The sequence below is a fragment of the Schistocerca gregaria genome, chromosome 8, assembly GCF_023897955.1.
Source record: "Schistocerca gregaria isolate iqSchGreg1 chromosome 8, iqSchGreg1.2, whole genome shotgun sequence".
Lineage (NCBI taxonomy): Eukaryota > Metazoa > Arthropoda > Insecta > Orthoptera > Acrididae > Schistocerca > Schistocerca gregaria.
Genome location: NC_064927.1, coordinates 156937689 through 157009777, shown reverse-complemented (window position 1 = coordinate 157009777; position 72089 = coordinate 156937689). Strand labels below are relative to the sequence as shown.

Sequence of the window (72089 nt, the reverse complement as noted above, 5' to 3'; positions counted from 1 at the left end):
GCGTAGGGTCCTACGGTCTTGGCGTGCATCCGTGCGTCGCTGCGGTCCGGTCCCAGGTCGACGGGCACGTGCACCTTCCGCCGACCACTGGCGACAACATCGATGTACTGAGGAGACCTCACGCCCCACGTGTTGAGCAATTCGGCGGTACGTCCACCCGGCCTCCCGCATGCCCACTATACGCCCTCGCTCAAAGTCCGTCAACTGCACATACGGTTCACGTCCATGCTGTCGCAGCATGCTACCAGTGTTAAATACTGCGATGGAGCTCCGTATGCCACGGCAAACTGGCCGACACTGACGGCGGCGGTGCACAAATGCTGCGCAGCTAGCGCCATTCGACGGTCAACACCGCGGTTCCTGGTGTGTCCGCTGTGCCGTGCGTGTGATCATTGCTTGTACAGCCCTCTCGCAGTGTCCGGAGCAAGTATGGTGGGTCTGACACACCGGTGTCAATGTGTTCTTTTTCCATTTCCAGGAGTGTATGTATTGTGCATCTGAGGCATGTCATAATGGTGTGTGTTCTGTTGGAATTGATTGCTTGCAGTTGTTTCTTGTGTGTCATCCTTTGCTGTAAAGAATTGAGTTTCGGATGTAACAAATTATTATGTGATTCTAGTCTCTGATTGTTCGTTGCACATTTGTAATTTGCTTATCTTTACTATTAGAAATCTGTTGAACTGAGGCTGGTGTAGTGTCATCTAATTTACTGTCATTGTTAGTATCTAACAGGCCTATTCTTGTAGTGAGTTCGTTGATCTTTTCTGTCAATTCGTTTCATAATTCACGATTACTTTTGTTTACTTTCTCAAAATGTGCTTTCAAATTTTCTGAGTCTTGATTGATTTCTATGTGTTCTATTTTGTCAGTTAATGTCAGAATTTCTTCTGTTAATTTATTCCTAATATTCTGGATTTCAGTCTCTGTTGAAACTTTCGCCTCAATTGTATATGATTGGGTTTCTGTGAACCTGTCATGTATTTGAATATTTGTCTCCTTAACCGTTTCGATTTCTTCCGAAATCGGGTGTATGTGATTGTCCACGTAAGTTTTTCCCTGAGCGAACACTTTCTTTTTGTCGTCCTGTCGTTTTTAGTAATGTTTGTAATAGTTCTTTTCGTTCTTTATCCTGCGGTGACGTATCAAACATTTTTCTGCGTCATTTTTAAAACGTTCATCAATGTGAGTGTTTTGCTTAGAAAATTCTCTGTCATTGTTTCTCGTATTCTAACTGTGAATGCGTCTTGTTTTTCTGTTATTTCTTGAATCTTGGCGTGTAATTCTTGGTTTGATTGTTAACACTTTCCTGCGACTGCTTGAATTCCTATTTTGATTTCGTGTTTTAGATTTTGGTACATTTTGGCTAATTTCTGATCTCTCTCTCTCTCTGTGTGTGTGTGTGTGTGTGTGTGTGTGTGTGTGTGTGTTCTGCCTTGATTTCGTTTTTTTATGTCTGCTGATTCTCGTGCCCTTCTGTTAAAGTTTTGATTCATGTCTTGTCTCCTTTGTAGCAAAAATGCCATTATTGGATCCGTTTAGGATTGACTTCTGGGTGTATTTGTATTCGTTGTTAAAGGTTGTATATCTGTGTTCATTTGAACATCCTCAGATGATAGTAATCGCGTCACTTCTTCCGTTGTTTCGAAATTTTCGTCAATAAAACTGTGGTATCTGCTACGCAGATTATGTAGCTGTGTACCGTTTGAATCTGTTTCGGCACGTAATGGAGTCACCTTGTTTGACTGCATTATAGTGGTTTCGATACTGAAACTATAATGTCTGCTACGCGTAATTTGTGGCTGTGTAGTATCTGCTGTATTTAAAAACAAATTATTTTCCACTAATGTCTCATTATCAGTTGGCATTTCTGAAGTTGATTGTACGTCAAAAGATTCCATATTATTACTACTCGCGAATGTCTGTTCACCTAACGTTTCACTATCGGGTTTTTCACACTATTATTTCTGTCTATTCCCGAAAAGAATTTGTCGTCAGTATTTTCTACACTTTTATCACTTTGGGAACGAGTAATTATTCTGCGGGACATTGTCTATAATTATCACACGCAATAAAATATATCACTGTTCAAAGAGGATTCAACCTTCAACAAACACTTTCAGCGCAGAATCAATGGAGCAAACAGAATTGCCGATGGGCTGCGAATTAAAAGTATACACTATAGTATAAGAGTTGCGCCACTTAACACTAGCTTATTCATACAATTGTCAGAGTCAGTATATTCATTTTCACAGTAGATTCACTAAAGAGTCTTACTGATTGGATGTCGCCAAGTGAAACCTTCCCGTCTCCTATATACCTCTTTTCTGTTACGCAACAACCGTCTCCTCTATATCTCTTTTGTTACGCAACCTTCCCTTTTACAATAACCTATGAAACCTTCCCCTTAGAATTTCTACCTCTTGCTTAATAATAACAAATGAAATCTTCCCTTTGAAATTAATTCTCTTTCTCAATCTTCGCATACAAATTTAAATGCTGCTTATTAAAAGTGACTTTTTGATTATTTCGACGAAACATAGAATGTGTCGTCGTCGTGGCCCTCAGTCGTTATCTGCAATGACACAAAACTGTTCCTTACCTTTTTTACTGTTACTGGATCGCCATCTGACTGCCACATCGAACTGCGACATGAATATACTTACTTTGTTGTACTCTACTCTATTAGCTGCTGGTGGGCTGTCATAATAAGTGGCTGTATTTATTACCAAAGCTGACGTTATTTTTTAATAGCAAATCTGACGTTATTCTTTAATTAATTTGACTGAAGTTACGTAATTCATAGTTAAACTTCTTCTTGACAACAATAAAATTTTGCGAATCTTACGTTGATGGTTTTTGAGATGGATTATAATCAGTAATGCAATATTGCTAGCAAAAATTAATTATATCCTGAATGAAATGATTTTACAAACGTTCAAATGGGACTTACTTTTTAAAATAATCTTACAACTAGCAATGCGCAAACATACCTTCAGTAGTCTTGAGTTTCTAAAAAAATTAATTCAATAATATTAGTTCCTCTTATGATAATAGTTCGCTGATGTCTCTGTACATCCGTTTATAATCTCTTGTAAATCATAGCTGGTGGCTGGCAGGCACACTGCTCCTCTCAACCTCTCGTTTCAGACCTACTACCGACTCTCTTCACATCTCACTTACTACTGACTTCCTACGAATGCTAAAGTGTGGTCTCTCCTGCCAACAATGCTTTCTGGTGCAGTCTCCCCCGCCCTTTTTAAAATTATATCTATGTGCGGTCTCTCTTGCCAACAATACTTTGGTACAGACATTCCCTGTTACCACAGTTATTTCCTACATGACAAATACTAATTATTCCTACTTAATCCTAATAATAAAATATAAACATATTTCATAAATTGTGGTTTGACAATAGACAATAGAAATATACAGGTTTTAAAAAGTGAAATGTAAAATCACAGGAGCAGAGAAAACAATTATCTTTACATTTACTGCAATTTTAAACATCGGTGCAGACAGTGAACTTAGCTCATGAAATCACACAACAATGTAGACGGCATCAGTATCCACATGCCCACCATCACGTACTCTATACCAGTTCAAGCGACCTGACACAATGCCAGCTGCACCAGTATCCTGAAGTCAGCCATTCTGGTATCTATACTTAGCACAAGTGAACTACTTCTACCAGCTTGGATTTCCCACCAACAGCGCAATAGCCCATCTTGAACTTTTTGAATTTCCCACCGCTTTACAGTTACAAGGAGTGGTCCCCATCAGTGGGACAGACGTTTTGAAACTTTCTGACTGACTGCAGCCCACCCTGGTTTCCAAGTAACTGACAAAACCATTTTGGAATTTCATATGAGGCTCTATTTCTTTAAAAAGGAAATGCAACACTGACTAGTTGTGTTGTGTGGTAGTTAAAATACAGTTCTCACATGTAAAAGGCTGTGTATTCAAACTTCAGAAATTTTTTATTTTCAAGTCTTTATTCAAATGACTTTGATCATTGTTTGTGTTCAGTTAACTGGTGTAAATGTCATTTTTTTATTGCTATTCCTTTGTCAAGTCATTTTAAACACTTTATTCACTATTTCATCTGCTCTCATTTATTTTTCTATCATTCTTCCTCATGCCTTTCCGCCTTCCCCATTGTGGCCTAACCAACATCCCCAACTACTACTCGATTCCTGGCGGTCCAAGATCCACTCATTCTCCATCAATACTACCCATCAGTCCTCCATACCTGTATCCACACCCTCTTACCCTACTAAACACCCACCCTTTTCCTCTCCAATAACAGACATTTTTTCTCAGTGCAGGTCCTGCAACTTTTAGTGCCAGTCTAATGTTTCATTTTTAAAGTCAGTTTTCTACATTGTGTTTTAAATGTGTACTTACTGTTTTAGTTTTACCTTTTAATATTCCTATTTTAAAAGTAATGACAACAAAAATTAAATTTATTTTCATAAAAGCCTTCGTTAAATTCTTCTTTACAGATTTTGTAAATATTTCATCTTTAATTTTTTTTTCTCTTCATGTCTGTTACATGTCCTTGGCTGAAAAGCAAATTGATTGCACAGGTGACAGTCCACTCATGCCCCATATTGACTGATAAGCAGGAAATAAAAATAATGAAAAAAAAAGACAAGAAAAGTTCAGTTGTTTCCTCCACGCAGGCTGTGTGGAAGATTATGATGCTACATGACTATAGTTTTTACTGTGGTGCAAGTAGCAGAGGTGTTTCAACTTTTATATACATATATTTTTTTATTTTATTTCTTTAAGATGTAGTAGCTTTTGATAGTGCTTTCAACATCAGATCGCTTGAACATACGCAAAAGGGTGACATTAGCTAACAGCTAAATCATGAAATAAAGTGATTACCAATATTTCAAAATAAAATAACCTAAGCACAAAAATAATTTCCCTCAAGAAATTCACAGCAGCTGTTGACCCATACATGCAACAGACTATTGAAAACAACTTGTTAGCAGCTGCGATCTACACAGAAGAATTCCAATTGAGACAATGACACACAGTGCTGAAAATATGGGTCACGGATGGTAATGGCAGCATTGATGATGAGTAACAAAAATTATGTAAAATTCTATAAATAGGGTTTGTGACGGTCTCATATAACCAATATTTCAAAATAAAATTACCTAAGCACAAAAATAATTTCCCTCAAGAAATTCACAACAGCTGTTGACCCACACATGCAACAGAGTATTGAAAACTATATACTAAATATAATCCTGGACTTGTTTATGTGACAAGCACCATAGTCTATTTGGACTCTTATAGTAGGTCTATATAACTGGATAAAATTTATTAAAATTATTGAGGAAGAGAAAACTACGAGGGTCACTCCAAAAGAAATGCACACTATTTTTTTAAATCCATCTTTTATTCTACATGTTTGAAAGTTTTACAATGTGTAGATACATCCTTTAGGAATAATATTTTCATTTTTCCACATAATTTCCATCCCTCTCAACTGCCTTACGCCATCTTGGAACCGACAATGCCTGTATATCAGCACTGTAAAATTCTGGACCAACTTGCTGGAGCCACTGTTTGGCAGCGTGCACAACGGAGTCATCATCTTCAAACTTTGTTCCATGAAGAGTGTCTTTCAGTTTCCCAAAGAGATGACAGTCACATGGAGCCAGATCAGGACTGTAAGGCGGGTGTTTCAGTGTTGTCCATCTGAGTTTTGTGATCACTTCCATGGTTTTTTGACTGACATGTGGCCGTGCATTGTCGTGCAACAGCAAAACATCCTATTTTTGCCAATTTGGTCAAACACGACTCAGTCGAGCTTGTCTTCAGTGTTGTCACATATGCATCAGAATTTATGGTGGTTCCACTTGTCCAGATGTCTACAAGTAAGAGTCCTTCGGAATCAAAAGACATCAGAGCCATAACTTTTCTAGCAGAAGGTGTGGCTTTGAATTTTTTTTTCTTGGCTGAATTTGCATGATGCCACTCCATTGATTGCCTCTTCGTCTCTGGTGAAAAATTATAGAGCCATGTTTCCTCACCTGTCACAATTCTCCCAAGAAATTCATTTCAACCATTCTCGTACTGTTTCAAAAGTTCGCTGCATAACGTTTTTCTTGTTTCTTTGTGAGCCACTTTCAACATCCTGGGAACCCACCTGGCGCAAACCTTTTTTAATGACAACACTTTCAGTATTCTGCAAACACTTCCTTCCCCTATCCCAATGTAGCGCGACAATTCGTTCACTGTGATGCGTCTGTCAGCTGTCACCAATTCCTTAACTCTCTGCACATTGTCTGGAGTGTGTGCAGTACGAGGCCTGCCGCTGCGAGGACAATCCTCAATATTCCCGTGCCCGCTTTTATCATGTAACCTGCTGCCCAGCGAACAACTGTACTGCGATCGACAGCAGCATCTCCATACACCTTTTTCAACCTCTTGTGGATGTTTCCCAATGTCTCGTTTTCACAGCACACGAATTCTATGAGAGCACGTTGCTTCTGACGAATGTCAAGTGTAGCAGCCATCTTGAAGACGTGCTGTGACAGCACCACTCACGGGAACAGGTTGAACTAAGTTTGAAAACAGGTGGGAAGGATATATCTGCACACGGTAAAACTTTCACACATGCAAAATGAAAACTGTATTTTTCAAAAAATAGTGTGCATTTCTTTTGGAGTGACCCTCGTATTTTGATAACATATGTGACAGAGAAATAATATAAAAAATACTGTTGAGTGTTGTATAATAATCCACATAAAAAAGCATTAAACAGGAATAATGTTACACCATTTGAGCTTAAGCAAGCTGATACAAGAATGAAGCATCTACTTTGGAAGAAGCCACTCCAGCTTCTGTTAAACTAATCAGCTTCTGTTTGTATCGGATTCTCAATGAAGCATTTACCAGTAGTACATAATTTTACATAAAACACTACCAGCTATCTGCTTACTAGAAAAGTAATCACAACTTACACCTCTGTCCCACTCTTACAAAAATTATAGAAGTGTGTATTGTAGTATGCTTCTGCTCTCTCTCTCTTTTATTAACAGAGTACTTTCAGCATCCTGCCTGCTGTCTACATGCAAGCAGTTACAGGGCTGAGTAGGCCTAAGGAAACTGTTTCTACTATGTTTTGTGCTTTTGAATTACACAGTGTTTTCTAATTTCTGAATAACAACAAGTAGTGTTATGGCGTAAATGTATTGGAACGTAAGTGAAAATATTGTTATGTCAGTTATCAACTTTACATAATATGCCAACAGTGTGCATCTGTAAAATAAATACCTTCTTCAATCTCAGTACCATTGCTTTGTAATACCATGCCAATGGACAGTACATTATGCCATGGGTCAGTACTGAGTGAAAGTATACTAATGATCCATCTGCTAGTCTATACAATCAAAGGAATTTCAAACTGCCAAGAAACATTGATCTTTCTGGTTAAGGTATCCACATAGTGGTGGCACCTGAGTTTCATGTGCATCCGTAACATATGACTATAATGAGACACTAAAACTGTCCCAATTTACTTTCAGTCACACAGCAATCAAAACCATCAGCTTACACAAATAAATAGTTAAATTTTCAAAACAAAAAATAAATAAAAAAGATAGAGAGAGAAGGGAAGAAGAAGAAGAAGAAGAAGAGAGAGAGAAGAAAAAGAAGAAGAAGCAGGCCCCCATTACATTCTCAAATCTCCTGCTCCCTTGTAGGTACTTATCTTGTGGTCACTGATTTGCGTCAGGTACATGGCTTCAATCTGCTTGGTGTGATTTTAAACTTAAAAATAACTAGCAAAATCTGAGTGAATTTTGTTTATCATTGTTTGGCATAAAAATTATATCTTCCTCCACTTCCACATAGCATGCTCCGTGTTGTCATCATATGATTCAATAACATCAGAATAACTGTCCTAACTACCTCAACAGACTCCAGAACTGTCAACAACTGCCCAGGTTCAGCTGTGGCTGCTGTTTTTATTATGGTGGCTTGTGGTGTCACTCTGATGGTGTCAAACCAGCCCTGTATCATTATTAGTAAGTGCGTAATTAATCAAATGAATATTTCTACAATTTCAAATGACAGTGAAGGTCAATCATTTGGCAGATCGAAATAGTATACAGTGATCCTCAAAAGACTGCTAGTTGTATTTACTTACAAACCATGATGATGTTTTAGTTTAAATGGGTTTACATAAGGATAGAAGGACTAAATCCAGAAACATATGTGTGCTTTTAATCTTTCTACTCGTCTGTCAAACCAATTTCATATGTATATTACAAACTTGATCTGCAACGACCAAGAACTGACAATCTGTGAGGGTCACTGAACATCTGCATCTGCATCTACATGGATACTCTACAAATCACATTTAAGTGCCTAGCAGTGGGTTCAACGGACCACCTTCACAATTCTCTATTATTCCACTCTGGTATAGCGCACAGAAAGAACGAACACCTATATATTTCTGTACGAGTTCTGATTTCCCTTATTTTATCATGGTGACTGTTTCTCCCTATGTAGGTTGGTCTCAACAACATATTTTTGCATTCGGAGGAGAAAGTTGGTGATTGGAATTTTGTGAGAAGAAGAAAAACGCTTTTCTTTTAATGATATCCAGCCCAAATCCTGTATCATTTCTGTGACACTCTCCCTCATATTTCACGATAATACAAAACGTGCTGCCCTCCTTTGAACTTTTTTGATGAACTCCATCAGTCCGATCTGGTAAGGATTCCACACCATGCAGCAATATTCTAAAAGAGGACAGACAAGCGTAGTTTAGGCAGTCTCCTTAGTAGATCTGTTACATTTTCTAAGTGTCCTGCCAATACAACGCAGTCTTTGGTTAGCCTTCCCCATAACATTTTCTATGTGGTCCTTTCAGTTTACGTTGTCCGTAATTGTAATACCTAGGTATTTAATTGAATTTATGGCCTTTAAATTAAACTGATTTATCGTGTAACCTAAGTTTAACGAATTCCTTTTAGCACTCATGTGGATGACCTCACACTTCTCGTTATTTAGGGTCAACTGCCAATTTTCGCACCATTCAGATATATTTTCTAATTTTTTTTGCAATTTATTTTTACTGATGGCACAAGTGGTGCACCAGAGAAGATATGTATTGCACATAAGTTTTTGTATGTGTATGTAGAAACTATGTTCATGGAGAAGGCACGATTTGCACTGTACTGTTATTTTGTTGCTTATGAGTTTGTTTATTTATTTAAATAAAACAGAAAGAAACTTCCACATGGGAAAAATATATTAAAAACAAAGATTCCAAGACTTACCAAGCGGGAAAGCGCCGGCAGACAGGCACATGAACAAAACACACAAACACACACACAGAATTACGAGCTTTCGCAACTGGCAGTTGCTTCGTCAGGAAGGAAGGAAGGAGAGGGAAAAATGAAAGGATGTGGGTTTTAAGGGAGAGGGTAAGGAGTCATTCCAATAACGGGAGCGGAAAGACTTCCCTTAGGGGAAAAAAAGGACAGGTGTACACTCGCACACACACACACACACACATATCCATCCGCACATGTCTGTGTATGTGCGGATGGATATGTGTGTGTGTGTGTGTGCGAGTGTACACCTGTCCTTTTTTTCCCCTAAGGGAAGTCTTTCCGCTCCCGGGATTGGAATGACTCCTTACCCTCTCCCTTAAAACCCACATCCTTTCATTTTTCCCTCTCCTTCCTTCCTTCCTGACGAAGCAACTGCCAGTTGCGAAAGCTCGTAATTCTGTGTGTGTGTTTGTGTGTTTTGTTCATGTGCCTGTCTGCCGGCGCTTTCCCGCTCGGTAAGTCTTGGAATCTTTGTTTTTAATATGTTTATTTATTTATTTATATCCCATAAATCCAATACTATGAGGCACTCGCATGGATGTAGGACGTGTCAGAACTGTTACAAATAATACAAAAGGAATACATAAAAGTACCTCTTGCAAGAGGATATCTGGCATAAGACAAAAAACACATTAATAGGTATAGAAAAAATTACATTAAAAATATGGTAGATCTTAATAGCTAAATGAAAGACACAGTAATGTCAAATTAGTAAATGAAGAAATCAATTACAGTTAACTCTGCTGAAATATTCTTCAACCAAATAGGAGGAATTATCTAATAAATACTGTTTGAGCTGCTGTTTAAATTTGGGAAGCTTGTGGATAAGTGATTTCAGTGACGGTGGAGAGCATTGAACACCTTGCAGGTCATGTAATGGACTCCTTTGTGTACAATAGTAAGGTTTTTAGATTCATAATGGATGTCCATCTTCTTCCTGGTATTGTGGGTATGGTATGAATCATTGGTTTTGTACGATTGTCCATTTTGCCAATGAAATATAACAAGGAGTAGATATATTGGCATGCTGTTGTCAGTATCCCTAATTTTCTGAAAAGGGTCCTACAAGAATGTCTCGGTAGGACCCCGTTCATTATCCGAATAACTCTCTTTTGGGCAATGAATATTTTTTGGATAATGGCTGATTACCCCAGAAAACTATGCCATACAGCAATAATGCATGGAAATAACTAAAATAAGCAGTTTTTGTGGCATCTCAGACACATGCACTGGAAATAATACGAACAGTGAATGTTGCTGAGCTGAGTTTTTTTGTGGAGGTGCAAAATATGTTCAGACAGTTTTAGACTGTTGTCAATGTGTACACCCAGAAACTTGGTTGACTTAACTTGTAGTAATTCGCTACCATTACTACCATTCAATGTAATATTTAATTGATCCTCAACTTTTTTCCTTACTTGGAAATGCACAAACTGGGTCTTATTAGCATTTAGTGATAACCCATTATTGTAACTGTCAAAACGTTAGTTTACATGGCCCTTGGGACAGTTATTTTCCTACTGGTTTTTGGCATCATCTGGTATTAAAAGTGTACAAAAGATGCAGTTTCGGCAGTCTAGCCATGATGAACTTTCCTGCAATGACTTAGCAACATGTGATCATGTGGATTTTGGATCTACAATAAGAATTCACAATTTAATAATGATTAATAGTATCATAACAATGCAGGGAGAGATTTTAAATGTTGTCACTATAAGAAAAATATCCAACAAAACAAAAACTATTACATGAAACAAGTTATAACATGGAAAACCAAACTGGAGCTCACAACAACAGTTCTACCTACACATAAATTCTGACACACTGTAGGTTTGTTTAGGCTGTGAAGTGTGGAACAAGTCAATACAGAATATTGGTGTAGAAACATTAATGTTGGTGCAAACTAAGACCTTCGCACCAGTGAAAGGCATTAAATCTTCATGTAAGTTAATTTTCAAAACAGTTACAGACAACAGAAAAGATCAGAAATGAATGATTTCTGGCTTCAGGACCAATGTAAACTTTCTCTGTTATCTTATAACATTGATGGTTTTCATAAGTCATTTAGCAGTGGTACTGGATATCCAGTGGAAAAGTGAATCGTAGTATTCAACGAAACAACATTTTTAATGGGTTAGAACTAATTATAATTACTCGTTGACACACACACACACTCTCTCTCTCTCTCTCTCTCTCTCTCTCTCTCTCTCTCTCTCTCTCTCTCTCTCTCATTAGGATTTGGCCAAGACAGCTTAACAAGAAAAATTTGACATGAAGAGAGGTGCTGGAAAGATCCATGAACTGCTGTCTCAACAAAGAAAGAAATAGGAAGGATCCCTCCAGGAATATTGTCATGAGAGAGATTGCCACTGTGCTGCCAATTGCTACCCAGGATGGGCCTTCACTGTGTCTGCATCCGTAATACAGATATAAAACATCTTCCACAGAATAAAAAAATAGATTGAATGGGTAGTGTGAAGTAGTGCAGCATGGTTCGTTATCACAATGACATAGATGAATAGATGTTAGCTTTTGTGAATAATACTGAGTCAGTTGCATCCAAAGGAGGATATGTAGATGGCATTTCAGCTGATTCTGGTTACCATATGTGGAGCTCAGATGAATCAGAGGACAGCAATGAAGGTTCTAAAAAAATTTCCTGTGCACACAGCAATGGAAAAGGTAAAAAATAAAATGTTTCTGAGAACAAACATTTTTGCTTCACATTTTTCATTGCAACTGAGCCTTTGTTCTATGAAAAACCCTCATTTTACTTGTCTCTACATGTGGCCTCATCCAAAGAGCATCAATATCCTTATGGTATTAGAAAAGATAATAGAGACAGTTACATTGCAGTAGCTTGTACTAGTCCTCCTAAGGTCGGTATTTTGCAAGACAACAATGATGAACACATTACAGCCATAGGAGACTGTGATTTTCATCTGAATGACACAGAATTGAACCATGCACATGCTACAAGGCAACACAATTTGGGTAAAAGATACTTTCTAAGTAACTTGTCGGTTTAGAGGTTGAAGTACCTGAATGAGTCACGTGGAACGTAGTTCCCACTAACTCCTGGAAGGCATACACAGAAATTGTGCTTCAGGAGCATCTGCTCCTTCTCCAAAGTTAAAAGTGATGTTCCGTCGAGTGCTTGGGATTTGTTTATTGACAAACCTGTTCTCAAACATATTCAAATATGCTCTGAAACAGAGATGTGTAGAGTGCTGGAATGTGGAGAATTGCCATTAGTATTAGAAGAGCTTGATATATTTCTTGCTAACCTTTATTTTACAGTTGCACTAAATCCAAAGGAACAGAAGTAGACCGTCTTTGATCATAGAAATAGGAAATACAATTTAACAAGTCTTGTGATGTCACATACTTGCTTCAGAGAACTTATCCCAACCAGAAGAGTGGAGGCAGGGGTGAGGGGGTTGTTCAAAAGTCACTTTTTGCGTTCTTCAGTAACTCAAAAATTGTGGCTTCCAGCAAAAATACTTCTCAGCAAAAAATTAAACTAAATTACATTTTGCACAAGAAAGATCCTATTCTTTTTTCTATTGGAGTAATAGTTTCCATGTTGCAGGAAATGGAAGAAACACAGGTTTTAATACTACAAAATTAATGTCAGTTGTTAAATGAAGTGGGTTAAGAAATAAAGGTTCAGTTTGTGTATCACAGCTAAGTGCAGTAGAACCGTATAAGGGGTGAACTGAATTCTGCAGGTGTGACAGGCTGGATGGGGGTTGGAATGAAGGGTGCTGAGTTAGACGTGTCAGGGAAGGTGACTCGCGGGATTGTGGTCACGGACCTGCCTCCTTCGTACATCTGCAAACTGGATAGTGAGCAGGCAAATCTCCACTCCCTTTGCTCCTCTACTTCACAAGAAACAATCACAGAGTGGTTCACAAAGATATACTGACCATTACACAGCTGAGCACCTAAATTACTGGTGATGCAGTGCACAGAGTTGCCGAGGGGGTTTTATTTTCCACAAATTGTGTTAACAATACATGGAATACATATACAAGTTCCTAATAATACTAATTCAGTAAATGTGTATGGACAGGTTCTATGTATATCTCTGAAAACTGTTCTGCACTGCATGAGGGGAAATTGATTCCTGGTCATCCTGTAGGGCAGTTGTAGGTTGCTTCTGCGAAAGGCAATGTCTCCCACCATGAGTGCTGCTCACTTTTTCAATTTATAGACAGACTCTATCCCCCCAGAAATTCCTGTCCACTTATGTTACATGAGGACATGAAAAAGTGAGCACACATTTGTTACAGTGGAATTATTTTCAGGATATTAAGTGAGTACTTATTTTCAGTTTTTAAGTGAGCTTTAAAGTGAAATACATTACCCTATGGACAATGGCTGAGAAGTCTTTTAATCTGTAAGTGTGATGTCATCAATGATCTATGAAGTGCTGGGATTGGATTGGTAAATGTTGCACCTTGTGGTATTGCAAAAGCTGTGTAACTGTATTATAAAAATGGACTCAAACACTCTCACTTGCAAAAACCTCTTTGTCTGAAGCAAATAAAAAGGCACAAATGTCTTCCTTCAATGCTTCAAAAATATGGAGAGCTCATGGAGAGAGAGTGGGAGAGTATGGAGGATGTGAAAGAGCTTCCCAGCAAATCTTATGTGCCATAATCATATCAACCATGACAACACGTGGCATTGATCTCTTTATAAAAAGAGCAGAGAATTTAAAAGAAATACATTACAATATGACCCCTTGTCTTTCAGAATCTGTTCTCCTGGGCCTCACTGCTGTTTCTAGTGGAATACAAAATCATTTAGCCACTAGTTGGCTGGCTAAGCATTTCCATCTCATCTCAGAAAATGTCTGCACCGACTCATCACTGATTTTGTTGCAAGTTATGATAAAACATGGCTTGTTGGCCAGAAATGAAATACATAGAAATGGGAGCTCCATGTAGTACACTGTTTAGAAAAATTAGCATTTTTGGTGCAGGTCGTTTGAGACCTGAGCCATTTTATGTTTGTGGTTTCTATATAGAGCTTGTGGTTTCTATGTAGTGCTAGGACAGTGGGACAAGTACAAAACAGCAATCTGAGGATTATGGAGTCTAGTTCCTATGTGGAAACTTTTCTTTTTTCATATTTTTGATTTTTACCCTACTTACACTGCAAATAAACTGAAACACTGCCCAACATATTGCATTTATTAAATCTTTTATGAAAGGTATGAAAAGGAAAGGCGACAGAAAAAATTCAGGATTGCAAATAAATTTTTGGGCGTGTGATCGCAAAGTGTACATCAGTAACTTCAGATATACAATAAGATACTTTTATTGTTTCATAGTTGATGATTTACACATGGTGGTGTTCCCCAATGGCCTATTTTACCTACACCATAAACTTTTCTGTGCAGCTGCCATAGCAGCTCGAAGGTGAAAATGAAACAAATTGAATACCAAGTTCTGTATGCTTTGCAGCCTCTTCTTGGAAATATATCTGCAGGATCCTCATGCAATTTTGTCAAAGATATAGTTGGAGACCATGGCTGTTATATGAAATAAATTGTTGATGGTGTTTCCTTTCTTGGAAACCTATTTGCAATACCAAATTTTCCTTTCCCTATTCTTTTCACGCCTTTTCTGAAAATGTTAGTACAAAAAATACACTGAAAATTATGTTTTTTAAATGATTTCAGTTTATTTCCAGTATAACAGAAAAATTGAAAATAAAAAAGTTTCTACATAGGGGCTCAACCCTTACGTTGCCGTTCTCTGCACTCTCCACTGCACCACCTGCTGCTGTAAACCATGCTAACACAAATGGCTCATGGCTCACCAAACCAGAGCCAAAATGGCTACACTTTTCTAAACATTTGGCATCTGTATCTCTCACTTTGTCACTTTCATTTCTTCACAAACCCTGCATGTACCATAAATCTGGACAAAACTAGTTATGAACAATACATGTAGTCATACCGGGTGTCAATTAACAACATTGCATGCCACAAGGCCACCAGCAACCACCACAAAGCCTCACACCTGCCAGCATGTGCCCGCCAGTGGCGGCACCAGTCTCCCACCAAATGTGTGCCTGCCCTCAATGTAATGTCAATTACTACACTCGCAGTAATCACTGTGTTAAAGGTTATTATGTTTTGGAAAAATCACTGAATATAATGACTGTGATGGCTGTATGAAGTGTTCCACAGAGATTTCTCAATTGTGGGCATAATGCACAAGAATCATGACTAAATGGTTTACTGAGTGACTAAAATGACCACAAAATATTAATGTTGCTGTCAACACTACACAAAAATGATCACTTTTTAAATGTCAGTACTTGATTTGGCGCCTCTGAGATATTAGGTGTTACAGCTCCACGTATAAGGCACATGACCTTCTATATATGTTCATCTCAGCACCACACAAAAACCAGACTGAAAATGCTATTAAAACTGAAGAAAGCAGTTTGATAAAACTTAATATGTGTTATGATCATTATAAAGTAACAACTGAACATTCCTGGCTCACACTCTGAAATTACACTTCCTGAAAGGCTCAAGTTTCTCCACATCACATTCGTTTGCCTCCAAATTCACAAATTAGTTTGGTCCTTACTACTTCCTCCAAAAATATGGAAACCAAAGAGCCTGCAGAAGATATTTTTTTCGCAGTATCAAAGATGAAGTGTTCACAGCTCTAAAGATATGCATTTTGGAGACAGTGTCTACTGGACAATATTGGCTCACATGATCGTCCTGGAATCTTGAACATTCCTCCTGGGATAGCATGTATATGCTAATGCCAGTGTAGGAGAAGTAAGTTAACCACTGTGCAAAGTTTATAGCATTGCTCAAATTATTGGCATGTAGAAGTTATATAGTTCTCCATCACACTGTGACATGAACATATTGAAATGGATTATAAATCCATACAGGTCAAAGCTGGAAATCAAATACATGAAAAATTTATGAGGTTCAGACCTCTGGACTTAGCACAGCTGCACTGTGTGCACTGTACAGTTATGCCACACAGTGGAGTGTGCCAACACAGCAGTTGGTGCAATTTGACTAGAGTATGATTTCATCTCGAATCACACAGGTCATGTCAACTCATGATCAAGAATTTCTCTGGAAAAAAACATATATTAAAACTTCTGTATCATAAGTTTAAGAAATAAAGTGTTTTCATTTCATCTAAATTTTTGTTAATGGTATAGCCCTTTGAAAACTATACATTTTGTAAATAACTCAAAAACAGTAGAGAACAAAATATATGTATAATTAATAAACAAAAAGTACTGGAGATCTGGCAGATGTTTTTGTGTTGAAATTGAATTGACACCCGCACACTAGCAGGCTTGCTTACAAATTTAAGATGAAAATACGAAATTTGAGTTAATTTTCCCATTTAAATTTTTTTTTCTAATTTGGAAAGACACAGAATGCTATCTTTTCTGTCATATTACCAGATACTACTCATGTAATTATAAATAGTATCTTCTCTACTCCAGCTCTCTGTATTATGTGAATATTTATTACTAAAAATGTAAAAAAAATTGCATTTTCACAAGTTTTTGTGAATTATTTATTCAAAGCCCTCCATTCAAAAACTTCTGAGAATTACACAAAATATTGTTTGGTCAATATGTTAGTAGTCAGTGCAAACATAGTGGGCAATATTTTTCTATGTAAAGTGTTCAAAACATTTCAACATTCTGCACATTTCGCATCACTGAATTTCTAGTGTAAAATACGCAGGTAGGCAACTCTGTTTCCAGTACTCTTCTGTTTATAACAAATAAGTGAGAACTTGCACGCAAACCATTCTGCATCAAGTTTTGTGTTTGGTTTGCACTTTATGTTAGATATATTTCTGTGATAAAATACAGTATTGAAAGAGGGAGATGTGTTGACTGTGCAAAAAGATGCAAGAAGGTAGTGTTAAGAAAAGTGAAAAACACTTCACAGTTGTTGGAAATCTGTCAGAGGTATTGCTGAAATATCTTGATCCTAAACAACAATATTGGCATCACATCCACTGTGCAGGAATTGCTACACTCAGTACAGGAAGAAATTTCGTGACAACCTACCTGAACGCTCACCATCACTCGAATGTGAAACTGGGGGAGACAGTGCTGATGCTCATATTTCTGAGTGTGAAGTTGCTTATGTGTTGAATGTTTGCATTTCTGCTGTAGCCCCTACTATACCCCCCTTAAATGTCCAGAAAAGGTAAGAGGCACAAGTAGAAAATAGTGTGCAAAAAGAAAAGTGGAAGAAATTAAAATAACTTTTACACAAGCAACATTTTCAAAACTTTGTGAAGTGTGTAATGTGGATCAACTTGGTACAGGACCTGAAGATAGTGATATGTGCACAAGATATGATGTGTGGTTTCAAAACCTAAATACTGCTATCTCAGTGGTCACCTATACTAAGAAGGTATAGTTACTGACACTGACACCAGGTAGCTACAACTAGCAACAGGAACAGAAATACACACCCACTTCCTTACATCATTTAATTTCAAAAGCTCATAAAATAAAGCATGAGAAAGGTATTTGGGCACACCCAGATTCTTACTGTGGACATCTGTTGCAGGATGATAACTTAAAATTGCTCTGGAATATTACCTAAGTGATAACAAAGATTGCAGCAGGCAAAGTCCTAACCAGGCTGATATCTCTGTTAGTGAAAATGACAAAAAAGTTAAAAAATGTAAAAAGGTATATGATAATATCAATAAGAAAAGCATATCTCCTACTGAAAAAGGGGAAAACCAAACTTAAAAATTGGTCTCACAAAATTCTACTCCTTATGGCCAGAACTGGTAAAATGCCAGACAGTGAAGAAAGTATTCACATGTATTTACTGCACTAATCCAAAACTTGTTTGTTTCACCATAAGCAGTATCACAGGAAAGAAGTACACAGAGAAGGACCTGATGCTTCTGTGTATATGTCAAGATTCACATAATAAACTGTTGGTTGCAGGAGTGTTCAATGTGTCCTGGTGCTCAAGTGATGACTGTTGAAACATTACACCTTAATGTGGTTCAGCTTTATGAGCTTGGTCAACAGTGTAGTACAGGAATCAAGACAAACAAACAGATATTTTCAGCCACAGGTCATGAAAAAACTGCGTGTGATGGGATAGAAGATATCCATGAACATCTTGCAACAAAATCTAATCTCGAGCATGCAGCTGTTGATGCTATAAAGAGATGCTACTGGATTTGTACACACCTTATCAACATTAGTAACAAACACGAAACTGTTTTAATTCAAAATGAAAGTACATTTAGGCAGTTCAAATTAAAAAAGAATAATGGCCTGCTATGAAGCTTGTGGAAGGGTTTCAATCAGGACACAACGGGGTTGCATGCCGGATTGGCACATACATTGCAAGAATGGTTATCCACGAAATGCAGCCTGTTACTGTGTGTGAAATGTAGAGACCACAGTATACATTAGAAGACTTTGTAGTGAGCCACTTCATTTCATGTGTGTATGACAATCAGTCTCTCATGAGCTGCAAGATATAACAATCTTCTTTATGACACCGCATGGTCCTGCTATTGCTTTCAAATGGCCATCATCAAAAGATCAGTGTGCAGTTCCCATTTGCCAAGTGCTGTTCTTGTTGGATCGTCCTTGTCTGTGTGCAAATTCAGCTCAGCTACACACGTTCAATGAGAAGCAGATGAAAAAAATTACTGAACTCTTTTCAACAGTGAAATATTGATTGTTACATTGTAGGTAATTTTAATGCAAAGAAGCACATGAAGAAGCAAAATCATATTGAAGACAGTAATAATTTGTGAATAATATAAAAATAAAAATGGGTATATATATTCTCTATCTCATTTTTGTTATAAAATGCTTCCGAACAAAATTGTGAATTGTTTTCTAACTCACTTATAATCATGTAAAGCAACTGTTTTGAGTCAGAAATACCAGTTTTGCATGAAATTTACTTAAAATCAGCAACTGATTCAAATATTTGTGTGTCCATGATTTTTTGACCTTGAGAGTAGAGCTAGGTCTACCTAAAAAATTCTCACATTTTGTACAGCCGAGTATTGCACACTGATTGTACATTCCAAAATTACAATGACCAATAACATACTATGAAATTTTTAGAACATTTAGGACGGGGTTTTGGAGAAAATTTCTAAATAACCAAAAAATTTCAGATTCTTTCATCTTTATGTACAAATATTTCGACAGTTTAAGAATTTCATCTGCCCCCATGAACCATGGACCTTGCCATTGGTGGGGAGGCTTGCGTGCCTCAGCGATACAGATGGCCGTACTGTAGGTGCAACCACAACGGAGGGGTATCTGTTGAGAGGCCAGACAAACAGGGGCAGCAGCCTTTTCAGTAGTTGCAGGGGCAACAGTCTGAATGATTGACTGACCTGGCCTTGCAACACTAACCAAAACGGCCTTGCTGTGCTGGTACTGCGAACGGCTGAAAGCAAGGGGAAACTACAGCCATAATTTTTCCCGAGGGCATGCAGCTTTACTGTATGGTTAAATGATGATGGCGTCCTCTTGGGTAAAATATTCCGGAGGTAAAATAGTCCCCCATTCAGATCTCTGGGCAGGAACTACTCAAGAGGACGTCATTATCAGGAGAAAGAAAACTGGCGTTCTACGGGTCGGAGTGTGGAATGTCAGATCCCTTAATCGGGCAGGTAGGTTAGAAAATTTAAAAAGGGAAATGGATAGGTTACAGTTAGACATAGTGGGAATTAGTGAAGTTCGGTGGCAGGAGGAACAAGACTTTTGGTCAGGTGAATACAGGGTTATAAATACAAAATCAAATAGGGGTAATGCAGGAGTAAGTTTAATAATGAATAAAAAATAGGAGTGTGGGTAAGCTACTACCAATGGCATAGTGAATGCATTATTGTGGCCAAGATAGAAACGAAGCCCATGCCTACTACAGTAGTACAAGTTTATATGCCAACTAGCTCTGCAGATGATGAAGAAATTGATGATATGTATGACGAAATAAAAGAAATTATTCAGGTAGTGAAGGGAGACGAAAATTTAATAGTCATGGGTGACTGGAATTCAAAAGTAGGAAAAGGGAGTGCAGGAAACATAGGTCAATATGTCTTGGGGGAGAGAAATGAAAGAGGAAGCCGTCTGGTAGAATTTTGCACAGAGCATAATCATAGCTAACACTTGGTTCAAGAACCATAAAAGAAGGTTCTATACATGGAAGAATCCTGGAGCCTAGAAGGTATCAGATAGATTATATAATGGTAATACAGAGATTTAGGAACCAAGTTTTAAATTGTAAGACATTTCCAGGGGCAGATGTGGACTCTGACCACAATCTATTGATTATGAACTGTAGATTAAAACTGAAGAAACTGCAAAAAGGTGGGAATTTAAGGAAATGGGACCTGGATAAACTGACTAAACCAGATTTTGAACAGAGTTTCAGGGAGAGCATAAGGCAACAATTGACAAGAATGGGGGAAAGAAATACAGTAGAAGAAGAATGGGTAGCTCCGAGGGATGAAGTAGTGAAGGCAGTAGGGGATCAAGTAGGTAAAAGACGAGGGCTTTTACAGAGCACTGAAAGTCCTGAGTTGAAATAAGGCCCCAGGAGTAAACAACATTCCATTGGAACTACTGATGGCCTTGGGAGAGCCAGTCCTGACAAAACTCTACCATCTGGTAAGCAAGACGTATGAGACAGGCAAAATACCCTCAGACTTCAAGAAGAATATAATAATTCCAATCCCAAAGAAAGCAGGTGTTGACAGATGTGGAAATTATCGAACTATCAGTTTAGTAAGTCACAGCTGCAAAATACTAATGCGAATTATTTACAGACGAATGTAAAAACTGGTAGAAGCCGAGCTTGTGGAAGATCAGTTTGAATTCCGCAGAAATATTGGAACACATAAGGCAATACTGACCCTATGACATACCTTAGAAAATAGGTTAAGGAAAGGCAAACCTACATTTCTAGCATTTGTAGACTTAGAGAAAGCTTTTGACAATGTTAACTGGAATACTCTCTATCAAATTCTAAAGGTGGCAGGGGTAAAATACAGGGAGCGAAAGGCTATTTACTATTTGTACATAAACCAGATTGCAGTTATAAGAGTTGAGGGGCATGAAAGGGAAGCAGCGGTTGGGAAGAGAGTGAGACAGGGTTGTAGCCTCTCCCAGATATTATTCAATCTGTATATCGAGCAAGCAGTAAAGGAAACAAAAGAGAAATTCGGAGTAGGTATTAAAGTCCATGGAGAAGAAATAAAAAATTTGAGGTTCGCTGATGACATTGTAATTCTGTCAGAGACAGCAAAGGACTTGGAAGAGCAGTTGAATGGAATGGACAGTGTCTTGAAAGGAGAATATAAGATGAACATCAACAAAAGCAAAACGAGGATAATGGAATGTAGTCGAATTAAATTGGGTGATGCTGGGGGAATTAGATTAGGAAATGAAACACACTTAAAGTAGTAAAGGAGTTTTACTATTTGGGGAGCAAAATAACTATGATGGTTGAAGTAGAGAGGATATAAAATGTAGACTGGCATGGCAAGGAAAGCGTTTCTGGACGTATTTGTATGGAGTGTAGCCATGCATGGAAGTGAAACGTGGATGATAAATAGTTTGGACAAGAAGAGAAAAGAAGCTTTCAAAATGTGCTGCTACAGAAGAATGCTGATGATTAGGTGGGTAGATCACATTAACTAATGAGGAGGTATTGAATAGAATTGGGGAGGAGTTTATGGCACAACTTGACAAGAAGAAGGGACTGATTGGTAGGACATGTTCTGAGGCACCAAGGGATCTCTAATTCAGCATTGGAGGGTAGTGTGGATGGTAAAAATCGTAGAGGGAGACCAAGAGATGAATACACTAAACAGATTCAGAAGGATGTAGGTTGAAGTAAGTACTGGGAGATGAAGAAGCTTGCACAGGACAGAGTAGCAAGGAGAGCTGCATCAAACCAGTCTCAGGACTGAAGATGATGAAAACAACAACAATTTCATTCATTAATATCACAGTTGACAATTAGCAGTCCTTCCATCAGTTCTCAAGACCGTTAACTTCATGCGACTATTCATATTTAAAAAAAATAATTTCATAATTTGCAATAAGTTACAAATTTTGTTATTTAAAAAAAATCTCAGAAGTGTGTATATATTAACCCTGTCTCCTAGTACTGAGAACAAAGCATTTATTGAAAATAATTCAGATTTCTATCACTTTTGGTTCCTTTATTACAAATACTCTCATTCACAGAGATCTGTAGCATTTTAACAGAGCATCATAAAATCAAAATTTTGTTATTTTTGGAGAGGTATCATGTGATTTACTGATACTACATTCACTACTGATCTGTATGATTTGAGAGGAAATTCTTGTAAGCTGCAAAACAAGTGGTGATATTCAATAGTAGAAAATGAACACATTGATGCATCTGAATGTTTTAACACAAATGAAAACTTTACACACGCGTTGAAACATGGCAAAGCAACCTACTGTAAAGCCTTACTGCGTGAACTTAAAATTACTGAAAGCAACAGGGAACTGGTAGACTGTTATTCATATTGTAGAAGTGTTTGACTTATGTTCTTAGTGTTTATCAAGTGTTAAATCATTTAATCTCAAGATGTATCAACAAAAGATTTTTGGGCAAGCTTTGTGAACAACATAAGGCATACTTTCCACTGAAAATATTGTGGCTAAAGTTTGTAATAATTTGCAGCTGAAAGTAATAAGTAAATGAAACTTTCACCAATTTATAAAACTGAGGCTTCATATAAAATTACAATGAATTAATTGTACAAATATTATCACTGATTCAGTATCTCAAGTACTTCAAAATACTACATAAGCTGCCTGGACAGAACAGCATGACACGTAAGCATGTGGTACTGATGGCACACTTTTACTTGGCCCCTTAGTGGAGGATTCTGACAGCAGAAGCTTGCAATCAGCTTGTAGCACATTGGCTGCTGAGATGAACCCCAGCCCCTTCTCCTAGAGGAGACAGCCTGCAGCTTACAAAAGAAACGAATGTTAACACATAGTAGAAATTGGCATGCAAGTTGATGGCGAGGCACTTCAAGGATCAGATCCCAGGTAAAGCCTCTTCACATGAAGTAATACTGTATTCATAACAGTTATTGTTACAGCAGACAACACTATTACATAGTTTATGTTTGCAGAGACCAAAACATTCTGGAGCTGACTTCCACTGATCAGAGGGGGGCCGAGAGGTAGCATGTGATCAGTATACATACAACCTACAACTACTTACGTGCACGGTTGATCTGACTGATACAGGGTTACAACACTCCAGTCTGATATTCAACGAACTACAAGGTAGCAGGGAAACGATGCTTTTCATGGATGGAAGCTACACAAAATTTATGCATATCATTGCAATGTGCTAAAGGCATTATATCTTCTAATGTACACAAAATTAATATCTACACAGCTGAATATGATTTGTTGCTTCTTCCTGCAATTATGTAAAGGTTTTCACAAAACTTTAGGGTGACCATTTGAGTTCAACGTGATGTGGATACCACTCACTTCAGCGTACACAGCTCAGTAAAATTTAATTCAGCAACATTCCAGTATGAGATGCAGCAATGTTTTGTACACATACCAAAATTTGAAGGCTGCAATCTGCTCTGCCAACAACAACCCACTACACAGTTCAATAGTGTCATTTTCAAGTGTATTCAAACCAGTTAAGTTATCTGTGTTGTCTGTCTTATAACTCAATTCTCCTGAAAGCACTTTATGACATTAATGGTAACCAGAAGCTGCATAAATATTCAGTCAGATTTTGAGAAGATTTTACAGCGGTACACATATTGTCCAAGTAGTACCCTAAGACTACACCGTTGGACTCTGCTAACTCATACAAATACCTGTGTTTAATACTTTGTAGGAGCATGAAACGGAATGATTAAATAGGCTCAGTTATGAGAAAAGCACACGGCAGACTTCAGTTTAATGGCAGAATACTGGGGAAACACAATCTGTATACAAACGAACTGGCTCACAAATCACTTAGTAAGAGCCCAACGTCTAGTTTTCGTTTTCTGTCTTCTATATGAAAATGGAAATTCCACGTGGCTTGGGCCTCCCCTTGGGTAGACCGTTCGCTTCATGCAAGTCTTTCGAGTTGATGCCACTTCAGCAACTTGCATGTCGATGTGGATGAAATAATGATGATGATAAGGACAACACAACATCTAGTCCCTGAGCGGAGAAAATATCTGACCCAGGCGTGAATCGAACCCAGGCCATTATGTATGACATTCCGTCGCTGACCACTCAGCTACCATGTATTGAGATATAACAGCTTCTATATGTAAATTTTAAAAGGTTTGTCACAAGGAGAAGGACCCAAGAGTCCACTAATGATATTTAACTTACTGCAACAAGTTTGATTATAAATAAAGGAAGGTACAGCCTTTACTTTTTTATGCAAGCAGTGAGAACCCTTATCAGCTTTTCACTTACAACTGTTACTTCAAAGGATATGGAAAATTTCCAATGTGGAACATGTCCACCATTGGCATAATACAAAATATTATTGTATCAATCTTTTTTCTGTGCCCCAATGAATCTCCAGTCCCAGAAATGAAGTTTGACACAGCACAGACTGACTGAGCAGTCACATCATGCATATACATTTCAAAAATTATAGCAGTTCACATCTTTAACATTGTGAATCCTACCACTATGAATCCAAGATAAACTGTAATGACCTGTATCAGCACTCTTAGTTTGTAATAACTTTCGCCTTCTCCACGACACCTAATTAATTTTTGCTTCGCTCCACAAAGAATATTACCAAAGTTACAAGAACCAGGTTTAAATTATGATTCTAGGAATATTCTACAACCCCCTACTTTTCACTCAAATTACACTAGATCGCGTGTTCAAATTGGGATTGTTAGAACAAAATTAAGATTAATTACAGCATACAAGAGGCATAAGTGGAACAGGAAGAAACAGTAATAACTGGTACAATGGGACATACCTCTCCAAAGTATTTTACAAAGGCTAGTGGAGTATACATGAAGATGTATTGCTACAGTGGGCTGTGAGTGGAGAATAGATATAACAAACTATTGGTACACAACAGCATAACTTTATTTCAAAATAATATTTGATTGTACATGTAATACATGGAACATGGTATTACAACAACAATGGAAACAAACAAATATCATGACATCTATTACATATAATTATGAAATATTTTACTGATTAAATTAAGATGTTTAATCTGCGAATCAGGCAGTTGTCATGATGTGCCACTTCACATCAAGTTTTGAAATTTATGGACTTCAGAACTCTTCATAGAATGGGTAGTGTATGGCAGCTTTGGTCCTGAAAACAAATATTGCATTTTACATGTTATTCACAACTCCAATTAACCAGTTATTAGTGACTAGGTTGTGTGAGCATTTCCCTTGAACTGTAGAGCACTATGCAGTCCTTAACATGGTTAATGACCAATTTAAAACAAAAATGTTAGTGCAAGCAGCCTTCTACAAAATGAAAGCAATTTAAATATATTAAAAACAAAGATTCCAAGACTTACCAAGCGGGAAAACGCCGGCAGACAGGCACAAGAACAAAACACACAAACACACACACAGAATTACTAGCTTTCGCAACCAATGGTTGCTTCTTCAAGAAGGAGAGGGAAAGATGAAAGGATGTGGGTTTTAAGGGAGAGGGTATAGAGTCATTCCAATCCCGGGAGCGGAAAGACTTCCATTAGGGGTGCGTGCGTGGTGTGTGTGCGCGCGAGTGTACACCTGTCCTTTTTTTCCCCCTAAGGGAAGTCTTTCCGCTCCCGGGATTGGATTGACTCCTTACCCTCTCCCTTAAAACCCACATCCTTTCGTCTTTCCCTCTCCTTCCTGAAGAAGCAACCATCGGTTGCGAAAGCTAGTAATTCTGTGTATGTGTTTGTGTGTTTTGTTTCTTGTGCCTGTCTGCCGGCGTTTTCCCGCTTGGTAAGTCTTGGAATCTTTGTTTTTTAATATATTTTTCCCATGTGGAAGTTTCTTTCTATTTTATTTACAAGCAATTTAAATATTTAGTCATAAAACTCAGTTCACAGGCCTTGTTTAGGTAGGATGGCTTGCATGCCTCAACAATACATACAACCATACCATAGACACAACAACAACAACAGAGCAATAAATGAGAAGAGGCCTGACTAACTTGTGGGTACCTGAAGAGGGACAGTAGCTTCCCAGTACAAACTGATGACATTAATGAATATGATCTTCTGTGTTGGGATTGCCAATTGCTTAAAGCAATGCAAAATTACACTTATTTCCCTAAAGCATGCAGCTCTAATGTATGGATTAATAATGATGAAATACTCCTGAAGTATAGAAGTACTCCATTCAGATTTTCGGGCAGGGACTACTAAAGGGATATTATTTCGGGGAAAGTGTGGGGGTTGAAACTAGTGCTTTACAGATCAGTGTGTGGGCTATTAAGATTCTGTACTGGATAGGCAGGTTGGAAAACCTAAAAAGAAACAGATATAGCCAGATGTAGTGGAAAAATAGTTAAGTGCAGCAGCAGGAAGAAAATGATTTATGGTCAGTTGAGTATGGAGTTCAAGTATAATATCAAATAAAGTTAATGCAAATTAAAAAATTAAGTAAGAAACCAGGAATGTAGCTAAGCTAAAATACAGTGAACACAGTACCCGCAGCCTAGACTAACACAAAGCTAACACCAATCACAAAGTTTATATGTCAACTGGATCAGAGTTGATATAGAGCTTGAGAGAATGTACAATGAAACAGAATAACAGGCTGTACACGCGGACACTCTTTCCATGTTAAGTGACAGTATATTTTCTCTCCGAACTGCAAAACTTATCAATCCTTTGAATGGTTATGGTTTTCTACACGGGCATACAGTTTCCCAGCACTCTAGAAATAGAAACTCGGGGAAAAAGGCACATTTTGCAAATATCTTTGATGTGCACCAACATGTATGCTACGTATTTTCGTATTACGAAATTATACATTGGAATTCCACCAAACACCATGTTACTTTCTGAATCATTGAAATCGAGATTGTGATGCGCTTTTGTAAACCAGTCATGGCTCGCCAGCCGATGACAGCGGATATTCAGAGCATAGGACACGTGATGTAGTCAGCCAACAGCAACATCACTGCTAAGTAGCACAAACACACAAAGAGGGAAAGTTAATAGTTTAAAGTAATATACATAGTATTGTTACAAGAAAAGCAAACCTTTCGCATATAATATTGGTGTGTAAGGTTAATAACTGCAAGAGAAGCTATGCTTTCACAATGTAATGTTGATCTTTTTGTGTGTGTTACACTTTAAGATATATCAAACAAATGTGCCAAAATGTCTTATCTTCCGGGTTCAAAATTCTTCTAAATGGCTCGTCATGAAAAGAGTCGATTATTAAATGAGAGCCAAATGTTCTGTGATTTAAGAAATTCGTGGTACATTCTCGCACATAGTTCAACTTATGTGAAAGGATATTAACTTTGAAAAGTAAGGCTTTTCAAACCACCATTCGCAATGTTTTCCCACGACCTGCTAGAAATAGGTTCATTTCAGCAGTTGCCGGAGAGCACAGATAACAGATGACAGGCGCAGCTACCATAACGTAGGAAGCCCGTATGTACGCACGCGTAAAACATTGAAAGATCACGTTATATGTGATCAGAGGATACTCAAAGAGCATCAGAATTTCATGAACCATACTAAAATGTGCACATTTAAAGTGCATATTTGAAGTGCACATTCGTATGTCCAGATTCCCAATGAAGTAGACCTCGACCTGATATTAAGCTTTTCAGAGTGGTTCACGGGATGTAAATTTTCTTGGAGCACCAATACTGTATTATATCATGTTTGGTTCTTTATTATGGCATAATGCCATACGTGCTAGAAGATGAAAACGTGCACTTGAAATGCAGCAAACAGCTGAAACTAGCCAGTACTGTGGAATTACACATTTTGTTTCAAATACATTGACTGCCTCTTCAGAAAAGGTTAGGCAATTAATGCTTGACTGTCATAAAGGAGGAAATATAATAAAATCTGAAACTAATAACATATTTTAACCTTCCGTAATTGTGTCAATGTATTTCAATTCACTTGATAGCTCCCAGCCACAGATATCCTTTTTGTTTTCATTTGACTTGAGAGTGAACAAAGGGGAAACAGCAAAATCACTAAATGTAAACACAGGTCACATGGAGACTACCCACTGTAACTCAGACTGCTCTGCGCATCAGCCCCGGATCTACAATATTTGCTAACTGAGTCAATACCAAAAAGTCTGAAAAAATAGAACGTATGTGTTTGAGGAAATGTAAGACATGTTACTTGGTCTTAAGTGTGCCAAAATGCAGTGCCACACCTCTTCATACAGCATTCATCTATCATATGTCACAGCATTTCGCTCTGTGGTATTAGAAGTGCGTGTATTTTGTAATGGATGCCATCAAACTATATTCAGGAGAGTGGAAATTGAAATGTTCTGTGGTGCCTCTCCTGCTGCCAGTCAGCCGGTATGACAGCCTGCCCCTCTTTTAAAAAAAAATTACAATTAAGAGCGAATGGGATTATTTGTAATCAGGAGAACAAGAACTCTTCAGAAGATTTGCACTCTTTATTGCCTATTAGCTAATAACTTGTTTTGTATGACATAAAATTAAATATAGCATACATAAAACTAAGAGAGACAAGAGACAAGCCAGAAAGTACACATTTCTTCAATCCTTAGCTCCTAACTTTTTTTTTCTCTCTAATCTTGCTACAGCTTCCTACATGGTGTGCTTTCCTTTCTGAGAAACAATCTATTACCTCATTAAAGTTCGTCAAACATTTTGCTACATGAAAAATAAAAATGTCTAAAAAAATCTGTTAATACAAATAATACCCAAGACTGGTGTGGTTTGTTGATCTGATTATGTCTGTTTTGTCACTGTCTGCTAGATAAAACAAAATAGGCCTTTCTTAATATTGCAGCAATTTTGCAACACACCAAATAAACAAACTGTTTTGACACAAATGGTCATTTTTACGACACAACAGAATATAATTCACGAAATGGCAATATCAAATACCTATTAGGCCTATACAAGCAGAAAGCTTTATGTTAGGAAATAGTTCCACATTTCAGTCATTCGCACCAGTTTCTGAACCATGGGATCGAGAGTAGTATTACGAAATTTTTATATAAATTTGGAATCATCTTATTATTCCATAATTTGTGTGATTTCCCCATTTCTTCTCCTTCCTCGTTCTAACAAACAATCTTATCATCACCAATTCTGTAGCTATTCCTGCCATTGTCAAAATTTGTTCACCAATTAACTTCACTAACTCTGCTGGAATCACAGGTTTAGCTATCCCACGATTATTCTCTAGTTAGGCATTGTTACATGTTCATACAACACGTTTTCCGCATTACTTCCAGAATAGAACTTAATTGACTGGTAGTTGGAAACTGTACAACGGGTTCTTACTAATGTAGCAATCTGGCCAAAAATTTTCTGTCAAAATTTCATTACACCGAGAAAACAATATGTAATCTTTCTCACCTGTTGGTCATTTATTTCCATTCTGGTAGTCTGAATCTAACGATTTTGCTAGTAATTAGAACAATGCTGATCATTCGACAACCCAATCAACCAACCACATAATCAGACAGTGATTGGCATTCATCCATTCGGCTTTACTCTGCTCAGCTCATATAGCCCAGTCCCCTTCTGTCTAGACATCACATACACTATGCATGCATTCAAAAATCAACTTATGATTCCTTCAGGTATCAACTTAAAATGTGTTCAAAAATGTTGAAAAACCAACATGGAGTTGCTTCAAAATCATATAAATAATAGATTTGTGAAACAAGATTTTTTTCCTCAAGAATATGAATTTGGCGCCTCCTTTTCCCGGTAGCATCTAGCTGCTTGCTGTGACTGCTTGCACAGCCAACAGCCACATTCCTGTAGCTACAAGCGGGAGAATCTACTACTCAAATGCAACTCAGCTACGCACGCGCATGAGCGCACTCTTAACTGCTAAAACGAATCTATTGTAAATAGTTGTGACTTCATGCTCACTGGAGACAATTTGTTGTTATGAAGCATTGCACAGACTTCCTAAAGCCTTTGACACATTTTGCTGCTGTCAGATGCTTGCATGATCGCTGTGTGTCGTTGTTGTATATGGTGCATTTCCTTTGCAATTTAAGTTATTTTCATTTCATTCTGCAGTAGTATTCTTTGTTAGGTTAATACCCTTCGTTAGAGTTTTGGTTCTTACCAGTCAAAATTACAAAAATTTAGCACAACACTAAAAACAATGAAAAATTCTCAGAATTCTAAAAAATTCCTGGGTTTTTCCTAGTTTTCTCATGGATGGAAAAATTCCTGGGTTTTTCCCATATCTCCCAGTTGTCCCAGGTCATATACACCCTGAATAAATGATTCAGGTAGTTCAGTGAGGCAAAAGTTAATTTGGGGGGGGGGGGGGGGGGGGGGGGGGACAGGAATCTGAAAGTACGAAAAAAAAGGGAAGATATATTAGAAAATGGATTGGGGGAGAGGAATGAAAATGGAGGTTACCTGGTAGATATTATTAAGAGCACAATTTAGTCATTGTTAAAGCTTTGTTTCAGAATCAAGACAAAATTGTTATGTGGAAGAAACTTGTGAGCAAAGTTAAACCGGAAGAAATAAAAATTTCTCCAGTTTGCTGACCATGCTGGAATAAATGATGTTCTGAGAAGAGATAATAAGACAAATGAAGAGTACAAGAAAAGAAAGTTCTTTGTCCACTTTTTTTTCAGAAATGAGTTGTGTATCCTATAAGATGTAGGACCTGTGTTGTTTAATATTGTTAATTGACATCGGTTTGGAAACCTGTATGTACAGCAACATGCACGCTGTATATTTTTCACATTACAATACGCTGCATATTTTCGTATAACAAAAGTATATTTGAATTCCACCAAACACCAAGTACGTTAGTTTCTGAAGCACTGAAATCAAAATTGTGATGCGCTTTTGCAAGCCTATCATAGCTCATGTCACATGAACTCGCCAGCCGATGAAGATAGCAGATATTCAGAGAACAGAATTCATGATTTAGTCAGCAATAGCAACACCACTGTTAAGTAGCGTGAACATACAAATAGCAACAAGTTAATGGTTTAAATTAATATACATAGTATAGCTATAAGAAAATCTAAGCTTTCACATGCAACATTGGTCTTATTTTGCGCGTGATCCATTTTAAGATACATCTGACAAATGTTGCCAGTAAAATGGAGATGTGAACAACTGGGCTTCTGAACTCCATATACTAACAATAGTCAATAATGTTTAAAATAAACAGACTGCCAAAAATCTGGAAATAAAATACAATCAAAAAACTGAAACTACAAACATATTTTAGTCTTCTATAATTATGCGAATGTATTTCAATTCACTTGACAGTCCCCAACCACACAAATCCGTTTTGTTTTCATTTGATGTAATAACTTTAAACGAAGGAGAAACAGCAAAATCACAACAGGTAAACACAGGTCACATGGAGACTACCCCACACGAATCTGGCAGCTTGGGTGCACTATAAATTTTTTTTTTTTCCGGTAGGATCTGGCTACTTGTTGCTACTGCTGATACGGCTAACAGCTGTACTGTAATTAGACAGGAGCAGGAGGAGAAGGTAATGCTCATACGCAACTCAACTGCTTATGTGTATCAGCCAGCCCCCTGGCAACTGCTGAAATGAACCTAAAGTAAACTGTTGTGACAGCATGCTCATCGGAAGCTTTTGTTTTTCTTATGAACTGTTGCATACTCTCCGTACTACAGCCTTTTACACATTTTGCTGTTGGCAGACACTTGGGTGCGCACTGTGTTTTGTTGTTGTAAATGGCGCATTTCCTATGCTAAGTAGGTTTTATTTTGCTTTCTTCCCTTGTTTATGTTTTATTGCTGCAGTATTATTCTGCAGTAGCGGGCTAAAGTAAAATTCTTTGTTATCAGTTCTTGGCTGTCAAATCTATAAAAATTTAACTGAAAACCAAAACAATGAAAAATTCCTGAATTCTAAAAAAATTCCCAGGGTTTTACCTTGTTCTGACTTACCTCTCTGCAATCACATCAATGATATATCGCAGCTTAATTCATGGGCAAATGCCCACAAGCCAACACTTCTTGAACCATACAATTCAATAAACGTACACACCAAGAATGAGAAAGCCAACGTTCTCTACCAGTAACATATAGAAAAGCATATAATAAGGAGTCACTCTTACTCAGAAGTACTCTAGGATGCTTCTCACACTGCTCACACGTTCAAAAAGAATTGTTTACAAAGTGTACTTAAAAATATCTTGAAAAACGAATTCACTTTAAAAGTATTCCATTAATAACTTCACTCACACAGGAGGCCACGTACACTTACCCCTACTTATACTTTACATTTTATTCCAATGAACTTAAAATCACTATCAACACTAGATCGCGTGTTAGGGAAAAGTAAGTAAACTGTATTCTTTAAAAAGTAATTACCACACTGTGAGACAGGACAGTCAGTGCCTTCATGGAAAAATGTTTTTGTTTCTCTACAAAACCATGATTGCTCCATCACACACCTCTTCGCCCAAAGCAAATCAACAGCCATCAATGTCTTTCTTAAGACACGACACCTAATTAATTTTTGCTTCGCTCCACAAAGAATATTACCAAAGTTACAAGAACCAGGTTTAAATTATGATTCTAGGAATATTCTACAACCCCCTACTTTTCACTCAAATTGGGATTGTTAGAACAAAATTAAGATTAATTACAGCATACAAGAGGCATAAGTGGAACAGGAAGAAACAGTAATAACTGGTACAATGGGACATACCTCTCCAAAGTATTTTACAAAGGCTAGTGGAGTATACATGAAGATGTATTGCTACAGTGGGCTGTGAGTGGAGAATAGATATAACAAACTATTGGTACACAACAGCATAACTTTATTTCAAAATAATATTTGATTGTACATGTAATACATGGAACATGGTATTACAACAACAATGGAAACAAACAAATATCATGACATCTATTACATATAATTATGAAATATTTTACTGATTAAATTAAGATGTTTAATCTGCGAATCAGGCAGTTGTCATGATGTGCCACTTCACATCAAGTTTTGAAATTTATGGACTTCAGAACTCTTCATAGAATGGGTAGTGTATGGCAGCTTTGGTCCTGAAAACAAATATTGCATTTTACATGTTATTCACAACTCCAATTAACCAGTTATTAGTGACTAGGTTGTGTGAGCATTTCCCTTGAACTGTAGAGCACTATGCAGTCCTTAACATGGTTAATGACCAATTTAAAACAAAAATGTTAGTGCAAGCAGCCTTCTACAAAATGAAAGCAATTTAAATATATTAAAAACAAAGATTCCAAGACTTACCAAGCGGGAAAACGCCGGCAGACAGGCACAAGAACAAAACACACAAACACACACACAGAATTACTAGCTTTCGCAACCAATGGTTGCTTCTTCAAGAAGGAGAGGGAAAGATGAAAGGATGTGGGTTTTAAGGGAGAGGGTATAGAGTCATTCCAATCCCGGGAGCGGAAAGACTTCCATTAGGGGTGCGTGCGTGTGTGTGCGCGCGAGTCGCGAACACACGCACGCACCCCTAATGGAAGTCTTTCCGCTCCCGGGATTGGATTGACTCCTATACCCTCTCCCTTAAAACCCACATCCTTTCGTCTTTCCCTCTCCTTCCTGAAGAAGCAACCATCGGTTGCGAAAGCTAGTAATTCTGTGTATGTGTTTGTGTGTTTTGTTCTTGTGCCTGTCTGCCGGCGTTTTCCCGCTTGGTAAGTCTTGGAATCTTTGTTTTTTAATATATTTTTCCCATGTGGAAGTTTCTTTCTATTTTATTTACAAGCAATTTAAATATTTAGTCATAAAACTCAGTTCACAGGCCTTGTTTAGGTAGGATGGCTTGCATGCCTCAACAATACATACAACCATACCATAGACACAACAACAACAACAGAGCAATAAATGAGAAGAGGCCTGACTAACTTGTGGGTACCTGAAGAGGGACAGTAGCTTCCCAGTACAAACTGATGACATTAATGAATATGATCTTCTGTGTTGGGATTGCCAATTGCTTAAAGCAATGCAAAATTACACTTATTTCCCTAAAGCATGCAGCTCTAATGTATGGATTAATAATGATGAAATACTCCTGAAGTATAGAAGTACTCCATTCAGATTTTCGGGCAGGGACTACTAAAGAGGATATTATTTCGGGGGAAAGTGTGGGGGTTGAAACTAGTGCTTTACAGATCAGTGTGTGGGCTATTAAGATTCTGTACTGGATAGGCAGGTTGGAAAACCTAAAAAGAAACAGATATAGCCAGATGTAGTGGAAAAATAGTTAAGTGCAGCAGCAGGAAGAAAATGATTTATGGTCAGTTGAGTATGGAGTTCAAGTATAATATCAAATAAAGTTAATGCAAATTAAAAAATTAAGTAAGAAACCAGGAATGTAGCTAAGCTAAAATACAGTGAACACAGTACCGCAGCCTAGACTAACACAAAGCTAACACCAATCACAAAGTTTATATGTCAACTGGATCAGAGTTGATATAGAGCTTGAGAGAATGTACAATGAAACAGAATAACAGGCTGTACACGCGGACACTCTTTCCATGTTAAGTGACAGTATATTTTCTCTCCGAACTGCAAAACTTATCAATCCTTTGAATGGTTATGGTTTTCTACACGGGCATACAGTTTCCCAGCACTCTAGAAATAGAAACTCGGGGAAAAAGGCACATTTTGCAAATATCTTTGATGTGCACCAACATGTATGCTACGTATTTTCGTATTACGAAATTATACATTGGAATTCCACCAAACACCATGTTACTTTCTGAATCATTGAAATCGAGATTGTGATGCACTTTTGTAAACCAGTCATGGCTCGCCAGCCGATGACAGCGGATATTCAGAGCATAGGACACGTGATGTAGTCAGCCAACAGCAACATCACTGCTAAGTAGCACAAACACACAAAGAGGGAAAGTTAATAGTTTAAAGTAATATACATAGTATTGTTACAAGAAAAGCAAAGCTTTCGCATATAATATTGGTGTGTAAGGTTAATAACTGCAAGAGAAGCTATGCTTTCACAATGTAATGTTGATCTTTTTGTGTGTGTTACACTTTAAGATATATCAAACAAATGTGCCAAAATGTCTTATCTTCCGGGTTCAAAATTCTTCTAAATGGCTCGTCATGAAAAGAGTCGATTATTAAATGAGAGCCAAATGTTCTGTGATTTAAGAAATTCGTGGTACATTCTCGCACATAGTTCAACTTATGTGAAAGGATATTAACTTTGAAAAGTAAGGCTTTTCAAACCACCATTCGCAATGTTTTCCCACGACCTGCTAGAAATAGGTTCATTTCAGCAGTTGCCGGAGAGCACAGATAACAGATGACAGGCGCAGCTACCATAACGTAGGAAGCCCGTATGTACGCACGCGTAAAACATTGAAAGATCACGTTATATGTGATCAGAGGATACTCAAAGAGCATCAGAATTTCATGAACCATACTAAAATGTGCACATTTAAAGTGCATATTTGAAGTGCACATTCGTATGTCCAGATTCCCAATGAAGTAGACCTCGACCTGATATTAAGCTTTTCAGAGTGGTTCACGGGATGTAAATTTTCTTGGAGCACCAATACTGTATTATATCATGTTTGGTTCTTTATTATGGCATAATGCCATACGTGCTAGAAGATGAAAACGTGCACTTGAAATGCAGCAAACAGCTGAAACTAGCCAGTACTGTGGAATTACACATTTTGTTTCAAATACATTGACTGCCTCTTCAGAAAAGGTTAGGCAATTAATGCTTGACTGTCATAAAGGAGGAAATATAATAAAATCTGAAACTAATAACATATTTTAACCTTCCGTAATTGTGTCAATGTATTTCAATTCACTTGATAGCTCCCAGCCACAGATATCCTTTTTGTTTTCATTTGACTTGAGAGTGAACAAAGGGGAAACAGCAAAATCACTAAATGTAAACACAGGTCACATGGAGACTACCCACTGTAACTCAGACTGCTCTGCGCATCAGCCCCGGATCTACAATATTTGCTAACTGAGTCAATACCAAAAAGTCTGAAAAAATAGAACGTATGTGTTTGAGGAAATGTAAGACATGTTACTTGGTCTTAAGTGTGCCAAAATGCAGTGCCACACCTCTTCATACAGCATTCATCTATCATATGTCACAGCATTTCGCTCTGTGGTATTAGAAGTGCGTGTATTTTGTAATGGATGCCATCAAACTATATTCAGGAGAGTGGAAATTGAAATGTTCTGTGGTGCCTCTCCTGCTGCCAGTCAGCCGGTATGACAGCCTGCCCCTCTTTTAAAAAAAAATTACAATTAAGAGCGAATGGGATTATTTGTAATCAGGAGAACAAGAACTCTTCAGAAGATTTGCACTCTTTATTGCCTATTAGCTAATAACTTGTTTTGTATGACATAAAATTAAATATAGCATACATAAAACTAAGAGAGACAAGAGACAAGCCAGAAAGTACACATTTCTTCAATCCTTAGCTCCTAACTTTTTTTTTCTCTCTAATCTTGCTACAGCTTCCTACATGGTGTGCTTTCCTTTCTGAGAAACAATCTATTACCTCATTAAAGTTCGTCAAACATTTTGCTACATGAAAAATAAAAATGTCTAAAAAAATCTGTTAATACAAATAATACCCAAGACTGGTGTGGTTTGTTGATCTGATTATGTCTGTTTTGTCACTGTCTGCTAGATAAAACAAAATAGGCCTTTCTTAATATTGCAGCAATTTTGCAACACACCAAATAAACAAACTGTTTTGACACAAATGGTCATTTTTACGACACAACAGAATATAATTCACGAAATGGCAATATCAAATACCTATTAGGCCTATACAAGCAGAAAGCTTTATGTTAGGAAATAGTTCCACATTTCAGTCATTCGCACCAGTTTCTGAACCATGGGATCGAGAGTAGTATTACGAAATTTTTATATAAATTTGGAATCATCTTATTATTCCATAATTTGTGTGATTTCCCCATTTCTTCTCCTTCCTCGTTCTAACAAACAATCTTATCATCACCAATTCTGTAGCTATTCCTGCCATTGTCAAAATTTGTTCACCAATTAACTTCACTAACTCTGCTGGAATCACAGGTTTAGCTATCCCACGATTATTCTCTAGTTAGGCATTGTTACATGTTCATACAACACGTTTTCCGCATTACTTCCAGAATAGAACTTAATTGACTGGTAGTTGGAAACTGTACAACGGGTTCTTACTAATGTAGCAATCTGGCCAAAAATTTTCTGTCAAAATTTCATTACACCGAGAAAACAATATGTAATCTTTCTCACCTGTTGGTCATTTATTTCCATTCTGGTAGTCTGAATCTAACGATTTTGCTAGTAATTAGAACAATGCTGATCATTCGACAACCCAATCAACCAACCACATAATCAGACAGTGATTGGCATTCATCCATTCGGCTTTACTCTGCTCAGCTCATATAGCCCAGTCCCCTTCTGTCTAGACATCACATACACTATGCATGCATTCAAAAATCAACTTATGATTCCTTCAGGTATCAACTTAAAATGTGTTCAAAAATGTTGAAAAACCAACATGGAGTTGCTTCAAAATCATATAAATAATAGATTTGTGAAACAAGATTTTTTTCCTCACGAATATGAATTTGGCGCCTCCTTTTCCCGGTAGCATCTAGCTGCTTGCTGTGACTGCTTGCACAGCCAACAGCCACATTCCTGTAGCTACAAGCGGGAGAATCTACTACTCAAATGCAACTCAGCTACGCACGCGCATGAGCGCACTCTTAACTGCTAAAACGAATCTATTGTAAATAGTTGTGACTTCATGCTCACTGGAGACAATTTGTTGTTATGAAGCATTGCACAGACTTCCTAAAGCCTTTGACACATTTTGCTGCTGTCAGATGCTTGCATGATCGCTGTGTGTCGTTGTTGTATATGGTGCATTTCCTTTGCAATTTAAGTTATTTTCATTTCATTCTGCAGTAGTATTCTTTGTTAGGTTAATACCCTTCGTTAGAGTTTTGGTTCTTACCAGTCAAAATTACAAAAATTTAGCACAACACTAAAAACAATGAAAAATTCTCAGAATTCTAAAAAATTCCTGGGTTTTTCCTAGTTTTCTCATGGATGGAAAAATTCCTGGGTTTTTCCCATATCTCCCAGTTGTCCCAGGTCATATACACCCTGAATAAATGATTCAGGTAGTTCAGTGAGGCAAAAGTTAATTTGGGGGGGGGGGGGGGGGGGGGGGGACAGGAATCTGAAAGTACGAAAAAAAAGGGAAGATATATTAGAAAATGGATTGGGGGAGAGGAATGAAAATGGAGGTTACCTGGTAGATATTATTAAGAGCACAATTTAGTCATTGTTAAAGCTTTGTTTCAGAATCAAGACAAAATTGTTATGTGGAAGAAACTTGTGAGCAAAGTTAAACCGGAAGAAATAAAAATTTCTCCAGTTTGCTGACCATGCTGGAATAAATGATGTTCTGAGAAGAGATAATAAGACAAATGAAGAGTACAAGAAAAGAAAGTTCTTTGTCCACTTTTTTTTCAGAAATGAGTTGTGTATCCTATAAGATGTAGGACCTGTGTTGTTTAATATTGTTAATTGACATCGGTTTGGAAACCTGTATGTACAGCAACATGCACGCTGTATATTTTTCACATTACAATACGCTGCATATTTTCGTATAACAAAAGTATATTTGAATTCCACCAAACACCAAGTACGTTAGTTTCTGAAGCACTGAAATCAAAATTGTGATGCGCTTTTGTAAGCCTATCATAGCTCATGTCACATGAACTCGCCAGCCGATGAAGATAGCAGATATTCAGAGAACAGAATTCATGATTTAGTCAGCAATAGCAACACCACTGTTAAGTAGCGTGAACATACAAATAGCAACAAGTTAATGGTTTAAATTAATATACATAGTATAGCTATAAGAAAATCTAAGCTTTCACATGCAACATTGGTCTTATTTTGCGCGTGATCCATTTTAAGATACATCTGACAAATGTTGCCAGTAAAATGGAGATGTGAACAACTGGGCTTCTGAACTCCATATACTAACAATAGTCAATAATGTTTAAAATAAACAGACTGCCAAAAATCTGGAAATAAAATACAATCAAAAAACTGAAACTACAAACATATTTTAGTCTTCTATAATTATGCGAATGTATTTCAATTCACTTGACAGTCCCCAACCACACAAATCCGTTTTGTTTTCATTTGATGTAATAACTTTAAACGAAGGAGAAACAGCAAAATCACAACAGGTAAACACAGGTCACATGGAGACTACCCCACACGAATCTGGCAGCTTGGGTGCACTATAAATTTTTTTTTTTCCGGTAGGATCTGGCTACTTGTTGCTACTGCTGATACGGCTAACAGCTGTACTGTAATTAGACAGGAGCAGGAGGAGAAGGTAATGCTCATACGCAACTCAACTGCTTATGTGTATCAGCCAGCCCCCTGGCAACTGCTGAAATGAACCTAAAGTAAACTGTTGTGACAGCATGCTCATCGGAAGCTTTTGTTTTTCTTATGAACTGTTGCATACTCTCCGTACTACAGCCTTTTACACATTTTGCTGTTGGCAGACACTTGGGTGCGCACTGTGTTTTGTTGTTGTAAATGGCGCATTTCCTATGCTAAGTAGGTTTTATTTTGCTTTCTTCCCTTGTTTATGTTTTATTGCTGCAGTATTATTCTGCAGTAGCGGGCTAAAGTAAAATTCTTTGTTATCAGTTCTTGGCTGTCAAATCTATAAAAATTTAACTGAAAACCAAAACAATGAAAAATTCCTGAATTCTAAAAAAATTCCCAGGGTTTTACCTTGTTCTGACTTACCTCTCTGCAATCACATCAATGATATATCGCAGCTTAATTCATGGGCAAATGCCCACAAGCCAACACTTCTTGAACCATACAATTCAATAAACGTACACACCAAGAATGAGAAAGCCAACGTTCTCTACCAGTAACATATAGAAAAGCATATAATAAGGAGTCACTCTTACTCAGAAGTACTCTAGGATGCTTCTCACACTGCTCACACGTTCAAAAAGAATTGTTTACAAAGTGTACTTAAAAATATCTTGAAAAACGAATTCACTTTAAAAGTATTCCATTAATAACTTCACTCACACAGGAGGCCACGTACACTTACCCCTACTTATACTTTACATTTTATTCCAATGAACTTAAAATCACTATCAAATGAAAATGGGATATAAGGGAAAAGTAAGTAAACTGTATTCTTTAAAAAGTAATTACCACACTGTGAGACAGGACAGTCAGTGCCTTCATGGAAAAATGTTTTTGTTTCTCTACAAAACCATGATTGCTCCATCACACACCTCTTCGCCCAAAGCAAATCAACAGCCATCAATGTCTTTCTTAAGACACGACACCTAATTAATTTTTGCTTCGCTCCACAAAGAATATTACCAAAGTTACAAGAACCAGGTTTAAATTATGATTCTAGGAATATTCTACAACCCCCTACTTTTCACTCAAATTGGGATTGTTAGAACAAAATTAAGATTAATTACAGCATACAAGAGGCATAAGTGGAACAGGAAGAAACAGTAATAACTGGTACAATGGGACATACCTCTCCAAAGTATTTTACAAAGGCTAGTGGAGTATACATGAAGATGTATTGCTACAGTGGGCTGTGAGTGGAGAATAGATATAACAAACTATTGGTACACAACAGCATAACTTTATTTCAAAATAATATTTGATTGTACATGTAATACATGGAACATGGTATTACAACAACAATGGAAACAAACAAATATCATGACATCTATTACATATAATTATGAAATATTTTACTGATTAAATTAAGATGTTTAATCTGCGAATCAGGCAGTTGTCATGATGTGCCACTTCACATCAAGTTTTGAAATTTATGGACTTCAGAACTCTTCATAGAATGGGTAGTGTATGGCAGCTTTGGTCCTGAAAACAAATATTGCATTTTACATGTTATTCACAACTCCAATTAACCAGTTATTAGTGACTAGGTTGTGTGAGCATTTCCCTTGAACTGTAGAGCACTATGCAGTCCTTAACATGGTTAATGACCAATTTAAAACAAAAATGTTAGTGCAAGCAGCCTTCTACAAAATGAAAGCAATTTAAATATATTAAAAACAAAGATTCCAAGACTTACCAAGCGGGAAAACGCCGGCAGACAGGCACAAGAACAAAACACACAAACACACACACAGAATTACTAGCTTTCGCAACCAATGGTTGCTTCTTCAAGAAGGAGAGGGAAAGATGAAAGGATGTGGGTTTTAAGGGAGAGGGTATAGAGTCATTCCAATCCCGGGAGCGGAAAGACTTCCATTAGGGGTGCGTGCGTGTGTGTGCGCGCGAGTGTACACCTGTCCTTTTTTTCCCCCTAAGGGAAGTCTTTCCGCTCCCGGGATTGGATTGACTCCTTACCCTCTCCCTTAAAACCCACATCCTTTCGTCTTTCCCTCTCCTTCCTGAAGAAGCAACCATCGGTTGCGAAAGCTAGTAATTCTGTGTATGTGTTTGTGTGTTTTGTTCTTGTGCCTGTCTGCCGGCGTTTTCCCGCTTGGTAAGTCTTGGAATCTTTGTTTTTTAATATATTTTTCCCATGTGGAAGTTTCTTTCTATTTTATTTACAAGCAATTTAAATATTTAGTCATAAAACTCAGTTCACAGGCCTTGTTTAGGTAGGATGGCTTGCATGCCTCAACAATACATACAACCATACCATAGACACAACAACAACAACAGAGCAATAAATGAGAAGAGGCCTGACTAACTTGTGGGTACCTGAAGAGGGACAGTAGCTTCCCAGTACAAACTGATGACATTAATGAATATGATCTTCTGTGTTGGGATTGCCAATTGCTTAAAGCAATGCAAAATTACACTTATTTCCCTAAAGCATGCAGCTCTAATGTATGGATTAATAATGATGAAATACTCCTGAAGTATAGAAGTACTCCATTCAGATTTTCGGGCAGGGACTACTAAAGAGGATATTATTTCGGGGAAAGTGTGGGGGTTGAAACTAGTGCTTTACAGATCAGTGTGTGGGCTATTAAGATTCTGTACTGGATAGGCAGGTTGGAAAACCTAAAAAGAAACAGATATAGCCAGATGTAGTGGAAAAATAGTTAAGTGCAGCAGCAGGAAGAAAATGATTTATGGTCAGTTGAGTATGGAGTTCAAGTATAATATCAAATAAAGTTAATGCAAATTAAAAAATTAAGTAAGAAACCAGGAATGTAGCTAAGCTAAAATACAGTGAACACAGTACCGCAGCCTAGACTAACACAAAGCTAACACCAATCACAAAGTTTATATGTCAACTGGATCAGAGTTGATATAGAGCTTGAGAGAATGTACAATGAAACAGAATAACAGGCTGTACACGCGGACACTCTTTCCATGTTAAGTGACAGTATATTTTCTCTCCGAACTGCAAAACTTATCAATCCTTTGAATGGTTATGGTTTTCTACACGGGCATACAGTTTCCCAGCACTCTAGAAATAGAAACTCGGGGAAAAAGGCACATTTTGCAAATATCTTTGATGTGCACCAACATGTATGCTACGTATTTTCGTATTACGAAATTATACATTGGAATTCCACCAAACACCATGTTACTTTCTGAATCATTGAAATCGAGATTGTGATGCGCTTTTGTAAACCAGTCATGGCTCGCCAGCTGATGACAGCGGATATTCAGAGCATAGGACACGTGATGTAGTCAGCCAACAGCAACATCACTGCTAAGTAGCACAAACACACAAAGAGGGAAAGTTAATAGTTTAAAGTAATATACATAGTATTGTTACAAGAAAAGCAAAGCTTTCGCATATAATATTGGTGTGTAAGGTTAATAACTGCAAGAGAAGCTATGCTTTCACAATGTAATGTTGATCTTTTTGTGTGTGTTACACTTTAAGATATATCAAACAAATGTGCCAAAATGTCTTATCTTCCGGGTTCAAAATTCTTCTAAATGGCTCGTCATGAAAAGAGTCGATTATTAAATGAGAGCCAAATGTTCTGTGATTTAAGAAATTCGTGGTACATTCTCGCACATAGTTCAACTTATGTGAAAGGATATTAACTTTGAAAAGTAAGGCTTTTCAAACCACCATTCGCAATGTTTTCCCACGACCTGCTAGAAATAGGTTCATTTCAGCAGTTGCCGGAGAGCACAGATAACAGATGACAGGCGCAGCTACCATAACGTAGGAAGCCCGTATGTACGCACGCGTAAAACATTGAAAGATCACGTTATATGTGATCAGAGGATACTCAAAGAGCATCAGAATTTCATGAACCATACTAAAATGTGCACATTTAAAGTGCATATTTGAAGTGCACATTCGTATGTCCAGATTCCCAATGAAGTAGACCTCGACCTGATATTAAGCTTTTCAGAGTGGTTCACGGGATGTAAATTTTCTTGGAGCACCAATACTGTATTATATCATGTTTGGTTCTTTATTATGGCATAATGCCATACGTGCTAGAAGATGAAAACGTACACTTGAAATGCAGCAAACAGCTGAAACTAGCCAGTACTGTGGAATTACACATTTTGTTTCAAATACATTGACTGCCTCTTCAGAAAAGGTTAGGCAATTAATGCTTGACTGTCATAAAGGAGGAAATATAATAAAATCTGAAACTAATAACATATTTTAACCTTCCGTAATTGTGTCAATGTATTTCAATTCACTTGATAGCTCCCAGCCACAGATATCCTTTTTGTTTTCATTTGACTTGAGAGTGAACAAAGGGGAAACAGCAAAATCACTAAATGTAAACACAGGTCACATGGAGACTACCCACTGTAACTCAGACTGCTCTGCGCATCAGCCCCGGATCTACAATATTTGCTAACTGAGTCAATACCAAAAAGTCTGAAAAAATAGAACGTATGTGTTTGAGGAAATGTAAGACATGTTACTTGGTCTTAAGTGTGCCAAAATGCAGTGCCACACCTCTTCATACAGCATTCATCTATCATATGTCACAGCATTTCGCTCTGTGGTATTAGAAGTGCGTGTATTTTGTAATGGATGCCATCAAACTATATTCAGGAGAGTGGAAATTGAAATGTTCTGTGGTGCCTCTCCTGCTGCCAGTCAGCCGGTATGACAGCCTGCCCCTCTTTTAAAAAAAAATTACAATTAAGAGCGAATGGGATTATTTGTAATCAGGAGAACAAGAACTCTTCAGAAGATTTGCACTCTTTATTGCCTATTAGCTAATAACTTGTTTTGTATGACATAAAATTAAATATAGCATACATAAAACTAAGAGAGACAAGAGACAAGCCAGAAAGTACACATTTCTTCAATCCTTAGCTCCTAACTTTTTTTTTCTCTCTAATCTTGCTACAGCTTCCTACATGGTGTGCTTTCCTTTCTGAGAAACAATCTATTACCTCATTAAAGTTCGTCAAACATTTTGCTACATGAAAAATAAAAATGTCTAAAAAAATCTGTTAATACAAATAATACCCAAGACTGGTGTGGTTTGTTGATCTGATTATGTCTGTTTTGTCACTGTCTGCTAGATAAAACAAAATAGGCCTTTCTTAATATTGCAGCAATTTTGCAACACACCAAATAAACAAACTGTTTTGACACAAATGGTCATTTTTACGACACAACAGAATATAATTCACGAAATGGCAATATCAAATACCTATTAGGCCTATACAAGCAGAAAGCTTTATGTTAGGAAATAGTTCCACATTTCAGTCATTCGCACCAGTTTCTGAACCATGGGATCAAGAGTAGTATTACGAAATTTTTATATAAATTTGGAATCATCTTATTATTCCATAATTTGTGTGATTTCCCCATTTCTTCTCCTTCCTCGTTCTAACAAACAATCTTATCATCACCAATTCTGTAGCTATTCCTGCCATTGTCAAAATTTGTTCACCAATTAACTTCACTAACTCTGCTGGAATCACAGGTTTAGCTATCCCACGATTATTCTCTAGTTAGGCATTGTTACATGTTCATACAACACGTTTTCCGCATTACTTCCAGAATAGAACTTAATTGACTGGTAGTTGGAAACTGTACAACGGGTTCTTACTAATGTAGCAATCTGGCCAAAAATTTTCTGTCAAAATTTCATTACACCGAGAAAACAATATGTAATCTTTCTCACCTGTTGGTCATTTATTTCCATTCTGGTAGTCTGAATCTAACGATTTTGCTAGTAATTAGAACAATGCTGATCATTCGACAACCCAATCAACCAACCACATAATCAGACAGTGATTGGCATTCATCCATTCGGCTTTACTCTGCTCAGCTCATATAGCCCAGTCCCCTTCTGTCTAGACATCACATACACTATGCATGCATTCAAAAATCAACTTATGATTCCTTCAGGTATCAACTTAAAATGTGTTCAAAAATGTTGAAAAACCAACATGGAGTTGCTTCAAAATCATATAAATAATAGATTTGTGAAACAAGATTTTTTTCCTCAAGAATATGAATTTGGCGCCTCCTTTTCCCGGTAGCATCTAGCTGCTTGCTGTGACTGCTTGCACAGCTAACAGCCACATTCCTGTAGCTACAAGCGGGAGAATCTACTACTCAAATGCAACTCAGCTACGCACGCGCATGAGCGCACTCTTAACTGCTAAAACGAATCTATTGTAAATAGTTGTGACTTCATGCTCACTGGAGACAATTTGTTGTTATGAAGCATTGCACAGACTTCCTAAAGCCTTTGACACATTTTGCTGCTGTCAGATGCTTGCATGATCGCTGTGTGTCGTTGTTGTATATGGTGCATTTCCTTTGCAATTTAAGTTATTTTCATTTCATTCTGCAGTAGTATTCTTTGTTAGGTTAATACCCTTCGTTAGAGTTTTGGTTCTTACCAGTCAAAATTACAAAAATTTAGCACAACACTAAAAACAATGAAAAATTCTCAGAATTCTAAAAAATTCCTGGGTTTTTCCTAGTTTTCTCATGGATGAAAAATTCCTGGGTTTTTCCCATATCTCCCAGTTGTCCCAGGTCATATACACCCTGAATAAATGATTCAGGTAGTTCAGTGAGGCAAAAGTTAATTTGGGGGGGGGGGGGGGGGGACAGGAATCTGAAAGTACGAAAAAAAAGGGAAGATATATTAGAAAATGGATTGGGGGAGAGGAATGAAAATGGAGGTTACCTGGTAGATATTATTAAGAGCACAATTTAGTCATTGTTAAAGCTTTGTTTCAGAATCAAGACAAAATTGTTATGTGGAAGAAACTTGTGAGCAAAGTTAAACCGGAAGAAATAAAAATTTCTCCAGTTTGCTGACCATGCTGGAATAAATGATGTTCTGAGAAGAGATAATAAGACAAATGAAGAGTACAAGAAAAGAAAGTTCTTTGTCCACTTTTTTTTCAGAAATGAGTTGTGTATCCTATAAGATGTAGGACCTGTGTTGTTTAATATTGTTAATTGACATCGGTTTGGAAACCTGTATGTACAGCAACATGCACGCTGTATATTTTTCACATTACAATACGCTGCATATTTTCGTATAACAAAAGTATATTTGAATTCCACCAAACACCAAGTACGTTAGTTTCTGAAGCACTGAAATCAAAATTGTGATGCGCTTTTGCAAGCCTATCATAGCTCATGTCACATGAACTCGCCAGCCGATGAAGATAGCAGATATTCAGAGAACAGAATTCATGATTTAGTCAGCAATAGCAACACCACTGTTAAGTAGCGTGAACATACAAATAGCAACAAGTTAATGGTTTAAATTAATATACATAGTATAGCTATAAGAAAATCTAAGCTTTCACATGCAACATTGGTCTTATTTTGCGCGTGATCCATTTTAAGATACATCTGACAAATGTTGCCAGTAAAATGGAGATGTGAACAACTGGGCTTCTGAACTCCATATACTAACAATAGTCAATAATGTTTAAAATAAACAGACTGCCAAAAATCTGGAAATAAAATACAATCAAAAAACTGAAACTACAAACATATTTTAGTCTTCTATAATTATGCGAATGTATTTCAATTCACTTGACAGTCCCCAACCACACAAATCCGTTTTGTTTTCATTTGATGTAATAACTTTAAACGAAGGAGAAACAGCAAAATCACAACAGGTAAACACAGGTCACATGGAGACTACCCCACACGAATCTGGCAGCTTGGGTGCACTATAAATTTTTTTTTTCCGGTAGGATCTGGCTACTTGTTGCTACTGCTGATACGGCTAACAGCTGTACTGTAATTAGACAGGAGCAGGAGGAGAAGGTAATGCTCATACGCAACTCAACTGCTTATGTGTATCAGCCAGCCCCCTGGCAACTGCTGAAATGAACCTAAAGTAAACTGTTGTGACAGCATGCTCATCGGAAGCTTTTGTTTTTCTTATGAACTGTTGCATACTCTCCGTACTACAGCCTTTTACACATTTTGCTGTTGGCAGACACTTGGGTGCGCACTGTGTTTTGTTGTTGTAAATGGCGCATTTCCTATGCTAAGTAGGTTTTATTTTGCTTTCTTCCCTTGTTTATGTTTTATTGCTGCAGTATTATTCTGCAGTAGCGGGCTAAAGTAAAATTCTTTGTTATCAGTTCTTGGCTGTCAAATCTATAAAAATTTAACTGAAAACCAAAACAATGAAAAATTCCTGAATTCTAAAAAAATTCCCAGGGTTTTACCTTGTTCTGACTTACCTCTCTGCAATCACATCAATGATATATCGCAGCTTAATTCATGGGCAAATGCCCACAAGCCAACACTTCTTGAACCATACAATTCAATAAACGTACACACCAAGAATGAGAAAGCCAACGTTCTCTACCAGTAACATATAGAAAAGCATATAATAAGGAGTCACTCTTACTCAGAAGTACTCTAGGATGCTTCTCACACTGCTCACACGTTCAAAAAGAATTGTTTACAAAGTGTACTTAAAAATATCTTGAAAAACGAATTCACTTTAAAAGTATTCCATTAATAACTTCACTCACACAGGAGGCCACGTACACTTACCCCTACTTATACTTTACATTTTATTCCAATGAACTTAAAATCACTATCAAATGAAAATGGGATATAAGGGAAAAGTAAGTAAACTGTATTCTTTAAAAAGTAATTACCACACTGTGAGACAGGACAGTCAGTGCCTTCATGGAAAAATGTTTTTGTTTCTCTACAAAACCATGATTGCTCCATCACACACCTCTTCGCCCAAAGCAAATCAACAGCCATCAATGTCTTTCTTAAGAATAGCGAATTGCGTGGGGAGAAATCAGGACTCTATGGAGGATGTGTAAGGGCCTTCCAGTGACATTTCTGCAGCTTACTTTAAACAACCTTGGCAGCGTGGGGAATCTAACAGGAAGTCCTGAAGTAAGACTCTCATAGTCATTTATTTGCTTCAGATGAAGCAATCATGGTTCCATAATTGTAGAAAAATATTTTCTCTCTTGTATCACAGTGGCACAAATATACTGTTATGGTGATTACTTTTGAAATAATGAACAGTTTACTTACTTTTTCCCATCTGTCTATATTTCATTTATCTGTCCCTTGGACGGAACAATGAAAAGATCAAGTTTAGGCAAAAATCTGTAACTTACTCATTAAATGCGCAAACCCTGTAGTTCTTATTGAACGTGTCAATGTAAGCTAAGTCTTCAGCATTCAGCTCAAAATCAAAAACATTGAAGTTCTCCTTAATTCTTTCCTTGTGGACAGATTTTGGTATTGGAACTGTGCCAATTTGAATCTGAAACAAAATATAAAGGTATATTACAAACAAATCTTGAAAACCATAATGTTTTATGTTTAATGATTACCAGAAAGCACCTCAGCTGTATTAACACTTTTATTTGCTTAGTTTTGTTCTTAAATCAGCATCAAGTTCCTAACATGTGTAAGTTGTCATCTTCAAGATACTAATCAAAGTAAAATATTGTGTAATAGTAGATGACGTAGCTTCCATTCCCTTTAGTGTCAGCTGTGCTGCTCAGTATGATTATTTGCTGCATCATTAATCGATTTACATATAGTAAAGTGCTTTTAACAAATTGTTTCGGATTCAAATGTTTTTTTAAAAAAATTGCTTTTCCTTAAACAGCACTTTACATCACACCAGAAGTGTGACCTACCTGTAATTTAGAACTTTTTTATTAGCTATAAGTATTCATTAATCACAAGCTATCATGTGCTGGAAATTAAAAGTGAAGCTTGGCATTAACACTTTGGCAACTAAGACCAAGGGCAACTCATGTCACAACACTGCACTAAGCAGTACACTTAAATACATCTCTACCTGCAATGTTTCACAATGCATAAGCCATCAATCACTCAACTACTCTGTTTTCACAATGAGAACAATTTATGGATGATATGGAAGTCTCCAATCACTCTAAATCTAAACCAATTTCACATGAGAACAACATATGGACATCTTGCAACCTATCTCTCGAGGTGCTACGTTCTCTACTTAATTTTTTTAGAGGTAATTGTAGACGCAGTAGAAGATGTTCCTGTGGCACATTGCTGTTGGACAACAGCTGGAAAAAATTACAAGTATGTCAATTATACCTTCTTTCAAATGCCACAAACAAGTGTATAATATATAATCTGATCAAAAGTATGACACCCCTATGTCTTGTGGAATTCACCACAACGTGTCATAAACTGCAGACCAATCACTATAAAAGGATGCGGATAGTATTGTGTTCTCAGTATATGCAGCCAATTTTCCTTTCTTTCAATCTCCTTGTCGTGAGTAATTCTATCCAGCGGTAACTGCTATATTCCAGATAATGAGATTGCCATACTCCTAAGGTAAAAATTTTTTTAGAAGGCAGTAACAGCACTCAACAACATAGATGCGTCTGTATCATACTCAAATAGACCCAACACTCTCTCTCTCTTTCTTTTTCCAATGTAGTTGCCGGTCAAGCTTAATATGGAGCTGAAGAATGGTGAAACACGAACACTCCCAGATTTGTACCAGACCTACATTTTTTCAATGTGTATTACATGTGAAGATTATTTTCACCAGGTACCAAATACGGCACATGAAGAGATCACAGGAAGTTAAATTATCAATCTTTAATCACTTCCCAATGTCATTGTGGCTTCACATAAACACAATTACTTTTGCTTAGCAAAAATTAATTATTCCAATACGTACCCATAATTTTTCTAGTTTACATTTCCCTGTGCCCTCTACAGTCACATACAAGGTCTGTTCAAAAAATTCCGGCACATTTGTAGTTTCTTGGCATTGTTGAGTTGGAGTGAAATGTAGTTTGCACCCCTGCACACACCTGTATTTAATGAGTAACTATTGGAGATTTCATTGTAGCATGTCTGTTAGTTTTGTTCAGTGCTGTGTTAACTAGAACGTGCTTCAAAGACTGAAGCTTTTCGAGATGGCAGAGTTGAATGAGCAAAGCATCTGCATTAAATTTTCCATGAAATTCAAGGAAACCTTTACACAGACAAACTGAATGATGCAGAAAGCCCACAGCATGAGTTTGTAAGTCATACTCTTCGATATGAATGGTTCACATGATTTGAAAATGGCTGGACAAAAGTTACAAGATAATCCTCATCCAGGGCATCCTCCAATGCTTGTCAGGAGCGTCAATGAAACTGTGTGTTCCAATCAAAGACTGACTGTCCGAGAGATTGCAGAACAATGTAACATTTCAGATGGACTTTTTTATTTCCAAAGTTGAAAACCCCATCGAAAGGACACAGATTCAGATCTCTAACTTCTCCCTCGGCACTGATAATATGATAAGTCCGGGATGTGTAGCCTGTCTGGTTGGCTAGTGAAATTGGAATTATGGTGAGTGGAGTTGGTTGTTTTAATGCAGCTGATAAGGTTAACTAGGATCCATGTTCTTCAGCAGGAAGGCTGGCTTGAGTCAGTATAGATGTAGATTGTCATCAGACCATGAGGTGTTCCAATGACAAAGTGGTTTTAGAGTAGGAACCTACCACAAATGATGCATCACTTATAAAATGCATACATAGGTTATGAGTCCAGGATGGATGAAGATAGACATAGCACGCTAACATTTGCTGGTTTAAGCAACACTGTGTCCTATTTCTAGTTGGAAATTGAAGCTGGAATGCGGTGTAGCATCAAGAAATAAGCTTTAAGTTTAGTAGTAATGCTCCAAGCCATTTCTGCACCAGCAGTGTTACATTCTGGATTAACATCAGCACGGAGATCCATTAAAGCTGTTAGTAAATAGTCAACAACTCAGTCACCCAAAACTCAGGCTCTTTATGTTATCTTGAAATTTTCATGCCACCATTTAACTGTGCCATTCGACACTGGGTAGTAAGCAGTGGTCTTGATGTGTACACCTAGGCCATATTTGAGGCAAGTAACAACTGATGCTCAAACTGCCGTCCTCTGTTGGTGGTAACAATTCTTCAGACTCCAGAATGAGTGATGCATGACAGTGACAGAATGCTGGCAACACTTTCTGCACAGATGCCCTTCAGTAGAGCTTCCTCGACTAATGTGAAAACCTGTCATACCAGCAGATAAATGCGTGTATGTGTGAAGTGACTGTCAATTTCACTGAAAGTTCCACAAGCACTGGTTACAAATTTTGAAATTTTTGTTTCTTGACAGTATAAATACATGCTTTATCCCACAAATTTACATCTCGTTTCAGTGAAGGCCAAATGAAGTGCCATAAAATCAAGCACACTGTCCCCTTTATACCAGGCTGAGCAAAGCCATTTAGTGCACAGAAGACTTGCAGGCAGCAGGATGGAGTATTATATGGCCTCAGTTTACCTGTAGAATTATCACAAAATAGTGTGGCATGTCAGGTAACAATATTTTTACAAGCATTAAGAAAGAGCAGACGGAATTCTTCACTTTGCCCAGTTCTGGATCACTGCTTTGTTTAATATTTTTATATGAAACGCTGGGTGCCAACATGTCTGCAACTCTGGAACACGTTATCAGCAGGAAATTCTCTCCACCAGGAAGGTATCAAATATTTGTGGTGGAATGACAGAAATTCCGTGTTATGGTCTTGTGATCTGTGACTAGTATGAACTATGCCTTCCAGAAAGTAACAGAAGTGTTTGAAAGCTGAACATGTTGCCAAACAGCTTCCAATCACAGGTACTAAAGCTACAGCATATGTCAGTGAGACACCTGAAGAAAATTCAAGTTGTTCTGGTGTTCCTTCTCGCAGCTGGTGAAGAGAAGCAACTATAGCATAGCCAAGGCATCAAACATCAAATTAAGAGTAATCTATCACGATATAAACCCGCTAGGTTGCATTAGCTAGTTCGTTTAACATCTTGAAAATCTGTCTGCTTTGTTGGTCCATGTAACAGGGCAATTATCCATCCGCTTAGTAATCTTGCAGAAGTTAAACAATGCTCATTGGATTTCTTCTGTATCTGGTGACATATATATGTGAAAATTCATCAGACCTATAAAACAAGAGTAGTTGTGCCACTGCTTTAACATGAGCAAGGTCCTCGGCGATTTTCACTTTTTCTTCTAATGTTGAAAAACATCATTATTAAAAAACATCTTATCTTTCTCCCAAAAATCCATTTCCCCACATTAATGTTAAGGTGATGTTTAACTCATCTCTTCAAGAAGCTGTTGCACATACATTATAAGAGCCTTATCTGATGCTGAAGAAATGAGAGTACATCTAAATCTGAACATATGAGAGGTAAATCATTCAAAATGTTATTAATAAATTGCAAGACTGCACCGCAACAGCTGTTTTAGGCAAAACTGCTGGTGCAAGAGGAATGTCAGGTGATAAGCTCTAATACAGTCAGTTTTCAAGAATGTCGTTCTGTCTGAGAGTTGCAAGTCGAGACCTTGTAAATGAGTTACTGGATAGCGGTCTGGCACTGTAGCAGCATTTAAAGCTCTGTAATCTCCACAGGGACACTAAGTTTCAGCTTTCTTTGGAATCAGATGGAGTGCACAAGACCAGCAGGTTTTAAAGGATGACAAACTGGAAGGTTGATCATCTACTGAAATTCATGTTTTGCTTGAGCAAATTTTTCTGACAACTTCTTGCTCGCTGTTTTTTAAGTTTGCTGGAGGACCCCACTTTTGTGCTTGTCGTGCTACACATTAACTTCAGGAAAATTTTAATTAGGTTTATTCTTCAGAATGTTAGCATATCTCTAGAGCATACAAGATATGTGCTGTGAATTAATCAAAAATAGTTAACTGTCATTACATATGTCTGCAGGGCATATACTTTTCATTGTACATTATCAGTCAAGTAATTTTGACTCGACATCAAGAAATAAATCTTTAATTGCTCAAGAAATCGGCACCAGTAATTGTCTGATGAATATCTCTAAGAAAAGTGGGCCATGGAAATCTCTGAAGACATATTTTGAAGTTCAGTAGTCATTCGCCATACATGTGTATTATGGAGCAGTTTGCAGCAGAGTTGCCATTTCTGAATATTTTTTGGATCTAATACTGTTGCTGGCAATATGGAGATGCCTGCTCCAGAACTGACCAAAGCTGATACCATGTGCTGTGACCATTTATGAATTGGCAGCAAGATGATTCGGCCTCCCCACTCATGCCACGCCAAGTGTACTAGTTTTCTATGTGAGCATCAGCACACAGTTGAAAAATAAATTAACATGGTGCACATTTCTTTACGTTCTGTTAGAATTTATCATAATAGCACATGGGTATTTACACACACACACACACACACACACACACACACACACACACACTCTCTCTCTCTCTCTCTCTCTCTCTCTCTCTCTCTCTCTCTCTCTCTGCAGTGGTTTCAATCTGCTTCTCTAGCATTTCCGAGTTCTGACTCTGAGACATTAGTTCCAAAAGCTGTCTTTCCAGATAGCAAAGTCTGTCACCTTAAGTCTTCTTAATAATAGAACCCAGTACTTTGTCCTCGATGGTGAGTGTTCATCGGAGGTGAGGGTATCATCTAGGGAAGCGTGGTAGGTCCGCTGTTTTCTATCTACAAAAATGATCTTTTGGATAGGGTGGATGGCAATGTGCGGCTGTTTGCTGATGATGCTGTGGTATACAGGAAAGTGTCGTCGCTGAGTGACTGTAGGAGGATACAAAATGACTTGGGCAGGATTTGTGATTGGTGTAAAGAATGGCAGCTAACTCTAAATATAGATAAATGTGAATTAATGCAGATGAATAGGAAAATGAATCCCGTAATGTTTGAATCTCCATTAGTAGCGTAGCGCTTGACACAGTCACGCCGATTAAATATTTGGGCATAACACTGCAGAGCGATATGAAGTGGGACAAGCATGTAATGGCAGTTGTGGGGAAGGCCGACAGTAGTCTTCGGTTCATTGGTAGAATTTTGGGAAGATGTGGTTCATCAGGTCGGATTGAGGGAGGACATAGAAGCAATTCAGAGGCAGGCTGCTAGATTTGTTTCTGGTAGGTTTGATCATCACGCGAGTGTTACGGAAATGCTTCAGGAACTCAGGTGGAATTCTCTGGAGGAAAGGAGGTGTTCTTTTCGTGAATCACTACTGAGGAAATTTAGAGAACCAGCATTTGAGGCTGACTGCAATACAATTTTACTGTTGCCAACTTATATTTCATGGAAAGACCACATGGATAAGAGATGAGAGATTAGGGCTCATACAGAGGCATATAGGCAGTCATTTTTCCCTCATTCTGTTTGGGAGTGGAACAGGGAGAGAAGATGCTAGTTGTGGTATGAAGAACCCTCCGCCACGCACCATATGGTGGATTGCAGAGTATGTAGATGTAGGTCTCGAGATGGAGATTAAACAGCCCTATCTGTGAACTGACTGGGCATTGTAATGTGTACAATTTTGTCAGCCACACAAGCCACTGCATCAAAACTCTTGACTAACCACTACTATAGAATGTGCATTGTGTGGTAGTCAATGAAGAAATACAGCTCTTAAAATCATAAGCTACTTACATCCTGGCAAAAGCACACATATCTGAGAGCAAATAGATGGCTGCTGATCTTTTAGTTCTACTTTGGTTAATAATTTTTTTAACTCTGCATAAGTGATTCATCGAATTTCATGGTAAGAAGAGTTTTAAAGCCTTTGTATTGGGAAGCTGATAATGGTTTGGACATGAAATTTGCTATGAGTTCAGCAACTGTGCTATCGACAGATTTCAAAACATAATAATACTGTCACTTAACGCCAATACTTCTGGTAATAAATTGGGACTCAACTTGTAAAAACCCATATCTTTTAATTTTTTGCCGAAAGGGTGGTATTTTCACTGCTACCTGTGAAATTTCCACACCGGTGTCATTCAATGGAGAATTTCCCATGAATAAACTTATTTTAATTGCAGCAATAAAATTGGAATCATGACTGGAGCAATTCAAAGCTGCAATGGAACTAAAAGCAAAGTATCAATTATCCCAATGTGTGTGTATAATTTTTACAGACTGCATTTCTTGTGTGTGTTATAGCCACATCAATGATGGCAATTCTTTGAGTGTATAATTGTATGGTGTGTTTCTATTTTGAGCTAATTAATGGGACAACTAAATGCTGAGTGTGCCTTGTTGCTTCAGTAAATAACATGCTTGAAGTACCGTGAGGTTAATGGTGAACAGATCTTTTCCCTGTGTGGAGACACTGGTTTTGTTCATTAAGCTCTCTAGGGGTAGGAAAAAGGGTGATGTACAATATTAAATATTGTGCATTGTGCAACAACTAGAACCTGACTGCATAACCTAAGTATTAGCTTTGAAATACTCCAATTAGACTGCCACACAATGAACTCTGGTAACAATTTAAAGATGTCAAAGAAACTTCAAGACTAAGATATGTTCTGAAAAGTAAGCAATGAGGGGATTAATATCACCCTGGTTGAACCAGTTGTACTTAACCCTTTCCTGCCAATTTTTACTTTCCCTGCTTTTGTGATCCAGAGGTTCATTCTTGAAACTACCACCCCATGTTGATTGCTGGTGACATCTAGCGTCAGTGCCAGCTACTTGTAGCAGTGAAAAAGTGATTATTGTCAGCTAAATGCATTACTTGTGTGGTGCTGCACAGAGTACACGTGCTTTCAACACAACCTTCACATAAAATTGTTTTGTGACTATATACAGCAGATAATAAGAATTTCAGGTAATGGATTAGGAGAGAAGGAGAGATTAGTGTGTAACGTCCCGTCGACAACGAGGTCATTAAAGACCGAGCGCTAGCTCGGGTGAGGGAAGGAAATCGGCCATGGCCTCTCAAAGGAACCATCCCGGATATTGCCTGAAGCGATTTAGGGAAATCACAGAAAACCTAAATCAGGATGGCCGAAGACAGGATTGAACAGTAATGGATTATTTATATTCTTCATTTTATTATATTTGGAAGATATTTTTATTGATAATTATAATGTAAAGTTTAGTTTTTTCACGAATATGTAGGTAGTTTCAGAATGAAACCACCGAGACTTAACAACCATCAAACTGTAAATTCTTTTATTCTTTACAGTGTGTCATTATGGACACCATCAAGAGTAAATCAGCAATTCAGAGCTTGTGACCTTACCACAAATATGCTAATGGACATACTTCCTGAAATTCCAAGTGACACTGAGTCGGCTGCTTCAGATACTGGAAGTGAATCAGGCAAAATTGACGAAGAACAACTTCTTTTACCCGATGAGAGCATAGTTGAATTTGAAGAGTATGTGAATGAACGTGTTTGTGCTGACAGTGACTGTTCGCATTAGTGTGTGATGACAATACAGAAATAAACGAGCATACTGAATGGGTGCAACAGATACCGTTAAATGCAACAACCGAGTTTTCACAGGTATATGGTGCAAATATCCCATGCAACAAATCAAGTCCCACTGAAATATTTGGCTGCTTACTTTGTGATGATTTATTAGACCATCTAGTGTATCAAACAAATTTATATCCAACTCAAAAGCTTGGAGGTTCCACAGTTTTCAAACCAACCGATATTGACGAAATGAAGAAATTTCTTGCCACAAATTTACTAATGGGTATAGGAATTATTGGTCCTCTGATCCAGTTCTCCGTGATTCATACATTTCAGATCTCATGTCTCAGAATATATTTTCGTGGTTGCTAGGTCATATTCATGCAAATGACAACAGCCAATAATCAAAAAAGGGAGAAAAAGGCTTCGATAAATGGTTCAAGATATGCCCACTATTGGACTATCTTAGCAAGAGGTACGCAGAAAGTTATAAGCCAACAGAACACCTTGCTGTGGACGAATCAATGATTCGTTTCGAGGGTAGATCCAGCCTCAAGCAGTATATGCCACAAAAACCCATAAAACGTGGGTACAATGTTTGGGTACTGGCAAATGAAACTGGTTACATTTCCAAATTTCAGCTTTATACTGGGGAAATAGGTCAGGAGGTAAAAAAGTGTCTAGATGCCAGAGTTGTAAAACACCCTAGTTCAGAATTAGCAGGAAAGCATCACAAGCTGTACTTTAACAATTATTTTACTTATGTACCCCTGATGCTTGAGCTGAAGAAATAAGGAATATATATGCCTGTGGGACAGTGAAGAAAGGCGGAGTTGGGTTCCCAAAAGACTTTGAAAATGAAAATAACATGTCCCGAGGAGAGTTCCAATTTCGTTGTAGTGGCCAAGGTATCTCAGCATTGGTTTGGAAAGATCGTAAACCAATACAGTTTCTTTCAAACTTCCACAACACTGAAAATGTGAACACAGCATCCCAGAAATACAAAGATTGTTCTCGCACTGAAATTTCATGCCCAGATATTGTAAAGTATTACAATACCTATATGAGGCTTGTAGATAAATCTGACATGTTGATCTATGAGATTGATAGAAAAAGCAAGAAATGGTGGCACAGAATTTTCTGGCACTTTCTTGATGTTACTGTTGTAAATGCCTGCATCATTTATGATGAACATTGTGATAATGATCAAAAAACTCTGAATCAATTCATACTGTCTGTAATTGCTGGTCTAGTTGGAGCAACTTTGTCATCAATTCCTAACTGCAAAAGATCTCACATCCAGTGGAACAAATTCCAGCAATTTGTTGCACCAGAAAAGCAATTTGACAGTGCATCCCATATGCCACAAAAAGGACCGTCTCGAAGACGTGCACACTGTAGTACTGCTAAAGAGCCACATCGAACAAGACCATTCTGCAAAACGTGTAATGTGGGTTTGTGTTTAACAAAAACAAAAAATTGTTTCACTGCATTTCATAAGAAAATGTAGCCATGAAAACTGTCATAACAGCCCAGTGGTTTCACTATGAAACCACCTAGAATATTTTATTATGGAATATAAATTTTATTGTTATTACACTATATTATTGGTTTTTGAGACAATAAAAGTAGATTTTGAAAGAAATTGTTATTATTTTCTTCTCATGTTTATTCATGGGCCTCAAAGGGTTAAAAACAATCACTTACAGCTTCTGACTAGCACTTTTTAAGCTGATGAATGGTGCACGTGCATAATCTACAGGAAAATGCAAGCCAGATATGTCCTTAGTTACATAATGAAGGTGAATTTCAGATACAAAGCATTTATTAAGAAGCATATTAAATATGAAGAGAATGTTGGCAACAACAAATCTAGACTTCATGTTATGCAGCCCTGAGGAAGGGCCACCAACGTCAATCAAATTATTACAAAACTGAACAATTAGGATCCAGTGGCTTTGGGCTGTGAAATTTACAGAATCTGTAGAACTACACTATGGTCAGGGTTCCATTAATCTGAAATCAGAACTCAACAAGTGGAAACAGCATGCATTACACCCTACAAAGAAGCTAAGGCTTTAACGAGAATGGGCGGCTGTTATGGAAAGAACAATTTTACAATTTTTCTCACTGCAGCTAGAAACACAGTTAATACGCTGCTTGCAATCCACAATATCAGGTTGTGCACACAAATCGTGCTACAACTGTAATGAACACACACTTTGGTGGGGAACATTCGTTCAATGTTAATTATTCTGTAAAAAAATAAAAACACTCACACACACACTTCCTTTAAAAGAAAGGTTTCGACTCCTAACAAATGCATTTATTTGCCTTCATCGCCTACTGCTTATCTTATTGTCTGGACCCAGATCACAACAAAATTGCTAACAAAATAAAAGATTCAGCATAATAACTTCATTAAACATGTTGAATTAGTTGTGAAATATCAACTGATTAATAAATGACAATGACAGATAACTACTGCTAGGCCAGCTCAAAATTACCAGACACTAAAATGAATGATCAAGCCACTAACACTAATACAATAGCATCATATATATCTGTACATACCAAGTATCTCAAAAGAACTTGAGCAATTGACTTTCCATATTTGTCAGCAAGCTCCTTCATCTTTGGATTCTGCATGAGTGGGACCTCACCCTCTGGCATTTTCATGGAGGGGTTTGCAAGTGGACTGTATGCTGTAATAACAATGTCCTTTTCCTTGCAAAACTGAATTAATTTCTTCTGGTTGAGGTAAGCATGACATTCAATCTGAAACAAAGCCCCTTTTTTGAAAATGCAGTGAATAAATTAAACAGAAAATTCAGTCATCCACATCAATAGTGAAATAGTAACATTCTTGGCTCACTTGATAGGAATCAACGATAATCTTAAAAAATATTTTTAACCTTGCTCCACACATTATCCCAGAATCCTTTAAAGAAACTTTTGCAACTAAGGAAACATCTGGAATCCTATATATACTCCCCTATCATCTCTTCGTTGCTAATTTATTGTTTAAAAAATAATAATCACTGAAACATCAAATAATTCCATTAATAACTGCATCAACACACATCCATAAAATACGTGCTACGCTCCACACAATGAACACATGCCTCTTATCCTGAAGAGAAACATTACATTACTGCTAAATATTTATGGAAAAATGTTAGTTTTACAAAAAGAAATTTTAGCTTCCAAAGCATTCAGTTTCCTTGAAATCTTCTGCCTGTTTTCAAGAAAATTAATGATACTGTGCATGTGCACTTTAAAAGAGCAGGTTACCCACATACCAGTGCCATTCACCACATTCCACTTGTCCCTACATGACATCTTTGATCATTAATAAAATCAGTATGGCAGGTATTTACTGTAGCACAATGTCTTACGAAACCAAGACACCAGACGTATAGTTTGTTCTACACTTGTGATAACAGTAATGGAGAAAATCATCAGCCAAAGGGACATGATTACCATCCTTCAATTGTTTCCAGTTGTTGCCAACATTAGTAAAATGGTGCAGCAGAATAACAGTAGCCATCGAACATTTTCTGTTTAGTGTGCTGCATTTTTGTGTTTGAACCTAAACTAGTTTTAAACTATTAAATTAGTGAGACGGCTGTGTCTGGTCTATCATCTTGTTTCACTTACTTCACTACTGACACCATTTTTTCTTTCCCGTGAGCACACGTATATGTAATGGGGCCAAAAGTCAGAAGGGCTAATTGATTATGCTTTCCTTCACATTGTTCTCCTCTCCACAACATTCTATGTGGGGCACTCAAGAAAAACAAACAAACAAATTGATGTTACACAAGCCTTGTTCTCATCTACTTTTCCAGTACCTCCATTATATTTCTTGACAATGGCACAGCAACTCCATCTTCTCACCAGTGATTCCTGTGGTTTCTAGCGAAAGAAGGCTCAGGTAATATCAAAAAAGATAGGTTATAATTTATTGCAACATAACAGTCAGGTTTAAACTAATTGGCATTGGATGCTTAACCCTATGCTACTGTGGACCATCTCTCAGACAACTACAATTGTTTGCCTCATGGTATTTCACACACCACTGCAAAGTGAACTGGACTCCTCTGTATACTTTCCTACTGGAAGCGAACTATATACACTTACCAGGACCCTTGCACTGTTGCTGCTCTGTTTCTTATTTAAGGGCCTTGACAGGTCTCGTGAACGTACCATATTGCTTTCATTGCTGCTTCTCCATGTGGACACAGCCGGGCCTTCTATGGAATGTATTTTACATGAAACAGATGTGGATATTGAATAACACCTCGGTCAATTCTCAGAATGACAACTCTCACAACAGCAACAGTGACCCTAATTTTAAGATAATTTGTGATCACAACGCTAATTCAGCAGAGAACAAACTGATGAAGTGATAGCTGATGACTATGGAACCACTTACTTCTTTGGCAAAAAGAGATTTTTACAGGGAGAAAACAGCAGCAGCAAGCTAACATATGAGCAAGCCACCACAACATTGTCTTGCAGCTTTCTAGACACCAACAGATACCAAAAATTCTGAGTAAACCCTGTTGTTTTTGAAGTATGGAAACCATTCTTTGCCCAAGATTTTCTAGGCAAATTCGTTCTATGGACAAATGTGAAAAATATCCAGGGTTAGAACACAAAAAATTGATGATCACTTATCTGTCTGCAGGATGCTGAGCTATCTGAACTGAAGGCACTAACTGGCCTACAGTATTTAGCCGATATGAAATCACTTTCAAATCAGGGGATGAATTGGTTTACAGCTTGTTCACAACTGATGCAATAATAAGACATGTTTTCAGATGCACTGTTAGTAAAGAACGAGTTCTGTCTTTATTATCTGCATTACAGTTTTTGATGACCCACATGACAAGAAGAATAAAAGAGGAGACAAATCAAAAAGCAATTTCACAACTCTTAAAGTTTCATTGAAGACTGTCAACTTTCCCACTCTGTAGGTGCAACAGTGTGTGTCAATTAAATGCTTGTACCTTACAGCAGCAACAGTACGTATCAGTTAAATTCTTGTACCTTACAGCAGAAGATGTCGATTTAGAATTTATATGCCAAGCAAACCAGCAAAATATGGCTTGACAATTTAGTGCCTGACCAACAACCATATAAATAACTTGCATAACACATTCATTTATTCCGCAACAAGCAGCAATGGTCACACCCTTCCAAACCATGAGAGAGGTCACAGTGTTCCCACTGAAGCTGTTCTTCAATTGGTGAAACCTATTGAAAACGTGTGGATAAATAATACAGGAGACAATTGGTACTTATCAGTAGAACTAGTCAATGAACTCTAAAAGGAACATCTCGCATGACGGTACATTGGAAGGAAAGAAAGGCTAGATTTCACAGCAATATGAATCAAAGCATGAAGGCAAACAGTTTATAATTTTTGTCAACACATTACACACCCAGAAAGTGCAAAGCTGCAATACTGGTTTCTTCTAAGCAGTATTCATTGAACAATGATCCACGCCCAGGAAAACTTGAGATCATGTTGTCCAACATGACAAAAGATGGTGTTGACTGTCTCCACCAAACATTGCAGCTTATTCATCGGGTTGCAAAGTTCATGGATGTTGCCTGTGGTGTTAATTATTGAGTGGTACATCGAGCCTATGCAAAGGCAGGAGTAATGATGAGACTGATCTTCACAAATACTCTAAAGAGACCTTGTTGAGCATCATATGAATAGTCTTTAAAAAAATATGCCTCTTACCCTCCCCATCTGAAGAGCAAAACAAGATACCTGCGACAAATGGAGTTCTACAAAGATCTGTGTGAAACACATGCCCATTGGAAGTGTCTAAAATGTGATTCAGGACATAAGAATACAAAATTATTTCGCATTTGTTTAAAATTTAAATCAACCAAGTTTCTCTCTGTATAGAATTATGGAATGCAACAGAAGCTCTATGCTGAAACAAAGAAGAGTAAAGTCAAAGCAGACTTCGCATTTAATTTCTCGTATATGAAATTTGTTTTTCCATAGGTGTTGCAAATTGGTGATATCAGCTTCCTGACAATGATTTCTAAGTTAGTGGAGAGGTAACTATCTGCTGTTACTTTAGTAACACACAAACTAAAAATATGCTGCAAATTTTATTATGTCTCAGTTGTCACTAGTGTTCCAAATACTGCACTGTTAAAAAAAAAAAAAAAAAAACCTAACTGAAACACGGGTTTTGTATACAAACAACAAAATGCAGTCTAACAGACCCTTCCATAGCAACAGCACAGCAGTTAAAAGAGTTAAGTTCCAAAGTTGCGGCACTGTAGCTCCTGAACCCACCACAAAATATACTTCTAAGGACCACATGAATTCATGCGACTGACTGCATATAATACGAGAAGTTTGCAGCCTCAGTCTGTCCCTATTTTCACCACACATCGTAAGGCACACAAAGCTGAAAGTCACCTGAACCCTCCACTACAACAGTTGGCCAGCACAATGCTTTATGCACAGTGACATTAGAACACTGTACATGCCGATAATGCCATGCTCCAATTGGCATGGCAGCAACCCATCCCACTATGTGTCATGTGAAAACTATGGGTTGATTAAAATTACTAAGGTAATTTACATCTATTACTTGCTGCTACAGTGATGCCACACTGGCTACCACTCAAAGGTGAAAAGCAAACATGGCTGACCACTACACAGGAGGTGTTACATGTAATGTGGAGCAGCATTGCAAGCAGCTGCTGTCACGTAACATAAGAACATCAGATTCTCTGTCCACAGCTGATTTGAAGTGACTAATGATAGAACTACGACAAATGACTTCGTAGACCTAAATTTACACTTTATGTCCTAGCTAACCACAACCTGAAGTACTATGTATCTGAGAAAATGGTGGTCAATAATCTGCGGCAGAACTACTGGTAATGCTCACTTAGTTCACGATAATTAAAACTAACTTTTATGGGGAAACTCAAGACAGAAAAATTTCAGTTCCAGTGCTGAAAGCTAGCTTTAATTTCTCACTTTATCTGGTTACAGGTTGAAGGATACACAGACAAATTCAGAAAGAAAAGGAAAAAATAGGAAGAGAAATATAGAAAAGGGTTTGAAGATGATGCAACAAAAAATAAAATAATTACTTTTAAGCCAGATAACAATAAAAATTATAACTCAAGATTTAAAAGAGGTATCACCTGTAGACCTTCAAATCCAGGACCTTCAGCATATTAGGACTGTACCTAAGCCACTACCCTACAGCAAAACATACTGCTACAGATTTATTTTTATTTCTCTACAGATCTAGTCATGATGCTGATTTGCTGCCTTCAGAAAATTTGGCTTCATGCAATTTCATATGAAGCTTATCAAATGTAGGCCTATTTTTGTGATGATAACTGAATGACAGCGAATTGTGTCTTACGCTAAACAATCTAGTAGTGTTCACCTAGTGCTGTGTATGAAAAGTGTGTCAGGATTTAGTATCCAAAGACTTCAAGAAAGAAAACTAAACAAGTTGTTGAGACAGTTCAGCAAAAGCAAACTGTTCACGTGTGACACTGAGTGCCATGATTGGAGGTAACCAGCTCCAAAATGTGAAGCACATACTTTTAATCAAAGTGTAGTTTAAATCGGTCTATAGGAATGGAGTAAAATAATTCAAGACTATTTACTAATGATATAGCTGCATGTTAGGTAACAGAAAGCTTATTCTGGCAAACAGATGCAGTGAATTTGGCACAATTGCGTTTGTGCATCTACCACAACCAATCTCTTAACACAATTCTGTTAGGTGTGTCTGTGGCAATGCCTTAGTGTTGCCACAGCTCTGGAGGGTACCTACAGTTTTCTCCTGCAGCTATCTGGGTTCACAGCTGAAAGCTTACAAGACTGCCAGCTGTCGGGGAACTTCTTTCACTGATGCTTCTACAGTATTATTAAGAACTAGCAGGATTAGCATAATGAGTACAAACTGGGATCACACACCACAGCAGAGCAATGCCTGCATCTAAATGCGGGGAAACTACGCTATGATCCACCCAAATTAAAATGATAAATGAGGTGTGTATGTATCACGATAAAGCATAAAAGAATGCAACAGAAGGCAGTGTACATCTACATTATACTCTTCAAGCCAATGTGAAGTGCACAGAAACAGGTAGTTTCCACTGAGTCACATATTAGGATTTCATTGTGCACCAGAGTGTAGCAAGAAAGATCGCAAGTTGTGTTTTCATCCCTACAGGGGCAACAATAGCAGTCTGTGGTTTATTCCTCGATTTCTTGTTTAATACTGGTTCTTGAAACCTTGTAGGGAAGCTTATACAACACAGTTCGTGTCTGTTGTCAAGTGTCCGGTAGTTCAAATTTTCCAGCATATTCGTAAAACTCTCCAATAGGTAAAACATGCCAGTGAGAAATCATGCTGCCCTTCTATGCTATGTTTAACATCCCATGTTCAATCCATCTGGTATGGGTTCTTGTACTTTTAACAATACTCTAAGGTGGGCCATACAGCAATTTCAATTTATAAGAATGTCATTAGAAGATTCATTGCATTGTCCTACTATCGTACATGTTTACCCTAAGACTGAACCTAGGTCATCATCCCATTTCTAAACAATGCACCTGCAAAATGTATAATACATTGCTAGCATCAGCAATACAAATTATTTGCAAAAATAGGGGACTGCTATATGCTTACAGTAAGAGTACAGACAGCAAATTATTCCATACCTATTTCAAACAGTATAAAAATACCCTGAACAAGATAATTCATGCAGTCAAGAAAGTTATCTTGAGTAATAAATCAAAACTCACGTGGAAAAAAAATGACATTTGGCAAGAAGGGCAAGACACACAAAAACACACATTTATGGACGTATCTCTGAGCCTAAACATGTATGTAAAATATTCCATAACCATTTCACAAACATTTATGATAAACTCATCAGGACCTAAGCACTCATTTAATAGCCAGATCTGGAGGTATTCCAAATATTTTTCTTGACCGAGTCACACATGTGCAAACTACAGTACTATTTGGCTGTAACCACACATTCCTTTAGGCCGATGGGCGAATATTCCTTTGGTTTTTATTACCTTCAAAAATAATTTTTCCCTCATGTGTATGACAATCAGATACAATAAACTGCTCTTTAATGTCAGGATACTTCCCCAAATTTTTAAAGCTGCGAAAGTTGTTCCTGGGTTTAAAAATTCTTACTGGGTTGATGTCAATAACAATGAACATATCTCTGATGAATAAAGTATACTGATTAAGTCACTGAAAGCAGTATGAACCATGTCATAGCTTTCTTGGAGGTACGTGCATGCTGAATCTCTACCAGTTTGATTTGAAGATAGGGAAATTGATAAATGGAGTACCATAGTTAATTTTTGAATGAAATCTATTGTGCACCAAGTGCATACTTTAACAGGCATGTTTCTTGATCTCATGAACTTCTTTGAACATGTCAAACATGCATTACTTTCAGAGAAACTACCATTTTGTGGAATGAGGAGGAAAATGCAGTGGCATCAGACCTACAGAAATTTTAATCACATCACAACTGGTATGATGTACACAGTCCAAGGCAGAAGTAGCAAGACAAAGCATTCCTCAAGGTTTCACAATTGGTCTCGTTCTCTTTCAAACATTAACCAATGATTTTCCCCTAAGCATTCAGGAAGGCCTGATTACTAGCAAAGATATGTGGCAGGGGAATAATACAGTGGTATACTGGGAAAGGAAGACTATTATAAAGGAAATGTTAAACCCAACACAAAGATTGGGGGGAGAAGAGGGAGGGGGGGGGGGACATTAACAGCTGTATGTTGGTAAAAAAGTCTGGGATTGGAATACTCTAAAGGTAATTTTTAAAAAGCATCACCAATTTAAATTATCTGGTCCTCAAATGCCAAAATGCTCAAATGTATGGAATTTAGGATCACTGTAAATTCAATAGGCTCTTCCAGTAATAGGGCATAATTGTATATCAATACATTTGATGCCCTTGTGAATCTTAAGTCATATTACCACTATGTTCACCAATTTGGTAACAGCTCTACATTTTAGAACTAACAAAAAATTAGTGAATCAAACTACCCAAATGTTACCTGATTGGTGACTGGCTTGATCTTTGCAACTTCTAGTAATCTAGCTAGTTGTTTGCTGTTGAAATTGGATACACCAATACTCTTCGTAAGACCAAGGCGAACACACTCCTCCATTTGTTTCCAGGTATCCAGATAGTCAACATCTGTTGTAATAATTGAACCGTCTTCTGCTGCGGGAAAGAAGTCATCTCCCTCCTGTAAATAGAAAGTATACCTTACACCTAAACAAAAAGAGTGAACGAGTAGCGCAGAAAATGTATCCTGCACTGATTGAAAATCAAAACACTGTGATGCCACAACACTAAATTTTATTGTAGATCTGCCAACACACTAACAAATTCTAACCTTGAAAGCGAAAGGCCAGTGCACGAGATACAGATCAAGATAATCCAGTTTAAGATCTGCAAGAGTCTTCTTACAAGCTGGCACTACCAACTCTGGCCGATGCTTTGTGTTCCACAGCTGCAACAAAGTCCCTATTAACACTGATAGCACTGTATGACAGTTTTATATAAAGCCCGACTTAGAATCATAGTACGGTACCTTGCTTGTGACAAAGAGTTCTTCACGTTTGACTGTGCCATCATCCAGCTTTGCTTTCAAGGCAGCACCAACTTCTGGTTCGTTTTGATACACTGCAGCCCCATCAATATGACGGTAACCAATTTCAATCGCGTACTTCAGCGCCTCTCCGACCTCGCCAGGCGCAGACTGCAACATGCAAGCTTATAAGCAACGCAAACAATCTTCGGAGTACACTAAACGTATATACTACAGCACACAAATAGAAGTTTGAAAGTTAGAAATTATTTAAAGAAAATGTACCTCGCAATTAACTTCAGCATTCGTGGCGCAAACCAACTAGTTCCCTCTAATTTTCAGCGTGTAACTGAAATATTTCAGAACTCTCCATGATCAAAATTCCAAATTACTTATTTTCCAAACTGGCGCGGTTCCTACACTTAACAGTCAAAACAAGTATATATCCGACTTGGTCATGCAATACCACAAGAAAGAGCTTTCTACATCTATCATAGAAACCTCTTTTTCACTCTATTACAAGAAAGCAGTTGAACAAACATTTCTTAACCGTTTCGAATCCGATTGTTGCGAGACTGCACCTACCCCAATCGCAAAACTTCGAAAATAATTTCATTGACAGGATCGAATACATTTCACCAAACGAAGTTTCAATATTACTTTCATGGATGAGCACGTTCAAGTCGTTTCCGCAACAATACGATTTAGATACGCAGCATTCATTGTTTCGAATGTCAAGTAAGTAATTAATTACGCAATCCACATAATGCTTCCACTGGTCTTACAACAACGTGACTCTCCTGTCGTATACCAGATTAACAGTACAGTGTAATTAAAAGGCATATAATCAACTTGATACTAATGACTATTAAAACAATCGACACATGTTTCCACATTTACAATCAAGAGACCTAACACCGTGCAACTATCTGTGGAACATTCCATTTCGTATTCTTAAACTGCTCGTTTCCTCTGGAACTCTTCATACGCTTCCTTAAATCATAATATTCGAAATAGCCGGTTTATAAAAAAGCGCGACAACTGTTTCACTTACTCCAACGTCATTCGCATATTGACAAAAACTCTTGCAGTAATTGTTACCTGCCAAGTGCCAATCCCGATGCCGGGCATAACTTTGCCGTTGTTTAACTTCACTCCTGGAGCCATCGCTACAGAACCTTAGTGCTTCTCACACTTCACAACGGCTGTAGGACTCAACTGGAACTGAGCCGGCCGGCGCGCAGACCTTGGATAATAATTGTCTCGGAGCGAAAGTGGCGCCGCGCCAACTCCCGCGGAGAACGTAGGAAACAAAATTGGCGGGAAGTAACTCCTATTGGTATATCGAAATTCTGTCGTCGTAACAACGTAGAACGCCAGCCACGAAAATTTTCGGTATATACAAATGATTTTATCTTTAACAGAACACTTTTGTATTGGATAACATCAAACAGTCGCGTAACAGCACAGCAGAACGAATATTCAAATGCAAAAATGGTGACAGAAATTAAAAGCGTTACTTCATTTACAGTTCCCTTGAAAACCTGAAAAGTTTATTTCAGAGATGTAACTTCGTTATGTTTTTATTAGCTATAACGAATTTATGCTGTAGAGGAAATAGCTAATCCTTGTCACCCACTTTTTATTAATTCAAGACAGCTAGAGAAATACTGATTATTTCATTCCTGTCTAGCTTCCTGCTTCGAGTAAAGAAATTAAGGTACGCCACCTATTTTCTGTGTTGCAGCTTTGCATATAATAAAACGCAGTGGTGTACCATGTACAAGCTAAAGAAGCTGGTTAATTGCTTCTGTATGAGACCTTTATCGAGATCAAATAGAAAAAAAAGTGATTCTTGTGAACCAGTATCTTTTCACAGGTACACGCGGGAAATGAATAAATTGTGATATGCAAAAGCACGGACTTCAATACGTAATTAGTTTACATCATAGTATAGTACACTTTAGCATAACTTCCAATTAACTGCAGTTCTGAGAAATAACGGCATCTGGAAACCATTCGTCCGAAAATTTGAATGTTGTGTTATCCAGTTTATTTAAGAACTATGATAGCAACGAGCCCACTCATTTTTGGCAGTGTCGTAATTTACAGAATACTGAAGTTTTCACTAATCGTTGTCATGACTTCACTTAGTACTAGTGCATGGTTCTAGCTGGAATGTTGTTTGCGGCCAGTCACGCCATAGCCCCGGTGAAGCTGGCGAACCCTCACGCAATCGATACTGGAAACATAGTTTGTTCTGTAAAATTCCTTGGTTATTTCGACGCATTTAGTTTTTATGCTACTTTAGTTACCGACAAATAGTTGGGAAATCTGGAAACTGCTAAATGTAAAAATACATAAGCTTTTCCTACAATTTTGTTCGAGAGGAAGTCATGACAACACAGACACTTCTTAATGTCAGCTTCCCACAGCCCATTAGGTTGTCGTCTTTGCCTTTCCTTATCACTTGAAATCATCTAACGAATTGCCTTGATCCATTTAGGATCCGATCGATCGCCTTGCTACATATTCCACTTGCCTCCGTTTAATTTTTATTATAGTTATAATAACGCTTTCAATTCGAACACCAAGCCAAGTTCACTCTAGTTTATTTCTTGTGTTGCCCAGCCAGTTGTCTTCAGCTGCCCTACACGTAAAAAAAAGTCTCATCTGGTTTATGGTTTTATGATTTCATGATTTCGTTGGCAATTTGTACTGTTTCCATTACGTTACCTGGATACTATATCAGCTTTTCATAACTGATATTCAGTGCCTATATTTCATTAAGTTCGACCATCAGTTACTGAAGAATGTCTGCGCTAAGAGATAAACAGCAGTGTCATCAGAGATGTGAAAGTGGTTCTGACATACTCCACTTTTGCTTTAAGGATCTACCGATAGCCTTGTAATTTTGTCAGTGACACCAAATGACTGGAAACATAATTTGAACGTCTATGTCTCGAGCAGCAGTTCTAACACGAACACCACGAAAAGCAGAACAAGAATAACTGGGTGCAGTTAAATCAAATGGGGTGACGCTGGGGTACTGTAATTAAATTAAGAAATAAGATACGAACACTAGTGGGCGAGTTTTTATTATTTGTACAGCAAGATCTTTGACGACGGCGAAAGGAAATTGGGTACAAAATGCAGACTGCCAGTAGCAAAAGAGGGTTTTCTGGAAAAAAAAAAGTTAGCATCAAATGTAAAATTAAGTTTTAAGGAGTCTTTTCTTAAACTGTTTGTCTGGAGTGAAATCTTGTATGTGAGTTAAATACGGGCGATAGAGAGTATATCTAAGGACAAGAACATAACACAAGCTTTTTAAAGAGAATGTTACAGATAACTGCTGAATATTATATGCATCGATCGTATTACTAACGAAAAAGTATTGGCTCACGATGTCGAGAAAAATTTAAGGCACAGCCTGACTAAGGTAAGGAATTCGTAGATTGATAGGACACATTCAGGAGCACCAAGGAATACTTTTTGACAGTAGGTGGAAGTGTGGGAGTAAAATTGTAGAGGGCGCCCTCGGTTTGAGTACAAAGAGTATCAGGTAAGTTTCCCGACTGAAGTAGGGTTATCGTGGATTTGTGAGTTGGAGCAAAAATTATTCTATTTTCTTGCTATTATATTCTGCAAGTAAGAAAGATTTCTCGAGGAAAAGTGCCGCAGACAGTTAGGGGAATCGTAAATGTGAAACGAAATTTCACAGGCATGTTTTGTGAACCGTCTGGCATCAACGAGCTGCAGGGACCGAGCATACTTCTTACCAAAGTACATACCAGTGACAAATACAAAACCGCTCCAGCTGTGACTGAAGATCTCGATTAAAACCAGCTACGTAGTTTTTTCCTGATACGCTGGTAATTATTTTATTACTGTTATCTGCTTGTAAAAGGTTATTCATCTTTAAAAATTGCCCTAATTTCCATTAATATATGCACTACTTCACAAATTTTCCATCTGGTAACCCTCCACTGAAGACTTCAACAGCAATTAGAAACCGAGGTGAAAAA

At 37.6% G+C, this 72089-nt stretch overlaps 1 protein-coding gene across 3 annotated transcripts; it reads right to left on the bottom strand.

The window, feature by feature from the left end:
- Nucleotides 1-25496: 25496 nt before the first annotated feature.
- On the bottom strand, nucleotides 25497-69340 carry LOC126283960 (aldo-keto reductase family 1 member B1-like). 3 transcript variants are annotated; one of them, XM_049982402.1, is made up of 7 exons: nucleotides 69166-69309; nucleotides 68068-68235; nucleotides 67870-67986; nucleotides 67525-67719; nucleotides 59979-60182; nucleotides 49271-49419; nucleotides 25497-25760 (listed from the first exon to the last, which is right to left on the bottom strand). In XM_049982402.1, exons 1-7 carry the CDS (start codon nucleotides 69229-69231, stop codon nucleotides 25718-25720), a joined length of 942 nt encoding a protein of 313 aa, XP_049838359.1. In that variant the 5' UTR covers nucleotides 69232-69309; the 3' UTR covers nucleotides 25497-25717. The 3 variants fall into 3 exon arrangements, with proteins under 3 accessions (XP_049838359.1, XP_049838357.1, XP_049838360.1); XM_049982400.1 differs by lacking the exon at nucleotides 25497-25760 and adding an exon at nucleotides 33411-33674; XM_049982403.1 differs by lacking the exon at nucleotides 25497-25760 and adding an exon at nucleotides 41318-41581 and having other exon boundaries at nucleotides 69166-69340.
- Nucleotides 69341-72089: the final 2749 nt, after the last annotated feature.

Bases quoted from the DNA above. Each gene is read 5' to 3' on its own strand.
- LOC126283960 (XM_049982403.1), bottom strand. From the start codon at position 69,231: ATGGCTCCAGGAGTGAAGTTAAACAACGGCAAAGTTATGCCCGGCATC. The intron at 67,987-68,067 runs GTACCGTACTAT...ACTTTGTTGCAG, and splicing joins AACTCTTTGTCACAAGCAAG to CTGTGGAACACAAAGCATCG. The intron at 41,582-49,270 runs GTAAGTTACAGA...ATTTGTTTTCAG, and splicing joins AGGGTTTGCGCATTTAATGA to GACCAAAGCTGCCATACACT.